Raw genomic sequence first — 72,089 nt, forward strand, 5'->3', positions numbered from 1 at the left:
AAGGAGAGAGGAATGGAGGGGACAGCGGAGAGACACAGCAGAACGGAGGGGACAGCGGTGAGGCACAGGGAAGGAGAGAGGAATGGAGGGGACAGCGGAGAGATACAGGGAAGGAGAGAGGAACGGAGGGGACAGCGGAGAGACACAGCAGAACGGAGGGGACAGCGGAGAGACACAGGGAAGGAGAGAGGAACGGAGTGGACAGCAGAGAGACACAGGGAAGGAGAGAGGAACGGAGGGGACAGCGGAGAGACACAGGAAAGGAGAGAGGAACGGAGGGGACAGCAGAGAGACACAGGGAAGGAGAGAGGAACGGAGGGGACAGCGGAGAGGCACAGGGAAGGAGAGAGGAACGGAGGGGGACAGTGGAGAGGCACAGGGAAGGAGAGAGGAACGGAGGGGACAGCGGAGAGACACAGGGAAGGAGAGGGGAACAGAGGGGACAGCGGAGAGACACAGGGAAGGAGAGAGGAACGGAGGGGGACAGCGGAGAGACACAGCAGAATGGAGGGGACAGCGGTGAGGCACAGGGAAGGAGAGAGGAACGGAGGGGACAGCGGAGAGACACAGGGAAGGAGAGAGGAACGGAGGGGACAGCGGAGAGACACAGGGAAGGAGAGAGGAATGGAGGGGACAGCAGAGAGACACAGGGAAGGAGAGGGGAACGGAGGGGGACAGAGGAGAGACACAGCAGAATGGAGGGGACAGCAGTGAGGCACAGGGAAGGAGAGAGGAACAGAGGGGACAGCGGAGAGACACAGGGAAGGAGAGAGGAACGGAGGGGGACAGAGGAGAGACACAGCAGAATGGAGGGGACAGCAGTGAGGCACAGGGAAGGAGAGAGGAACAGAGGGGACAGCGGAGAGACACAGGGAAGGAGAGAGGAACGGAGGGGACAGCGGAGAGACACAGGGAAGGAGAGAGGAACGGAGGGGGACAGCGGAGAGACACAGCAGAATGGAGGGGACAGCGGTGAGGCACAGGGAAGGAGAGAGGAACGGAGGGGGACAGCGGAGGGGGACAGAGGAACGGAGGGGGCACCGAGGAGTATGCAGTGACAGTCATCGGTGAGCGATCACCGCTGTATGTCACTAAAGCTGCTGAAAGCCGCTGGGGGAGAATCTTGTAACTCCCCCACGCGCCGATCACAGCTGTCCTCTAGGTATCGGGGGAAGCATCGGGAGCATTTGCCCGAGTACAAGTACTTGGGCAAATGCTCGGTATCGGTGCCGATACCGATACTAGTATCGGTATCGGGACAACCCTAATTAGCACCATAATTATTTATCTATTTTATTCACATGTATGCATTTTTTATTCCTGGATTTTAGCTTAGTCGTAGCAGCATATTGTGCACTATTTATTTAAAGCGCATCAATTTTTTACTTAGTACTACACAGAGTCTTGACCTCAACTTGATAGAACACCTTTGGGATGAATTAGAGTGAAGCCAGGCCTTCTCGTCCAACATCAGTGCCTGACCTCACAAATACACTTCTGGAAGAATGGTCAGACATTCCCATAGACACACTCCTAAACCTTGTGGACAGCCTTCCAAGAAGAGTTGAAGCTGTTATAGCTGCAAAGGGTGGGCCAACTCAATATTGAATGCTACGGACTAAGACTGGGATGCCATTAAAGTTCATGTGTGTGTAAAGGCAGGCGTCTCAACACTTTTGACAATATAGTCTATCTATTTATCTCTCTCTCTCTCTCTCTCTCTCTCTCTCATCTATCTATTCCCCTCTCTCGCATCTGTCTGCTTGTCTATCAGTCTGTTCTATCTATCTATCTATCTATCTATCTATCTATCTATCTATCTATCTATCTATCTATCTATCTATCTATCTATCTATCTATCTATCTATCTATCTATCTATCTATCTATCTATCTATCTATCTATCTATCTATCTATCTATCTATCTATCTATCTATCTACAGTATTTCTCAGCAGTCTCACTGTTACATAGATAAACTTGTTTTCCCTTTTGAAAAATATAAGCCCCAGCATTCCCAGCCAGCCAGATTCTGCATGTATACGGGGAAGGGTTCCATCCTCAGCTGGTGACTCTTTGTAATATGATAAGTTCACCATGCTGTGCCTGACAGGATGGGATTTGTAGTTCCCCAACAACAGCCATTCCTAATTCCTGTGTATCTGTTGGCTGTGAAACTACAATCCAATTTGTCATCCCAGTCAAGAGCTTTATATGTAGATGGGGTGACAACCATTCTGATACTAAAGGTTCATTCACACCATAGGCATTGCATTGTGCTGAACAGCCTTATGCCCCGTACACACGGTCGGACTTTGTTCGGACATTCTGACAACAAAATCCTAGGATTTTTTCCGACGGATGTTGGGTCAAACTTGTCAAAGTTGTCGGAAAATCCGACCGTGTGTACGGGGCATTACTCCTTGCAGTCCCAAAGCATAGACAAGGCAAGTTGTTCCACTGATTTCTAGCCTGTGGCTTCAGAGTTACTTCAGGAGAGAAATCCCAAGCATTCGCTCTATGTGTATCACAGCGTGTCATGGCATGCTGGGACTTGTATTTACCACTACATAAGCCTGCCTAAACCCATGGCTCTCAAGCACAATTTCATTGCATATTGAAGAATGCCCTGACAGCCAGGTGCTTTAGGGTGTATATTAAAAAAAATTGTAAATAGCAAATGACCCAGTGATAGTTCATGTAAATTTGTTCTGTGCAAAATGGGCAAAAAAAGAATGTTAATAGGCTATTTCCTGTCATGGATGAATGTTTTTCATTGATTTAAAATAGAAAATACCACATTTGGCCACTAGACGGTGCTAAACATTGCAAGGATTTCTTATGATATCTAGCATCATCTATTGGCCAAATTCAGTTTTTTCCTTTTAAAATTAATGAAAAACATCAGAAAAAGGAAATAGCCTAATAAAAATGTTATTATTCTTTGTCTCATTGCTGAGCATTCTTTTTTAATAAATAGACCTCTTGTGTAGTTATACGAGGGGTATGCTGGGGTAACAATAGCAATGATAGCATAAACTAGCCCTGAGACATCTGAAGACCCCGGACCCAGAAAAAGACTGGGAGAAGATGGCAGACATCTCCGGTGCAAACATCCTGTGTATACATGTACATTATTGGCAGAGCTCTGGGACCCATATTACTATTACTTTTTGTTTCGAATAGGGTGAGGAAGGATTAGAACCTGCCAGGTTCCTACTGACAAAACTCTGATCCGGAGATTGAAGCGCCACACCACAAGATTATAATCCAGAAAAAAGTTTCTTAATTGGGCATACAAATTTAGGTTATACCCTGATTGGCTGTTATAGTAATTAAACGATTGGAACACATTGATTAATTCCAGGTGAGTATAAAACACTGGTTCTGTCAGTGACAATGCAATCTAGCACAAAGGTTCACACTCTACAATGTATCCTTTCCTCAATATAGGTAAATTTGGAAAAAAGCTTTGGGTCTCCACTTAGGCTTCCACAGCCCTGGTCAGTGGATCCTGCTTTGGGTGCAGGCTGGATAGGAGTCCTTTTTACTCCATACATAATGTGAGAGCATTGAAAATATATCGGACCATACACTGTGCAAAGCCATATGTCAAAAGGATGATAGCAGCCTTAGCAGACTCCATCCAAGCCACACCTTCCATTGCATTTTGCCCCACCCCGGGGCTTAATCATGGAGCCTAGGAACATAAATCCACAGATTGTTTCTAAACTTAACATTTGCTGATCTGGATATTGACACACCACACCATTATCATGGATTTGGAATCCGCTTCCATTAGAAGGATAATGGATGACCAGAACTTGGTTGTTGCAGCTGGCAGACAGCAGAAAAAGCCAGAGTAGGCACAGGGAGTATGATGTGTATCCTCATTGAATGATGGTGAGAGCCCTAAAAAGGGACAAGGTTCAGAGTTTAAGGTACCCCCTGGTCATTACAGGAGCTCCTAGAGGTGGAGATGTTGTACTGCAAGAGAGACTTGAAAAAGGGGGACATGCCCCCGAAACACATTGTCATGGCAACCTAGTGACTCAGTGCAGAGAAAAATATTTTTTTCTCCACATTTATCATACAGTGTTTTGTATATCTACAGTGATTGCATACTGCTTTACACTGACCAATTTAGCACTGACGCACACCTTTTTGATTTTTAGTGACACACAGTGTTTCTCTTTGGTGATCAGTGTGCCTCTTCTTTTAGCATGTACAGGTCTTGTCTGATTGCTGTTGTGTTACACATAATGAAATTTTACCTTGGTGTTTATTGTGGCTGCCACTGCTTTAGTTTTAGTTGGAGATGAGACTACATAACAGGCGCAGGAGTGCCGGGTGATGTCACTCATCTACTGTCCGGTCTACTAGCATAGGAAGATCACTTACCAGCCTACAGAGGATCACCTCTCCATGTTGGATTCCAAAACACTGCTGTAGTGACTGCTTTGAGTTGACTTAAGTCAAACCAATGTCTGCATTTCGGCATCAATATTATATTGGCTGTAAGCAGAATTAGCGTAAAATCTTGAAGATTCACGCTAACACAAAATAAATATCTTTATTTCTACAGCGATGATTTTCGAGCAATACTAAATGTTTTGGTTTTTCATTTTGCTATTCACGAAGTTAACCAGAACACAGAAATTTTACCCAATATTACACTGGGATATCATATGACTGATTCATCATTATATACGGGTGTGGCTGTAAGAAATGTTCTACAAATTTTATCTGGACCACAGAAGACAGTCCCTAATTATTTATGCTCTGGAGAAGGCAAACTAGTGGGTTTTATTGGAGACCATTACTCAGTGACAACTATTCCAATGGCACAAATACTGGGGCTCTATGGATATACACAGGTAGGTGTTTTGTACATGAATGTCTATAACATTTTTTACATTATTTTGGGATGCCTCAATAGACAGAAAATATGTTCCTATACAATGAAGAAAAAAGGGTTGTGTGACAGACTCCCCCGGGACAGAGGCTATTGGAGGGGATTGAATGTGAGCCTCTTGCCAACAGATTATGGGCCCTGGATTTTAAGGGAACAATACTCTGCAAGGTGAATTATAAACCCAGTCTGATCTGTACTAATCAGACTCAATCGTGTATATATGTATATATTGTATGTTGTCTCATTCTGTTGTGGACTCTTTGCTGTGGTCATTTGGGATGTGTGTCCCTGTAGAGGGAGGGGGGATTCCTCCAGCATCCCCCCTGCTGATAAGACTGATTCATAATGCTGGGACAAATACTGTTAGGAGATTCTGATGTCAATTCCAGCCACCTGTCTGTCTGTTGCCTGCTAGAATGTGTTTATTGTAAATAAGTCTAGTATGGGATCTAAGAGTCATTAGATCCCCCTTGTTGTTTGTTTTAATTAACTCTGCTATTGTGTGAAGAAGAGTTCTGTGTTGATTTGTGATAATGTTGATTGTGTTTTATGAGCTACAAGACGGCCAGTCTGGCCTAAAGGTCATGACTGAATCATCTAGGCTGTCTAAAGGGATCAGTTAATTAGCCCATGTTAATTAGGTTTCTGGTCACAGGTGTATGTTCAGAGTAATATGAGCAGGAGGTATGCACCTCCTCTTTTACTGTATAAAAGAGCCTGTATTCCTTTCAATAAGAGAGATTCCTGTTTGAAATTACATACAGCCTGCCTGGTGTTTGTTCTGAGCTATCACAACTAGATTCGATTGGCACATAGCTGTAGTTCGAATCCTGGAGCATTGGATGGCCGAACCATCAGATGTTGCGATCTGCAATCTAAATCTATAGCCGCAGAGGAGTGTCAGGAGAGTGGAACCGAGCGAGCAGGGGCTTGTTACAGGTTGTAATGCCACAACACAGATAATAGGACTTAAGGTCTAACTTAAAGTCTAACTTTGGAAAAGTTAAAAATTATTCCTTCTAGTGTGTTCAGTCTAGGGAAAAGGAGAAGCACTTTAAAGTAATTGTAAAGTCTCATTTATGTATTTTTTTTTAATAAAAATAACAAACATGTTATACTTACCTGCTCTGTTGCAGTGGATTTGTACAGAGCAGCCCAGATCCTCCTCTTCTCGGGTTCCTCTTCTGTGATCCTGGCCCCTCCCTCCTGTCGAGTGCCCCCACAGCAAGCAGCTTGCTATTGGAGCACCTGAGCCAAGTCACAGCTCCGTGTATCCATTCAGACACAGAGCTGCAGCCCGGCCCCACCTCCTCTCTCTCCTGATTGGCTGACTGACTTTGAATAATAGCAGCGGGAGCCAATGACACCACTGCTGTGTCTCAACCAATCAGGAGGGAGAGCTTCAGATGGCCGAGACACTCGTGGACATCACTAGACAGAGATGGGGTTCAGGTAAGTATTAGGGGGCTGCTGCACACAGAAGGCTTTTTATCCTAATGCATCAAATGCATTAAGATAAAAACCTTCTGACTTTACAACTTCTTTAACTTGACTGATCCTCCACTCCCTTGGCAGACTGTCCCTTGCCTTCATCATGACCAATGTAGGTCTATGGAACCTACATCAGCCTTGATTACATCAATGGCTGGAGCATGGAGGCAAAGAAGTTGTGGGGACCGGTCCAGTAGTATTGAGGAGAAGGGGATTGGGCAAGTAGGTCTTCCTTTTTCTGTCTCCTAGACTTAGATGAGTATTTATCTCTTGTAGTGCAGATGCAGCCCCACTGTAAGGAATACTTTTTACGTTTGTTTGTTTTAACTCTTTTCCCAGCTAGGCATTTTCAACTCTTAATGGGCCTTAAAGTGGAACTTTAGTCAGAAAATTAAGTCCTGCTATATCACTTCAGGCTGGCCCATTTTGCAGGTTAACCGCTTGCAGACCAGCCGCTGCAGTTTTACTGCGGCAGTATGGCACGGCTGGGCGAAATGACATTTCACCCAGCCTTTTGGCCACTAGGGGCACTGGCGTGCCCATGGCGTGTGCACCTGCGGTGTGTGCCCAGAGCTAATGCGAGTGTCTGGCGGGCGTGATGACTGCCGGGCTCCCGCAATCGCTTGTGACAGAGCGAGAACTAGGATCTGTGTGTGTTCTTTCAGGGGAGAGGAGACAGATCGTGTGTTCATACTAAGTTTGAACACCGATCTCTCTCTCTCTCTCCTCCTAGACAGTCCCATCCCCCCACAGTAAGAAACACACATAGGGAACACAGTTAACCCCTTGATCGCCCCCTAGTGTTAACCCCTTCCCTGCCAGTGACATGTATACAGTAATCAGTGCATTTTATTGCACTGATCGCTGTGTAATTGTCAATGGTTTAAAAAATGTGTCAAAAGTCTCCGATGTGTCTGCCATAATGTCGCAGTCCCAATAAAAATCGCAGATCACCGCCATTACTAGTATAAAAAATAAATAATAATAAAAATGCCATAAATCTATCCCCTATTTTGTAGACGCTTTAACTTTAGCGCAAACCAATCAATATACGCTTATTGCGATTTTTTTTTTTACCAAAAATATGTAAACGAATATAAAATCGGCCTAAACTAAGGAAATCATTCGTGTTTTTGATAAAAAAGGTGGGATATTTATTATAGCAAAAAGTAAAAGATATTGGGGGTTATTTATGAAAGGCAAATCCACTTTGCGCTACAAGTGCAAACTACAAGTGCAAAGTGCATTTGAAATTGCACTGAAAGTGCACTTGGAAGTGCAGTCGCTGTAGATCTGAGGGGGACATGGAAGGAAAATTAAAAAAAAAGCATTTTAGCTTGCACATGATTGGATGATAAAATCAGCAGAGCTTCCCCTCGTTTCAGATCCTCCCCTCAGATTTAAAGCGCCTGCACTTCCAAGTGCACTTTCAGTGCAATTTCAAGTGCACTTTGCACTTGTAGTTTACACTTGTAGTGCAAAGTGGATTTGCCTTTCGTAAATAACCCCCTTTGTGTTTTTTTCAAAATTGTCGCTCTTCTTTTGTTTATAGAACAAAAAAAAATGCAGAGGCGATCAAATACCACCAAAAGAAAGCTCTATTCGTGGGGAAAAAAGGATGTCAATTAAGTTTGGGTACAGCGTCGCACGACCGCTCAATTGTCAGTTAAAGCGACGCAGACTTTGATTATATGTTTCTTTTATTTTATTTTTCAATGTTTGTTTTATCAAGTCACAGATTAATTTAGTGTGATACATTGTATGCACAGTGGAGCGGATTGTATGAGAATAGCGCTGCACCATTTATATATGCAATTTTCTATTTGTTTGATTTAGTGAATCACTGATAGGTGTACAGCAGCTATTTCATATCTTTAGATTTCAGATTTATTATAATTATTAATTATTCATTAATAATATTTAGATTTATGTATGTTTTAGTATACAGATCACTGATTTAGTGTGTTTGTGTTTTAGGGTACCAGGTAGCGCTGATTGTTTCACTTTATTAAAAATAAGTCTCTGTACTTTAACCACTTGACAACTGGACACTTAAACCCCCTTCCTAACCAGACCAATTTTCAGCTTTCGGTGCTCTCACATTTTGAATGACAATTGCTCAGTCATGCAACACAGTACCCATATGAAATTTTTGTCCTTTTTTTCACACAAATAGAGCTTTCCTTTAGTGGTATTTAATCACCGCTGGGTTTTTTATTTTTTGCGCTATAAATCAAAAAAGACTGAAAATTCTGTAAAAAAAAAAAAAATCGTTGTTACTGTTAAAATTTATTGCAGAGTATTGGCGAATATTGGCAGAGTATTGGCGAGTATTGGCAGGGTATTGCAGAGCATTGGCAGAGTATTGGCAGAGTATTGCAGAGTATTGTACATTATTGCAGAGTATTGCACATTATTGCAGAGTATTGGCAGAGTATTGCACATTATTGCAGAGTATTACACATTATTGCAGAGTATTGCATAGTATGGGCACAGAGCAGCACTGTAGGCACTACAGATCCAGTACACAGCACTGCTAAAAATGATCTCTCCCCCTCTCCCCCTCTCCCCTCGCACTGTACAGATCAGTACAGAGAGGGGAGGGAGGAACAGGCGTTATGACATGACTCCGGTTTGTTTACAAGTGATCACTCTGTCATTTGACGGAGCGATCACGTGGTAAACGGCTGCTACAAGCGGCAATTTACTGCGATCCATGATGCGCTGGGTCTTCCGGACCCGGCAGTCACGGATGTCTGCGGGAACATGCCCCAGGGGGCGCACAAGAGCAACATTCTGGGAGGACATCCATGGACGCCCACCCAGAATAAGTCGACCGTAGTGTAGCCGTCTTTCGGCCATATTCTGGGAGGACGTCCATGGACGCCCACCCAGAATAAGCCGACCGTAGTGTAGCCGTCTTGCGGCCATGTAAACCCTCTTTTTTATTTATTTTTAGATTTTTTTTAAACAACAAACATGTCATACTTACCTCCACCGTGCAGTTCGTTTTTGCACAGATCATCATCTTCTAGGGGCCTAGCGGCGCTATCAGCTCCTGCCCTCATTGGTAAACCCTCTAGGAGAAGCGCCCTCCCGTGGCGCGCTCCCGAGTCCTGCTTTTGAGTCCGTAGACACAAGATGCCGGACTCGGCCCCACCCCCCGGTGCCCACGTCATTAGATTTGATTGACATCAGCGGGAGCCAATGGCTGCGCTGCTATCAATCTATCCAATCAAGAGCCGAGACAACGGGCAGAGAGGTAGAGCACATTTTAGCCGTGGGAACAAACGGCTCAGGTCAGTAAAACGGGGGGGGGGGGGGCTGGACAGTGTCAGAAGTTTTTTCACCTTAATGCATCCTAACACGAGGGTTTACAACCCCTTTAAAATCCAGTAATACACTGTTTCACCCTGCTCTGCACATGCTCAGTTGCTCTCCATTTTAGGCATTTTTAGGCACTGCTGAGTTTGCAGAGGCCGATCTGCTGACAGCCTTGAAGTAGAATTAAACCCTCCTATCCTTTACAGCCAGGGGAACCTGCTTCTGTTCAAATTGCAACTGGCATGGTGCTGCAGATGTGATTATTTATGACACCAGCCATTTGATAGTTTGACAGTTTGGTTGAGGACACAAGCAAATGTGACAGTTAGCAATCCCAGCATTCAAGGAATGTAACTGTTTTTTAAAACTGTTAAATCGATGGGTTTAGCTCCGCTTTATGATTTACTGCTGTTTGGGGGCTCGGGGCTTCACCAAAATGGCTGCCTCCAGCAAGAAGCAAGTTATTATGAGTAAAGTTCCCCTTTAAAGTGGTTGTAAAGGCAGAAGGTTTTTTTATCTTAATGCATTCTATACATTAAAATAAAAAAACTTTCTGTGTGCAGCAGCCCCCCCTAATACTTACCTGAGCCCCATCATGATCCAGCGATGCCCACGAGTTCCTCGGCCATCTGGGACTCTCCTCCAGAATGGCAAAGACACAGAAGTGTTAAGTGCTATTGGCTCCCGCTGCTATCAATCAAAATCAGTTAGCCAATCAGGAGAGAGTGGGGATGAGGCCGAACCAGGGCTCTATGTCTCAAAGGACACAGGGAGCTGTGACTTGGCTTGGGTACCCCCATAGCAAGCTGCTTGCTGTGGGGGCACTGGACAGGAGGGAGAGGCCAGGAGAGCTGAAGAGGGACCTGAGAAGAGGAGGATTTGGGCTGCTCTGTGCAAAACCACTACACAGGGCACGTAAGTATACCATGTTTGTTATTTTTAGAGAAAAAAATAGACTTTACAATTCACGGATTCATTATTCACTTTGTATGCAAAGTTCTCCTTAAGTGATGACTACAATATTCGTAAACATCAGGATTGCTGTCCTTTGATGTGTGGAGTTCATGTTTGGCGCGTTCCTTCTTGGTCTCCCCTCTGTTCAGACACCCCAAATGGCCTTGAGGTACATTTTCCCTCGACCCTTTTTTCTTGCCCCCCCTTCCCCCCCCCTTTTTTTTCCCCTTCTTTCATGTATTATGTACAGACCTATGTATGTATGTATGTATACTTTTTTGTTTGTAAATAGATTTTGACTAAAGTATGAAGCAATTCAGCCTTGAAGAAGTGGATGTACCAATATAACTGCGAAACATGACGGCTTTGACTGCTTGTATATAGTGTACTTACTGTATATACGTTACTGTTTTTATAGGGACTACATTTGGTCCCTTGTTTATATATGTGTATGCCTTTGTAAACTTTTTTTTCAATAATAAATTATACCTGTATATTTATGTATTTTTCAATTTTGTGTTATATTATACTTGTCTGGAGATGACCGTTCAACAACCTATATCCATTGCCTACTTTCCTTATAGACTTTACAATCACTTTAAGTAATTAAGTGATTTAATAAAGAAGAAGTTGTGAAAGTATTACAAGGTGTCAGATTCTGATATCATCTTTTTTCATCATACACTTAAAATTATATGCAGTCCTCCCATATTCTCTACCTTGCCTGGAATACATTTAACTGAAAGGGTTTGAAAGTATCTTAATAACAAAGTGAAGAATTTGAAACCATCATGGTGTATACAAGCCTCCCTAATGAGAGCAAAATGTATCACTCCTAAAGTGTGAGTAAAGATAACATTTTTTATTTAGTTTTGGATAGAGTAGGGAAAGGTAGAAGCCCTGTCAAGTTTGTACTGATGAGATGAGACTAAAAGTGTGGGGCACTGGACCTCGTATTACAGTATTTCCAATCGGGTGTCAATCAGTGTAGTGGGAATGATTACTCTTAAGCCTCGTACACACGGTGCGATTGTTGGCCTACTGAGCGTCTGATTTTTGTCAAAAGATAACACAAATTGTGTTGTCTAACGGTACATAAATTGTCATGCCACAAACACAAACGTAGTAAAGTACTACGAGGAATTTCGGCTCTTGAGCGCCACCCTTTGGGCACCTTCTGCTAATTTCGTGTTTGGTGAACATTGATTCCGAGCATGCGTGTTTGTACTTTTGACTTTTGTGTGATGGATTTGTGTACAGACCATATGAAAATCACACCGTCGTCCGCCGAAAATTTACTAGCCTGTCATCCAACATTTGTTGGCGGAAAATTGGACAACAATTGTCAAATTGTAATGGTAAGATTTTAGGACAACAGTCTGTCAACAGACAATCCCCTGCCAACAATCGTACCGTGTGTACGAGGCTTTAGTCAGCCGTGTCTGAGGTGATGGCCGGCGGATGGCTCTTAAAGCAGTGTAAGACAAAAACAGAACATTCCATAGCTGAACTCACCAACCAGTCTGCCAAATGACCGAATTAATATAATAACGGGACTCAGGTGTGCTACTAGTGTCTATCCCACCCAAATATGAAAATGAACTGGTGGCCAAAAAGTGAATACATGTGTAAAAACAATTAAACACAAATGAGTGATTAACGTGACAAAGTCCCCTTGAGGAACGGGTGGTGAAAAAACAATTCAAACAGTCCTATAATTTCAAATAGGTGCTTTTCATAGGAAAACTTTCTTTTAGAATGATCCTAGGATGAAATAAAAAGGGCGGTCGCTTACCAGATGCGTGGGACCCCTATTACGGGGGTCTAACAGGCTCAGATAGGGTAAATCTTGCAGGCGGGGACGGCTGAAGGGATTCCCACAAACTCAGATATCCATCTGCCTCTGAACTTCCACTGGCATAGGCGATATCCCGCTGACTGAAAACAGCTGATCTGTGCTGAAACAGCCGATCGGAGGAGCAGCTGATCTGTGTGTTCAAACCACAATCTTTCTCCTGCACTGTGGAGGCCGGCTTGGTTCCGCATGTATAAGAGGGGATTAGAAGAAAAAAGCCTTCATGGTGCAGTAAATTAAAACTTCTTTTATTTAAAAACCATGGTCGGCATCAACTTTTTTTGACAGAAAATCAAAATCGAACGAATGCTGGAGCAGTGTTTTCTATTGAGGCTAGACTGCTACTGTGTGGTGACATCAGGCTTCATAGCTTTAGCATAGCATAGCCTAGCAGTTTGAATTTACTGCACCATGGAGGCTTTTTTCTTCTAATCCCCTCTTATACATGCGGAACCAAGCCGGCCGGCTACTCTATCTCCACAGTGCAGGAGAAAGATTGCGGTTTGAACAAACAGATCAGCTGCTCCTCCGATCAGCTGTTTCAGCACAGATCAGCTGTTTTCAGTCAGCCACAGTAATAGTCACAGTAATAGTAATTTATAGAAATTAATAGAAATTTTGTTTGGGTACATGACCTTGCAATTGCCAGTTAAAGTGGTCTCAGGTAAGTATTGAAGGGGGTTGGGGGGAGCTGCACACAGAAGGATTTTTATCTTGTTTCATAGAATGCATGAACGTAAAGCGCCTTCAGCCTTTAGAAACACTTTAATCTAATGCTTATTATTTAATTGATGAATTAATGCCTAAAAGACATAAGATAATGATTCTCTTTCACAGATCAGTTACGGAGCTACAGACCCTTCTCTTACTGACAGACGTCTTTATCCTCATGTTTTCCGAACAGTTCAGAATGATCATGTCCACTATTTGGCTGTAATTGAGCTGTTGAAACACTTTGGCTGGACTTGGGTTGGAATATTCACAACAGATGATGATGCTGGAGATAAGGAAAGAGAAATTTTAACAAAGTACATGATCAGTCATGGGATTTGTGTTGAGTTTACATATAAACTTGGAATAGAAACATTAACTGATGATATGTCATTCAAAGCTCTTGAAGCCACTGCCACTATTTTGAAAAACTCCACTTCTAAGGTCATCGTAGTATGTGGATCTTATGTCTACATCAATGCAGTTTTCTCTATCTATAACAGTTTTGTCTTTGATAAAACATTTATTTTTCCCCCTATTTGGGTTTCCAGATCTTCAGTACATCTAATACCAATACCTGCAATTAATGGGAGTTTAGCGGTGGAACTCTACCCCTTATCCCTTCCAGATAAAGAACATTTCTTTGATGGCATTGACAAGATGAATAGTACAAACAATTCACCAGGTTCCCAATATTTTTTAACTATAGCAAAGTGCTTGTCTGCAAACAGAGGAAAGAGCAAAATAGTATGTGAAACAGCCACCAACCAAGCAGAAAAATATCCAAACATGGACGGTTTTGTGAATCAAGGTGTCACGCCACGAATATATTACGCAGTAGAAAACTTGGCTAAAGCTCTTCATAATATGCAACTACTCTGTAAAGGAAAATCTGATGATAAGCGACATCATTATTATAAGCATCAGGTAAAAGTTACATCATATCTTTAATTTAAAGAAATATTTTACATAACAGTAATGTACGGAATATTCACTTAGACAGCACTTTTAATAAATACACAGTATTTCCAGTTCAAAATTAAAAGTTCTTATTAAGGTGCCAGCCATCAATTTTATTTAACCACTTCAATACCGGGCACTTTCACCCCCTTCCTGCCCAGGCTAATTTTCAGCTTTCAGCGCTGTTGCACTTTAGTTGACAATTGCAGGGTCATGCACGCTGTACCCATACTAATTTTTTATCATTTTTTGACAGATAGAGCTTTCTTTTGGTGGTATTTAATCCCCCACTGTTTTTTTTTTTTTTACTTTTTGCTAAACAAACAAAAATAGACCGAAAATTATGAAAAAAAGTATTTCTAGTTTGTGTATAACATTTCGCAAATATATAATATCAATATAAAACAGTTTTCCATTGGTGCCAAACCACAGAAACCCTAAGCAAAACCTACTCAACAACCATGGATACATGCATTGCAAGAATGACTTCAGCCTCCTGCAACATATGGTACTGGCCACTAATTCAGCCATGTTGGGAAAACAATTGGGAATTACATATGAAGACCAGGATCAGATTCTCCCAGCCCATCTCCACAATGCTCTAGAAAACTACAACAGGCTCTTGGAACCATACCAGACCACATGCCCTTAACATGGTGGGTGCCCCCCACCCAAAAGCACCTTGTCCCATGTTGATGGAGACAAGGGCCTCTTCCCCAAAACCTTTGGCGGTGGTTGTGGTTGTCTATGGGTGGGGGGCTTATCAGAATCTGGAAACCACCTTTAACAAGGGGGCCCCCAGATTCTGACCCCCACCCTACGTGAATGAGTATGGGGTACCCTACCCAATCATCAAAAAAGTGTTAAAAGGGATTAAAGACACTACACAAGTTTTTGACAATTCCTTTTTTAAAAAATAAAAAATAAAAAACAATGTCCCTCGGTGTAGATCCTTTGTCAATCATGCCGAACGTTGCAACGCCAAACCCAAAAAAAGAAAAAACCTCTGGCGTCGAAGGCTCCCTGCCAACTGCCTGCTCCTCAATCTGACATTTCTTCAATAGCTAAGGGGAGGAGTCACCCAATGACATCAGTGGGTGATCCCACCCCCTTTTTAAAGTCATCGACCCAGCATGCCCTGGTCAGTGAGGGGTGGGGTCTCCCGCTGACATGAAATTCTATTTGCATTTACTAACTTGTACCCTATGTCCCCTAATGGCAGAAAGCAGAAAAGGAATAAAAAATGATCCAATATCTCATATCTATGCACAAGTCTTCTAGTTGCTTAGCATGAAACATATATTAAAAGTTAAAAAGAAAAAGAATTGCGCTAGGTGCATAAAAACTGTGAATGAATGTGACTGAAAGAAAGTCCTGCTGCTGTGCACTATAACCCCGATATGAGGGCACAAAAAACAAAATACAATATAAAAAGTGCAGCGCTGGACATGTGAAGTAAATCGTGAAATTCATGAACCAATTATTTAAAATGGTGAGAAGGCTCTCAGAGTCAATACATCAAAAATAGTGACAAAATCACAATCATACATGATAATTATATAAAGTGCTTCATAATACATGAACACATAAACTATAAATGAGTGAAAAAAATTGAAAACTTATAAAAAAAACATAAAAGTCCATAACAGTGTATTTGATGCAAAATATTCTATGCAGATTTCAGGGATAAATATTCACTGTTCAGTGTTAGCCCACCACCGAATAAATAGATTGAAGGCTTACCGGAAAGCCTGTGACCGCCCTTATTCAGGGGGGTCAAAACAAGCTTAGCAGATGTGGGTGAACCACCACAGGGATACTCCAAGGGACACCGATGGACCGATGCGTCAGGACTCCTTGCGGGCAGCCAACCAACCGACAGCGGCTATGGATGTTCTCCAAAATCCTATCCTCTCATGGGGCAAACTTAATAGCTTCCACGGATCCAGTGCAAAAAAATATGGTTGTAGTGCCAAAAAAAGAAACAGAGGAAGATGCTCCGCTGGTGCAGATAACTTTTGGCTTGTTTATTTAGCAAAATACGGTGTATAACATTAATAAAAACAAAGGGAATAAAAAAACGACACTACCGTCATTTAATTTAAAATTGCGCATGCGCGGTGCGTTCAATGTTGTGACCCTACAGCCATTTCGTCACAACTGACGTCACTTTTTTTTTGCACTGGATCCGTGGAAGCTATTAAGTTTGCCCCATGAGAGGATAGGATTTTGGAGAACATCCATAGCCACTGTCGGTTGGTTGGCTGCCCGGCAAGGAGTCCTGACGCATCGGTCCATGGGTGTCCCTTGGAGTATCCCTGTGGTGGTTCACCCACATCTGCTAAGCTTGTTTTGACCCCTGTGAATAAGGGCGGTCACAGGCTTTCCGGTAAGCCTTCAATCTATTTATTCGGTGGTGGGCTAACACTGAACAGTGAAGATTTATCCCTGAAATCTGCATAGAATATTTTGCATCAAATACACTGTTATGGACTTTTATGTTTTTTTTATAAGTTTTCAATTTTTTTCACTCATTTATAGTTTATGTGTTCATGTATTATGAAGCACTTTATATAATTATCACGTATGATTGTGATTGTGTCACTATTTTTGATATATTGACTCTGAGAGCCTTCTCACCATTTTAAATAATTGGTTCATTAATTTCACGATTTACTTCACATGTCCAGCGCTGCACTTGTTATATTGTATGAAACATATATTATAAATAAAAAAAGCAAAAAAAATTTTTTTTTTTAAAGTGAAAGGTGAATCCTCTGATTTACAAGTGTATAGCTTTTGTGTTCTAATTTTATTTTCTGCATGTTTCTTATCCACTTCGGCTCTTACATCTGTTCACCCCTTATGGACCCGACCATTTTTCACATTTCTGCTAGGAGCCTGTTTATTTAGCAATGATTTTGTCATTACATAGCAATGTAATACATATATTATTTTTTTTAACCACTTGCCGACCCGCTCACGCCGATATACATTGGCAAAGTGGCATGGGTACGCAAAATCCCGTATGGTTACGTTGACCCTTTAAAAGCCGCCAAAGGGGTACTGATGCGCGTGGCTGGCGGGCATGATCACCGCCAGCCACGTGCTATTGCGTGCATGAGCACCAGCACGGGGATTTGTGTGTGTAAACACACAAATCCCTGTGCTGTCAGGGGAGAGGAGACATGTCGTTTGTACCTAGTAAATAGGAACAACAATATGTCTCCTCTCTTACTCAGTCTAATGCCCATACAGTTAGAACACACTGGGGAAACATACATTTAACCCCTTGATCGCCCCTTAGTGTTAACCCCTCCCCTACCAGTGACAATTACAGAGTAATCAATGCATTTTTATAGCACTGACCACTGTATAAATGTCAATGGTCCCAAAAATGTGTCAAAAGTGTCAGATCTGTCTGCTGCATTGTTGCAATCAGGATAAAGATCGCAGATCGCCGCCATTACTAGTAAAAAAATAAATAAATGCCATAAAAATACCATAAATCTTTCCCATAGTTTGCAGATGCTATAACTTTTGTGCAAACCAATCAATATATATAGAAGAATATATATTGGCCTAAACTGATGAAGAATTAAAAAAAAAAAAACATTTTTGGGGATATTTATGAGGATATTTATTGTAGCAAAAAGTAAAAAATATTGTTTTTTTTTTTTTTCAAAATTGTCGCTGTTTTTTGTTTATAGCACAAAAAATAAAAACCGCAGAGGTGATCAAATACCACCAAAAGAAAGCTCTATTTGTGGGAAAAAAAGGATGCAAATTTAGTTTGGGTACAACATCGCATGACCGCACAATTACCAGTTATAGCAACGCGGTGCCAAATTGTAAAAAAGTGCTATGGTCAAGGAAGGGGGTAAAATCTTCCGGGGCTGAAGTGGTTAAAACAACACTAAAATTATGATTGTAAGGCATTGCAAAGTTATTTACAAGTTATTTACAAATGTGGGTTTTTTCAGTTTTGCACTTTTTTTGTGATACGCATAAATATATTTAAAAGGTGTAAAAATAATAATAAACAAAGCAAACAAAAAACTGAAAAAAAGTTTAAATATTAGTTGATATAAAAAAAGATCAGCAGGAAAATTATAATTGAATGGAGGAGGAGAATAAGGAGTTAATTAGGGCAGATTAGAGTAAACGAAGGAGGAGTTCAAAAGAGGAGCATTTAATAAAAAAGAGAAAACAAAACTTTTTATTACTTGTCATGTTTCTTTAACTGACTTCATCTGCAGATTGAAGTACATTCCTTTGATTTGTAGATGAATAAACAGAAAGATACAAACTTGAACATCACTGTAGCTTCCTGTATTTGTGGCTGAACAATGTTGTTGATAAACATTCCCTCTCTGTATACTTGCAACGCAGCTGTGATTAATCAGAGTTGAATTGCCGTGTACTGGGACAGGGGGGATCCCTGCAGCCGGGCAGAAGGACTGGAGGTACTAGGGATGCCCTGTGTACAATGATGACTTTTTTTGAGCCTGTCTAGTACACCCAGAGTCCGCAACTGGTTATGAGTCGGGTGACTTGCAGTAAAACAGAAGGATGTATTTGACATAGCTTATTTCCTGTGAGCGGAGTCAAAAAATGTCTGGATCCTCTGAAAATGATTTGTTCCTTCTCACAGATTCTATTATACCAGCAAGCATTTTTTACCTTTCTATATTTATTTTCAAGCTGTATTGCCTCCTAAAAGAAATGAAATATTCCTTTGATTCAGCTGAGCCAGTGCCATTCTTTAATGAATATGGAGAATTTGTTTATCACTACAGAATAACTAACTGGATACTGGGAAAAGATGGTACTGCAGCCTATAAGGAGGTGGGAAACTTTACACCCTGGGCTCCAGAAGGTCAGAAGCTTCATGTCAACCATAAAGCCATAACATGGAAATTAACCAATAAGGTGGGACTGTGTTATAAATTTGAGTATTAATAAAGATAAAGTCAATGCAAATTGAAAGAATGCAAAACAAGGCAAAGCTTACCAGAGTATCCTTACTTTCTTAAGACTTTTCAGAGTTTATAACGGACATTAAAATCTTATTGTCAACAGTCTGTAAACCGCAAAGTTTAAAGTGGTTGTAAAGGCAGAAGGTTTTTTTAATGCATTCTATTCATTAGGATAAAAAGCCTTCTGTGTGCAGCAGCCCCCCTCAACACCCCTCAGCCTCCCCACCCCCCAATATTTTCCTGAGCCCCATCTCAATCCAGCAATGTTGCACAAGAGACTACGCTGTCTGGGACTCTCCCTCCTCATTGGCTGAGACAGCAGTGAAGCGCCATTAGCTCCCACTGCTGTCATTGAACAAAGTCAAAGTCATTGAACCAATGAGGAGAGCAAGGAGGCGGGACCGGGATGCAGCTCCATGTCTGAATGGACACAGGGAGCTTTGACTCTGCTTGGGTGCTCCCATAGAAAGCTGCTTGCTATGGGGGCACTCAACAGGAGGGAGGGGCCAGGAGCACTGTCGAAGGACTGTCGAAGGACCTGATAAGTAGGAGGATCTGTGCTGCTCTATGCTAAACCAATGCACAGAGCATGTAAGTATAACATGTTTATGTTTATAACACCTCACATCTCACCCACTTGAGCCTAAAATATAACTTTTCTTATAAGATTAATTTAAAATGTTTTTGTTTTAAATCTTCCAAAACTTAATTAGAGAAGTGTCTCAATATCAACAGGGAGAGCTCACTTAGTTCACACAGATGCAGTCTCTGATTGAAGTATTTAATCCTACACTGAGCTCACTCTTACTTTCATAGGTTGTACCCCAATAAATATAATGCTCCAACCAAAGAATGACAACATAGAAGTGTTCAAAAAATTCCTCAACCCAAAAATCCACCATGTTTTACCTCAAAAACCGAGGCTTCATCAGGGCTGACATGTGAAACAAAATTACATAACATGTCATTTGTGAAAAATGCCACATGGCAAATAGCCACCATTTTCTCATATCTGTCTTTCTCAGCTCAGTCACTGTGCTGTGAGTGTGCAGTGAGTGCGCTCTCTGCATGGAAGCCTTTATTGCCCATGGACATGGATATGTGTGGTGTATGGGCATTAAAAATAAAATATAAGCATTACTTTGCAACAGGTTAATCTAATGTTGGTTTTATAAAGTTTTCTTGGCATCATCCATTTACACCAACATAATTCACATGGGTTTATCCACTTCAGCTCCAGAAGTTTCATGACTAGGCCATTTTTTGCGATAAGGCACTGCGTTAATTTGACAATTGCATGCTCGTGCAACGATGTACCCAAATAAAATGTATGTCCTTTTTTCCCATAAATAGAGCTTTCTTTTGGTGGTATTTGATCACTTCTGTGTTTTTTTATTTAGTTATAAACAAAAAAAGACAGACAGTTTTGGAAAAAAAAAATATTTTTTACTTTCTGCTATAAAACATACCCAATAAAAAAATGTAAAAAATCTAATTTCTTCATTAATTTAGGTTAATTTGGGCTACATATTTTTTGGAAAAAAAATCCCAGTAAACATGTATTGATTGGTTTGCACAAAATTTATAGTGTCTACAAACTATGTGATGTATTTTTGGAATTTTTATTTATTTTTTAATGGCAGCGATCAGCGACTAATAGCAGGACTGCGATATTGCGGCGGACAAATCGGACACCTAACAAAAACTTTTGACACTTTTTGGGGACCAGTGACTTTATTATGCCCTGTACACACGATCGGATCTTGAACAGACTTTCCGATAACAAAATCCATCAGATTTTTTTTGACGGATGTTGGCTCAAATTTGTCTTGCATACACACGGACGCACAAAGTTGTCAGAAAATCCGATCGTTCTGAACGCGGTGACGTAAAACACGTACATCGGGACTATAAATGGGGCAATAGCCAATAGCTTTTGTCTCTTAATTTATTCTGAGCATGCGTGGCACTTTGTGCATCGGATTTGTCTACACACGATCGGAATTTAAAGGATCGGATGTTGTTGTTGGAAAATTTTATATCCTGCTCTCAAACTTTGTGTGTCGGAAATTCCGACGGAAGAAGTCCGATGGAGCCCACACACGATCAGAATTTCCGACAACACAATCCGATCGCACTTTCTTCGTCGGAAAATCCGACCGTGTTTACAGGGCATTACAGTGATCAGTGCTAAAAAAAATTGTGCTTTCACTATACTAATGACACTGGCAGGCAAGGGGTTAACATCAGGGTTGATCAAAGCATTAAATGTGTTCTTAGGGAGTGCTTACTAACTTTGTGGGGGATGGTTGTACTGTGGGAAGGCAGAGATCCATGTTTCTGCTTAGCAGAAACACAAAACAACTGCCACTCCTTGTCACAGAACAGTGATCTGCCTTGTTTACATAGACAGATCGCCATTCTGCCAGTGCCTTGAACAATCAGTGGTCCCGGTGGACATTCAGATCCAGAAGTTCAGAATCATGTGATTTTGCACAGAGTGGCCGTCCTGTCACAGTAAATGTGCATGGGGCAGTCTGCATCTGGTTAAAATGTAACCAGGAATTGCCCACATTTGCCCCCAAACCTCCCTCATATCTTTTAGATTTTGTACCATCAATATGTTCTTTTTTCTTATTGTAGGAAGAACCTGGTTTTATTAGTCCATGTGATATTATCACACAGCTTATTTTAGGTGTCCTGCAGGGGCAGCTACTGGGAGGTCAGTTCATAGTGACATAGACACACCTCCAGAACTAAATCTCCCAAGAGCCCTTTCCCTATTAGGTATGGGCCGAACACCCCCCCGGTTCGGTTCGCCCCAGAACATGCGAATAGGCAAAAAAAAAGCAGACTAAGTACATGGATTACTGGAACCATGTCCTGTGGTCTGATGAGATCAAGCTAAACTTATTTGGTTCAGATGGTGTCAAGCGTGTGTGGTGGCAACCAGGTGAGGAGTACAAAGACAAGTGTGGCTTTCCTACAGTCAAGCATGGTGGTCATTTAGACAGCCGCCTTCTCCACCGCTCCTCTCCTGACCAACAGAAGCCTTAAGACTACATTTTCCATGACACTGTAACCTACCAGAGTCAGGAAAAGTGTTAGATAAACACCTCTTTAACCACTTGCCGACCAGCCGCTGCAGTTTTATTGCAGCAGAATTACACAGCTGGGCGAAAGGACGTTATTTTATGTCACTTCGGTCTGTGGCCACTAGGGGCGTGCGCACCCTCTGATCACCCCCGAAGCTGATGAAAATGCCCCCCAGTCGCTCGTGACACACCAAGAACCGGGATCTGTGTGTGTAAACACACAGATTCCAGTTCTCTGAGGGGAGAAAAGACTGATCATGTTTCATACAAAGTATGAAGAGAGATCTGTCATCTCCCCTAGACAGTCCCATCCCCCCTTCAGTTAGAACACAGAGAGGGAACACAGTTAACCCCTTGATCGCCCCCTAGTGTTAACCCCTTCCCTGCTAGTGACATTTTTACAGTAATCAGTGCATTTTTATAGCTAGGATTGCTGTATAAATGCCAATGGTCCCAAAAATGTGTAAAAAGTGTCTGAAGTGTCCGCAGCGATGATCAAATACCACCAAAAGAAAGCTATATTTGTGGGGAAAAAAGGACATCAATTTTGTTTGGGTGCATGCCACACAACTATGCACTTGTCAGTTAAAGCGATGCAGTGCCAAATCGAAGAAAATGGCCTGGTCATTCAGCAACTAAATCTTCTGGGGCTGAAGCGGTTAAGGTGTCCTCAAGAGATCTCATCTTCTGCACCCCCTGTGGGGATGGGATGAGTTCTGAGACTTTCCCCTTGTAACGGTGGTCAAGGAGGGTTGCCAACAATCCTTCTCCTTTATGCCACGTATTCTTGGGTCCTATTGCAGGCTTTTAAGCATGAGGGAGCCTATGCACCGCAAGTTTGTGGAGGCATGAGAAGCAGACTCCTTGGGGTCACTAAGGATTACAGTATCTGGAACTGCCTCCTCCCAGCCATGTACTACTCCCAAGGGTTCTGAGGATGGAAAACCATCTCTTAATATTTGACATAAGATTTCCTCTGCTTCAATGCCTCCAAAACTGCCGAAATCCTATTAATCCTCCCTCTACTTGTGCGTTCTATGGTGTAGGAAGAATGGTGTCACTGTCTACATAAAGTGAGCCTTAAGAGGAAAGGAAGTCCTCCTCTTCCTCCCACTGCTCTGCCTCGAGTGCCCTGTCCATAATGCCACGCAGAGTCTACTCCAGCAGGAACACAACAGGGATTGTGTCACTGATGCATGCATTGTCACGGCTCATCATCCTTGTGGTCTCCTCAAATGGTGACAGTACAGTGCATGCATCCTTTATGAGCAGCCATTGGCATGGGGAAAAAAAGCTGAGCCCACCAGAGCCTGCCGTTGTGCCATACTCACACAGATACTCGTTGACGACTAGGGATGAGCCGAATACCCCCAGGTTCGGTTCGCACCAGAACATGCGAACAGGCAAAAAATTAGTTCGAACACGTGAACACCGTTAAAGTCTATGGGACACGAACATGAATAGTCAAAAGTGCTAATTTTAAAGGCTTATATGCAAGTTATTGTCATAAAAAGTGTTTGGGGACCTGGGTCCTGCCCCAGGGGACATGGATCAATGCAAAAAAAAGTTTTAAAAACGGCCGTTTTTTTTGGGAGCAGTGATTTTAATAATGCTTAAAGTGAAACAATAAAAGTGCAATATGCCTTTAAATTTCGTACCTGGGTGGTGTCTATAGTATGCCTGTAAAGGGGCGCATGTTTCCCGTGTTTAGAACAGTCTGACAGCAAAATGACATTTCAAAGGAAAAAAGTCATTTAAAACTACTCGCGGCTTTTAATGCATTGCCGGTCCAACAATACACATAGAAGTTCATTGATAAAAATGGCATGGGAATTCCCCACAGAGGAACCCTGAAACAAAATTTTAAAAAAATGACGTGGGGGGGTCCCCCTAAATTCCATACCAGGCCCTTCAAGTCTGGTATGGATATTAAGGGGAACCCCGGCCAAAATAAAAAAAAAATGACGTGGGGTCCCCCTAACTTCCATACCAGGCCCTTCAGGTCTGGTATGGATATTAAGGGGAACCCCGGTCAAAATTAAAAAAAAAAAAATGGCGTGGGGTCCCCCTCAAAATCTATACCAGACCCTTCAGGTCTGGTATGGATTTTAAGGGGAACCCTGTGCCAAAATTTAAAAAAAAACGGCATGGGGTCCCCCCAAAAATCCATACCAGACCCTTATCCAAGCACGCAACCTGGCAGGCAGCAGGAAAAGAGGGGGGACGAGAGAGCGCCCCCCCTCCTGAACTGTACCAGGCCACATGCCCTCAACATTGGGAGGGTGCTTTGGGGTAGCCCCCCAAAACACCTTGTCCCCATGTTGATGAGGACAAGGGCCTCATCCCCACAACCCTGGCCGGTGGTTGTGGGGCTCTGCGGGTGGGGGAAGAAAGAAGAAAGAAGAAAGAAGAAGCATTTAAATAAAACTGTCTCTTGTCATTTCGAACATTTTTGACAGTTTTTTTGTGAAATGGTAGGGGTACTTTTGTACCCCCTTACCATTTCACACAGGGGGGGAGGGCCGGTATCTGGGGGTCCCCTTGTTAAAGGGGGCTTCCAGATTCCAATAAGCCCCCCACCCGCAGACCCCCACAACCACCGGCCAGGGTTGTGGGGATGAGGCCCTTGTCCTCATCAACATGGGGACAAGGTGTTTTGGGGGACTACCCCAAAGCACCCTCCCAATGTTGAGGGCATGTGGCCTGGTACGGTTCAGGAGGGGGGGCGCTCTCTCATCCCCCTCTTTTCCTGCGGCCTGCCAGGTTGCGTGTTCGAATAAGGGTCTGGTATGGATTTTTGGGGGGACCCCACGCCGTTTTTTTTATTTTGGCGTCTGGTTCCCCTTAAAATCCATACCAGACCTGAAGGGTCTAGTATAGATTTTGAGGGGGACCCCACGCCATTTTTTAAAAAATTTTTTGGCCGGGGTTCCCCTTAATATCCATTCCAAACCTGAAGGGCCTGGTATGGAATTTAGGGGGACCCCCACGTCATTTTTTTTTAAATTTTGGTTCTGGGTTCCCCTGTGGGGAATTCCCATGCAGTTTTTTATCAATGAACTTCTATGTGTATTGTCGGACCGGCAATGCATTAATAGCCGGGAGTAGTTTTAAATGACTTTTTTCCTTTGAAATGTCATTTTTCTGTCAGACTGTTCTAAACACGGGAAACATGCGCCCCTTTACAGGCATACTATAGACACCCCCCAGGTACGAAATTTAAAGGAATATTACACTTTTATTGTTTCACTTTAAGCATTATTAAAATCACTGCTCCCGAAAAAACGGCCATTTTTAAAACTTTTTTTTGCATTGATCCTTGTCCCTGGGGCAGGACCCAGGTCCCCAAACACTTCTTTTTTCAAAAGATTTTATTGAAATTTTACAGAATATCAAGTAGAATTTGACATACAGCTCAGTGAAGTAAATCGCAAGTGTTCAATAGGCATCGATAGATAAATACAGGAAATACAAGAACAGTTGATAGAAAGCGAGTACGGGCATAACCCAAACACTTTTTATGACAATACCATGAATATAAGCCTTTAAAATGAGCACTTTTGATTTCTCCCATAGACTTTTAAAGGGTGTTCCGTGGCATTCGAATTTGCCGTGAACACCCCAAATTGTTCGCTGTTCGGCGAACTTGCAAACAGCCGATGTTCGAGTCGAACATAAGTTTGAATAGAACTCGAAGCTCATCTCTATTGACGACCCTCTGCTACATGTGCAGCTGCTGCAGCATTGCCAAAGTCGAGTGCAACCTGGTGGGCATGTCACAAATCAGGCAGTTTACAAGCAGGTGAAATGTCCACTGAATTTCAGCCAACTGAGCACTGGCTGTGTATGACTACAGACTCTTCTGGCCTGCTTTAGCAGATATTCCAACCCTGGATACCTATTTAAGAAACACTGCACCACCAAATTGAGGACATGTGCCAGGCATGGCACATGTGTCAAATTTCCCTGTCTAAGGGCAGAGAGGAGGTTTGTGCCCTTATCGTGCCCCGCCATTCCTGGCTCCAGCTGGTGTGGTGTGAACCACCTCTGGGCCTGCCCCTGGAGAGCTGCAAGAATCTTTGTTCCATTGTGGTTCCTGTCTCCTAGACAGACCAGCTGCAGCACTACATGTCACCTTGTAGCCTGACTCATTGAATAGCCCCTTGAACACGTAGGGGGTAATTGTGGTTCTTCGGACAATTCAGCAGAGGAGGGCCTGGAAGAGGAGGAGGACGGCGTAGAGCTGACAAATCTTGCATCATAACCACTAGCTGTATGGAGATGTGGCAGCACAAGCTGCAGCACTGAGCCCTGTCCTGCATCCTTCTGAATTGCAAGCAGAGTTACCCAGTGTGCTGTGAACAAAATATATCATCCCTGTCCATGCTGGCTGGACCACGTGTCAGCAGTAATGTGGACTTTGCAGCTGACAACCTTGCCCAACGATGCCACAACATTGCCTTCCACGTGATGGTATAGAGCTTGAATGGCCTTACGTGAAAAGAAACAGTGACTGGAAACCTGCCATTGTGGTATAGCACATTCTGCAAATTCAGGGAAGGGGGCAGAATCTACCAGATGGAAAGGCAGAAGTTGTAGAGCCAGCAGCTTTGACAAGCTTTCATTTAGATGCTGGGCGTGTGGGTGGCAGTGACTGTATTTTTCATTGCAGATGGGGCAGATAAATTTGCTGGCTATAGCCTACAGCTGGTGGTGTGCTACTGGCAGATGTGCTGCAAGGACCTGGGACACCCTCCACTATACCTTTCAGTGGAGGCTGCTGAGAGGTCATGAGGTATAGCAGGGACAGACTGAGGTGAGTAAGGAGGAGGAACAGAATTGCATCCCCTTTGTTTGGCTTTCAGTTGCATTTACCAGTGGGCTGTGTGGTGGGAGGTTAAATGCCTTGTCAAGCATGTGGTACCCAAATGGCTGGTGTTTTTGCCATGCTTGATGTGCTTGAGACAAAGTTTGCAAATTGCAACAGTCCGATCGGCTGCACATGTGCTGAAAAAGGTCGGGAGATAACAGCTCCATAAAGTGAATAGGGTGGCTGCTCTCTACTATTCCATGATGGCTGTCTCTTTGAGGTTGTGCCTCACCCTAACTTTCTTATTGTGCTCTATCCAGCACCCAAGTCACGTCAGTGACCTCATCATCATCATCATTTCCTCCATCCTCATTACCACTGGAGACAACTTGGCAATATGCTGTGGCTGGGGGAACATGACTGCTAATTTGTGTACCAGTGTTCTCCCCTCTCTCTAGGCTCATGTTCCTACATTCCTCAACCTCAGAACCAACATCTGAATCAAATAATGGCTGTGCATCTTCAAGAAACAAGTGGCTGACGCTGTGTTCAAATAACTCAGCTGACTCCTCCATACCTGATGCTGGTGCTATGGCAGAAATAGCTATGAACAAGGAGGCAGATTTAGTCACTCTGCAGCTGCAGTGGACTGCACACTAGTCTCTGCTTGGGTGGCGGAGGATGAGGAGGTTGAGGATGGTTTAGTAAGACAGTCCACCACCTCTTCTGCATGCTGTGGCTGGATAGCATGGGCAACATCAATAAAAAGAGAAAATTATGCCCTGCCTGAGGACTGACCATGTCCACCTTTGACTGTAAGCACATATGCTGCTCACAGTGCTATGGGAACGTTTGCCTCTCCTTGTTGTCCTCCCAGACATGATGGGGGGGTGTTTATTAATAAAATCTAACAAAAGATGTGGAAATGTGTACGTGAATGCACTTGTTTGGTGTTTGGTGGACTTTAATCTGAGTACTCACTACATAGACACACTCCACTGATAAACTACAATATACTGCGGTAAAACTGCACTGACACACTGATATATACTGCATTAAACCTGCACTAATGCACAGAAATGTGCTGCGTTAAACGTGCACTAATGCACAGAAATATACTGCATTAAACGGCACGTACCGCACTGAAATATACTGTGGTAAACTTGCAGTAACACACAGAAATATACTGCATTAAACGTGCAATAATGCACTGAAATGTATTGCGTTAAACAGCACGTAATGCACAGAAATATACTACATTAAACGTGCACTAACGTACTGAAATATACTGCATTAAACGTGCAATAATGCACTGAAATGTATTGCGTTAAACAGCACGTAATGCACAGAAATATACTACATTAAACGTGCACTAACGTACTGAAATATACTACGTTAATTGTGCACTAACACACTGAACTATATTGCAGTAAACCCGCCTGACAAAATAAACTGACACTAATGTAAAAATGAATGGTCACTACACTCACACTGACTGAACTATCACTAGATTCACACTAAACTGATATTCTACACTGACAATAGAATCAGAATAGCACACTGTAGCACACTAACTGCCTAGTAGCACTGAACAGAGCCATGTTCTATCTTTTTCCATGCCAATATCACACAACAAATGGCCACTATTAAAAGAATACTTTTATAGTGTGGGGTGGGACTAAGAGCAATGAACCATGATTGAATAATGTCATCATTACTTTCTCCAATCTAGGCTCTGACATGATTGGGCAAAGCTTTAATTGCTTCATTCAATCAGGGCTTCCAATGCACTGTGCGGCGGCGCAGTGCATTGCCATCATATAGCGGGCTGAACATATGGTCGAACGCCCAGATAATTTGGGTGTTCGTTGAATGGGCAAACAGCCAATGTTGGGCCCAAACTCGTGCTCGGGCCGAACCATTCGCCCATCCCTAATATTTAAGGTAAATAAACTTGGATGTCTCATTCAATCAAAGAAAAAAGCAGTACAGCACATAAATTAAACTAAATATATAAACTAAAAGTCCAGTATAAACAAAATGCAGGCAAAATCCAGTGATTCTTCCAGTGATACTAGTGACATGAGGTAAATGTTGCAGGGTGACTGTGGTGACAAACGTGGACCTCCACCTTCAGTGATACTAGCCGCTCACCTCAATAGATGGACCCCTGAGTAAATCAGTCAGGTCAAACACAGCAGTTCCCTCACCAGGGAATTAATCAGGAGGAGATGAGTACACCGTAAAGCCTCAGCAGCAGCAGCTTTCAGTAACCAACAGGCAGGCAGTAATCACATGTAAAAGATAAGGAAGGAATCTAGTGCTCTCTGAATGATATTCAAATCAATTTAATAAAAAAGCAAAAGAACTCACAATAAAATGCACTGTACCCCAGTGCGGAGGATAAAAGCCTCAGTCGCCGCTGAGGAAGTCCCGCCCACTTTGAGGGACGTAACGCGTACGGCAAGGAGAACGTGCCCTGATCGTGACGTCACCCGCGCTCCGCTCGTCCATCCTCTATGGGACATCCATTCCTTTCATGCTTTTATCCTCCGCACTGGGGTACAGTGCATTTTATTGTGAGTTCTTTCGCTTTTTTATTAAATTGATTTGAATATCATTCAGAGAGCACTAGATTCCTTCCTTATCTTTTACATGTGATTACTGCCTGCCTGTTGGTTACTGAAAGCTGCTGCTGCTGCTGAGGCTTTACGGTGTACTCATCTCCTCCTGATTAATTCCCTGGTGAGGGAACTGCTGTGTTTGACCTGACTGATTTACTCAGGGGTCCATCTATTGAGGTGAGCGGCTAGTATCACTGAAGGTGGAGGTCCACGTTTGTCACCACAGTCACCCTGCAACATTTACCTCATGTCACTAGTATCACTGGAAGAATCACTGGATTTTGCCTGCATTTTGTTTATACTGGACTTTTAGTTTATATATTTAGTTTAATTTATGCGCTGTACTGCTTTTTTCTTTGATACACATTTTGGGATTTGATAAATTTTACCCTCAGTATTACAGCTGCTGCTTGATTAGGGATTTTGGTTTGCGCTGGTTGATCTTGTTTTCATATGTCTCATTCAATGCCCACAATCTCATAGTTTAACTACTTTAATACAGGGCACTTACACCCCCTTCCTGCCCAGGCCAATTTTCAGCTTTTCAGCACTGTCGTTGTTTAAATGACAATTGCGCGGTCATGCTACACTGTACCCAAACAGAATTTTTATCATTTTTTACCCACAAATAGAGCTTTCTTTTGGTGGTATTTGATCACCTCTGCATTTTTTATTTTTTGCTAAACAATTAAAAAAAGACCTAAAATTTTGAAAAAAAATGGTGGGCACTGATGGGCACTGATAGGTGACACTGATGGGCGCTGAAGGGCTGCACTGATGGGTACTTATGGGTGGCATTGATAGGCGGCACTGCTGGGCACTGATAGGCAGCACTGCTGGGCACTGATACGTGGCACTGATGGGCACTGATATGCGGCACTGATAGATGGCATTGATAGGCATCACTGATAGCGCTGCCACTGGCAGGCATTGGGGGTGGGTACTGATTGGCAGCTGCCTGGGCACTGATTGGCATTTCCCTGGTGGTCTAGGGTGGCACAGCTGGTGGTCCAGTGTGGTGGCATCCATGGTGGTCCTGGGTGGGCATCCGAGGGGGAGCTGCGCTGATAAACAATCAGCAGAGACCCCCCCTGTCAGGAGAGCAGCCGATTAGCTACTCTGTCTGTCAGACATGAGTGAGGAAAAGCCAATCAATGGCTTTTCTTGTTTACATCATGATCAGCCGTGATTGGACACGGCTGATCACGTGGTAAAGAGCCTTCGTGGGAGGCTCTTTACCGAGATTGGTGTAGCGATGTGTCGGACTGACACACCGCACCACCGATCGCCGCAATGCGCGCCCCCACAGGCACGCAAGAGCGGCCATTCTGAGAGGCCGTCATATGACGTCCACCCAGAGTGAGAGCCGTGCTGCCCAACCGTCATTTGACGCTCAGCCGGCAGGAAGCGGGTAAAGACTAAGTAAAAGAAAGGGACATGACTTGCCATTAATCTGATGTGCTCCTTGTACTGCTGACTCCTGCATTCCGTGATATCTTCATCCACCGATGCTGCCCTAACTCCATTGCCACAATCTTCTCATCAAGAGTGTCTGACTATGCCTGCCCTTTCCGCCCTCTTTCTTCACTCATAGAAGGTGTACTACAGCTTATGTGAATGAAACGTGATCATGATGGATGTAGGGGGTAGACCTTTCAATCATCCACCTGTCCTCCATTCATAGATCTCAGTTATAGATATGTAGTGCTAGCCTGCAGGGGCTGCTGATTTTAACAGTTTTTTTCCCCCCAAAACCATATAGAGACCACCATCTCCCCAAGCAACCGTCCATTCATTCTGGCTCCAATAAACAGTCCAGGGGTTGTCTTTTTTGTGATGTATTGTTTGTAAAACTTGTGCAGTAACAGGAGAGGAGGATCAGGACATGGGATATTCCAAAATGGTTAGCAATTAGCTGTGAAAGGAAAATGTTGGACAGTCTAAGGCAGGGTTAGGGAACCTTGGCTCTCCAGCTGTTTTGAAACTACAAATCCCATGAGACATTGCAAGAACCTGACAATCACAGGCATGACTCCTAGATGCAGAGGCATGATGGGATTCGTAGTTTCACCACAGCTGGAGAGCCAAGGTTCCCTACCCCTGGTCTAAGGCCTCACAGCTGTAGACCATGAGGTATGTTTCTTTGGCATCTGGTTACCCTACAACACTGCACAGCTATACGTAACCAGTGCAATCTCCAGAACACAGTAACAGGGGAACATTCTGCTCTAGGTTCACAGTCTAGAATCCTGCTGAGGACAGGAGAATGCCCTTTACTCTGAGATGCTATGAGGACTGCCTCAGTCCAAGCTACCTCTGGCACTTATATCCCAAAAGTGCACAGTCACCAGGAATCAATTCAGGGTCATTATTTATAAGTCCCCAGGACAGCTGCCACTTTCCAGCTTCCTCCAGACGCAACCCAGTGAGTGAGACGGTGCTTCTCTCAACCAGATCCCTTTGGTGACATCCTGCAGTCAGTTACACAACACTTCCAGGCCCCAGGTCTGCCACAACTAAAACCTCACAGAACAGCAACATAGTCCATAGGCTGCCTTAGGGGCAATAGCCCCCCGAGGCTTGGAACTCTCCTTGCTCAGGAAAGAACCTCACTTTACAGCTTCAGACTATTTATCAGCTTCCCAGCCAACATCTGGACACACCTCCCCATGGATTGGCTAGGCCCTGATCAGTATTCAGCCTGGGTATTTGAATTCTCCCTCCCTAAGCTTGAGAAACTTCTTCTAAAGGCAGGGGAAAGCAATCAAACTCCCAGTCTGAACAACTCTGAACAGACCGGACCAAACAATCACTGCTCCCTTGATTACAAAATGAGCCAAAAACTAAATTTACCTAGCATCCTGCATTAGAAGGGTCATACACAAAGAAGCTGTAGTTATAGTTTCTATGAATGGAGATGATGGGCAGAAAGGGAAGGCATAGTTGGGCACTCTTGACAAGAGTCTGTGACAACCCCCCAGTTCTATTAACCTCCCACCGCTGTAATCTTCCAGTAGGAGGTGTCAGAGGATGAAGATTTCAAGGAATCCAGGAGCCAGAAGTACAAAGGACACATCAGATTATTGGTAAGTCATGTCCCCTACTTTTTTTTATTGACTAAGCCTACTTTATTATATTGTAAAGGACATCCATTGCAAATGAATAAACTACAGATACTATACATTCAGAAAGAAGATATAGAATTTTAGGGATAGTTTAGTTGAAGTGTTGTTTTAGACTCATTTTTCCTGATTTCCATGTGTTCCTTTTAAGCATCCAATCAGATTTGTCTTAAAGAAACACTATCACTTTGACCCTTCAGGACAGAGTAATAGTGTCTCTGGAAAGTGCCCCCAACCCCACATATTCATATTACTATTGATCATTTGCTGCTTTTTCCTCCATTTCAGTTGACAAGCCAGCTGGCAGCCAATCAGATTTCCATTTCTTCTAGGTTCCGGTATCTCGATGCTCAGGACCCTGTTTGCCTGGTAACAGAAAAAAGTTTGGAACTTCAGTTCATAAATGTTGCTATGAGTGCATCCCATGTCCAGAAGGGGAGATCTCCAACATTTCTGGTAGAGTGTACATTTGTCATAGACTTGTGCTGTAGTTCAGAAAGAGAATTTGACAGGGATGACAAAACTGCACAGGATTTTGGTGCTTCAGAGGTCCACTGTACCACTGCACCAATACACTCCTCCATTGACTGCATTAATACCACATACTTCTTTACTGACTGCCTTTGTATTGGTGGACATGGAAAACTTCAACACTTCCATGCTGCTCCTCTTATACATACCATTACTGCACCCAAAAACTGCTCCACTGAACCCTTGACCGCTTTTGCAATTGTTGCTGCACACATAGCAACACACTATGGGTCTGTGTAGAAAAAAATTGTTGTGGGATGACTTAAACATTTGCACATGCACCTCGAATGATTGCTGTATTGTTTGTAATATGAGTATCTTCTATGGTTGTCAGCTCCATCTAGTGATCATAATGCAATATTTTCCTAAATTTGCCTTAACCACTTCCCGCCCGCCCTATAGCGGATTGACGTCCGGGAAGTGGTTCTGTTATCCTGACTGGACGTCATATGACGTCCAGCAGGATAACATGCCGCAGCGCGCCCCCGGGGGCGTGCATCGCGGCGATCGGTGGAGCGGTGTGTCAGTCTGACACACCGCTACACTGATCTTGGTAAAAAGCCTCCGGCGGAGGCTCTTTACCACGTGATCAGCCGTGTCCAATCACGGCTGATCACGCTGTCAATAGGAAGAGCCGTTGATCGGCTCTTCCTCACTCGCGTCTGACAGACGCGATTAGAGGAGAGCCGATCGGCGGCTCTCCTGGCAGGGGGGGTCTGCGCTGATTGTTTATCAGTGTAGCCCCCCCGCAGATCACCACACTGGACCACCAGGGATCGCCACTAGGACCACCAGGGAAGGGGCAACATGTGGATGGCCAGGTATGTACCCCATGGCCATCCACATGTGCCCAGTGTGCCAAATCTGTGCCAATCAGTGCCCACAAATGGGCACTGATTGGCACCATTATGTTGCAGTGATGCCCAGCAATGCCACCCTTAGGGGCATCACTGCAAACAAGCAGTGCCATCAGTGCCACCCATCAGTGTCCATTCATGCCACCTGTCAGTGCCCATCCATGCCCATCAGTGCCCATCTATCAGTGCCCATCCATGCCCATCTGTGCCAACTATCAGTGCCACCTATGAGTGCCCATCAATGCCACCTATGAGTGCCCATCAATGCCACCTATGAGTGCCCATCAGTGCCACCTATAAGTGCCCATCTGTGCCACCTATGATTGCCCATCAGTGCTGCATACCAGTGCCACCTATCAGTGCCCATCAGTGCCACCTATCAGTGCCCATCAGTGCCGCCTATCAGTGCCCATCATCAGTGCCCGTCAGTGCCACCTCATCAGTGCCACCTCATTGGTGCCACCTCATCGGTGCCCATCAGTGCCGCCGTATCAGTGCCGTCAGTGCCGGTCAGTGCAGCCATATCAGTGCCCATCATTGAAGAAGAAAACGTACTTATTTACAAAAAAGTTTTAACAGAAACAAAGAAAAACTTGTTTTTTTTCAAAATTTTCGGTCTTTTTTTATTTGTTGCGCAAAAAATTAAAACCGCAGAGGTGATCAAATACCACCAAAAGAAAGCTCTATTTGTGGGAACAAAATGATAAAAAATTTGTTTGGGTACAGTGTAGCATGACCGCGCAATTGTCATTCAAATTGCGACAGCGCTGAAAGCTGAAAATTGGTCTGGGCGGGAAGGTGTCTAAGTGCCTGGTATTGAAGTGGTTAATCAAGGAAGAAAAACATTATAGGCACTAGATGGAGCTGAAAATCATAGGAAATAATCATATTACAAACAATACAGCAATCAAAGACCATTTTTACCACAAACTGCTGCATAGTGTATATTCAAACCACTATGAATTTTCTTACAAATTTGGTATTTCTCCCCATTTAATAAACAGGTCCAATTTTGCTGATATATTTTCAAAAAGTTGTTTTTATGGAAATCACTCAGGTTTTTACTTTAAAGACAAACATCATTTGAATGTAAGACAACAGTGTGAACTTGTAAATTCTGTATATACTGTACATGCATTTCAATTTGTATGCTTTATCTACTGCAGCAAATATCCTTGATATCATACCAAACCTTCTGCCATGTTTTCACATTCCTAATAGAGATGGGCCGAAAATCCCCTAGTTTGGTTCGCACCAGAACTCCCGAACAGGGAAAAAGTTTGGCCCCAAACTGCAAACTCCATGGAAGTCTATGGGACCCAAACATGAAAAATCAAAAGACCCCATTTTGAAGGCCTATATGCAAGTTATTGGCCATAAAAAGAGTATGGGGGCTTGAGAACTGCCCTAGGGCACATGTATCAATGCAAATAAAAAAAAAACAATCATTTTTAACCTCTTGCTGACCAGCCGCCGTCATAATGATGCGGCAGGTCGGCTCTCCTACGCAAACCGCCATAGGTGTACGTCGGTCTGTGCAAGGAGGCAAGTCGGCGACTAGGGGTACATATCTTCACTGGTCTCATGATTCGATTTGATTATGATTATCCTGTCCACGATTCGATTCGATTCCACGATGCATCACGATGCATCATGATTACAGTGTATGGTTAAAAACTTTTTATCCGAATATTCAAGCAGTCAGAAAAACTACATTTTTCTCCAATGGCAGAGGAATGTTGGGATCAGAGGCAGAGGGATGTTGGGATCAGAGGCAGAGGGATGGTGGGAGCAATGGCAGAGGGATGGTGGGATCAGAGGCAGACAGATGGTGGGATCAAAGGAAGACAGATGGTAGGATCAGAGGCAGATGGTGAGATCAGAGGCAGAGGGATGGTGGGATCAGAGGCAGAGGGATAGATGAGATCAGAGGCAGAGGGATAGATGGGGTCAGGCAGATGGATGTGGCATCAGAGGCAGAGGGATAGAGGGGATCAGGCAGATGGATGTGGCATCAGAGGCAGAGGGATAGAGGGGATCAGGCAGAGGGGTAGTGGGATCAGAGGCAGACGGATGATGGGATCAGGCGGATGGATGGTGGGATTGGAGGCAGATGGATGGTGGGATCGGAGAAAGAGGGATGGTGGGATTGGAGGCAGATGGATGGATGGGATCAGAGGCAGAGAGATGGTGGGATCGGAGGCAGAGGGATGGATGGGATCGGACGCAGAGGGATGGATGGATGGGATCAGAGGCAGAGGGATGGATGGATGGGAGCAGAGGTAGAGGGATGGATGGGATCATAGACAGAGGGATGGTGGGATCAGGCAGAAGGATAGTGGGATCAGGCAGAAGGATAGTGGGATCAGTGATACTGGCACTCAGGGTACAGGTATTCACCCTGTAGAAAAACACACTGCTGCCAGGAAGACAGAAGTGATGGAATCTGCTGCTGACAAACAGAATACAGTGAACGTCTCAGATCTCTCAGTGCTGAGATTTCAGCTCTTCCCTGCTGCACATTCCAGCACACTAGGAGTTAACATAGTGGAATGTGTGAACGGGGAAGACAGAGCTGAACTCTCCCACCGGGTCAGTACAAGTTGTAAGCAGAGAACATGTCTAGCCCAAACCATTTGCCCAAAACAAATTCCTAAGACCTTGATAAGAAAAAAACATACCTACTTACGGTTTATAATTGTAATAATAATGTGATACCTACATAAGCATGGTTATAAAAAAAAACTCAAAGTGCTGAATATACAGAACAGTTATTTGGAAAGGTGCTGGGTGTATTTTTTTTGTCTTTTCCCTACTGCATTAGTTATTATTAATGTAAAGCCACAGATCAATGTTAATATATGAGTTGCCTAGTTATAAAATAGACTGTTTATTCCTGAGATACTTTAATACATATGTCCATCACATGTGTTTTTTTCAATACCTGCAGACAGTGAAAACTGCATGAAATGTCCTGATGATGAATGGCCAAATGAGAAGAAGGATCGGTGTCTTCCAAAACTGGTGGAATTTCTCTCCTACACTGATGATACTATTTCTGCAGTATTTTCATCTGTTTCCTTACTTTTTTGTCTTCTGGCTTGTTTAATATTGGGGATATTTGTTCATTACCAGGACTCCCCCATTGTTAAAGCAAATAACCTGAACCTGAGCTATCTTCTCCTGGTCTCCATCATGCTGAGCTTCCTCTGTGTCTTCTTGTTCCTCGGCCGTCCAGTAGATGTAACCTGCATGCTGCGTGTAATGTCTTTTGGTGTCATCTTCTCAGTTGCTGTCTCCTCCCTACTTGCCAAAAGTATCATGGTGTGTATTGCTTTTAAAGCCACCAAACCAGGGAGTCCCTGGAAGAAATGGATGGGAGTCAGATTGCCCAACTCTATAATGTCTGTGTGTCCCCTGGTTCAAGTAATAATATGTGTGATTTGGTTATCTATTTCTCCCCCCTTCCAGGACCAAGACTTTTACTCTTATCTAGGAAAGATCATCATTCAGTGTAATGAGGGTTCAGTTATCGGCTTCTACTCTGTCCTGGGATATATGGGACTTCTGGCAGCTGTGAGCTTCATTATAGCATTTTTAGCCAGGACATTACCGGACAGTTTTAATGAGGCCAAGTACATCACCTTCAGCATGCTGGTGTTCTGCAGTGTCTGGATTGCCATGATCCCGGCCTATCTGAGCACTAAAGGGAAATATATGGTGGCTGTTGAGATTTTTGCTATAATGGCATCAAGTGCTGGACTTCTTGTCTGTATATTTTTGCCAAAATGTTACATTATTCTATTTAGACCTGACCTGAACACAAAAACGGGTTTGCTTGGAAATAGAACCAAATGAATTTATTACTTACTGAAAATAAAATTAAACAAACTCAATTTGTCGATAAATATGTATAAGAATATTATTAACATTTTAGAAAATATAGTCTCATATACTGTATTATGCAGCAAAATTTTCATGTATTTACTCTGTGGAGCACCACTCCAATCTCCTCTGTTTTCTTCTATTAGATTTTCTGCAGATTTTTGTCTTCAGATTTACCAAAACCATGTAGTGCAAGAGTCTGCCTGATTGCATACAAATTTAAACTTTTAAGGTTTGACGTCATATTATATGGTTTTGGTAAATCTAAAGACAAAAATCTGCAGAAAATCTAATAGTGTGTATGGGGTCTAAGGTCTACACTTGGCAATTTAGTTTGAATATGTAGCACTATACAAGTTATTCATTCATTCATTCATACGAAAATCAGAAGGGAAAAGTCTGAAGACGTACTGCCTGCGGATTTTCAGATCGTTAATACGGTGCATTCGATAGACGATTTGACTTTTACATCAGACAAAAGCTGGATGTGCAGGCTATAAAATTTTTGTTGGATGTGAAGTCAACATCTGATTTTCAGATGGTCAGTACAGAAATCGTCAAACGAAAGTCGAAAGTACAAACACACATGCTCGGAACGAGTCGGAAACGGTCGGTCTTGTAAACTACCGTTCGTAATCTAAAATTATTATTACTGACGCGACAATTGATGAAATGTGTAAATGCAGCGCACATTCACATCTTCTTTAATAGGATAATAATGAAGCTGCTTTGCTGGTGATACTGATGTAGTTATGCCAAACATATTTTAAAAGGTATTTGTTTTGTACGATCTGAAAATCGCAAATCAACATTCACCAAAATTCTACTAACTTCTACTAACACTAAATTAGCAGAAGGGGCCTAAAAGATGGCTCTTGAGAAATAAACTTCCTCTGTATACTCTCATAGTGCTTCACTACGTTTGTGTTTGTCAAACGACAATTTGCGGATAGTTAGTATACTAGACAAAATCCTGCACACACGCTTTTGACAAAAATCAGATGCTCGGTCGTCCGACAATCAAACCATGTGTACGAGGCCTATGTCTGGGTTGGTAGCCTGTCTTCACTCCATAGCCCAGCAATCAATGTAACAGATGGCTGCACACTGATGACATCACTTTGAGAAAATACTTTTATTCTAGGTCTGTAGGCTCAAGCCTTATACACACAGTTTAATTGTTGGACGACCGAGCGTCTGATTTTTGTGAAAGTGTGCTGGATTTTGTCTAGCATACTAACTATCCGCAAATTGTCGTTTGACAAACACGAACATAGTGACGTACTATGAGAGTATAAAGAAGAAGTTATTTTCTCAAGCTCCACCCTTTGGGCCCCTTCTGCTAATTTCATGTTATTAGAAGTTTGGTGAGCGTTGATTCGTGATTTTTAGATCCTACAAAACAAATACATTTTAAAATATGTTTGGCAAAACTACACGCAAAGCAGCTTCATTATTATCCCCTTAAAGAAGATGAGAATTTTGACATTTCATCAATTGCTGCATCACAAATGTTAATTCTAGATTACGAACAGTAGTTTACAAGACCAAACTCTTCCGGCTCGTTCCTTAAATTTCCGAGCATGCGTGTTTGTACTTTCAACTTTTGTGTGATGATTTCTGTACTGCCCATCCGAAAATCAGATGCTGAGTTCATATTCGACAAAAAATTTATAGCCTGCACATCCAGCTTTTGTCTGATGAAAAAGTCAAATCGGTTGTCGAAAGCACCGTACTAACGATCCGAAAATTCGCAGACAGCTCGTCTTCAGACTTTTCCCTTTTCCCTGATTTTCGTACCGTGTGTACAAGTCCTTACAGTCCCAATAGCAATATTACTCAGGCTCATTTTACCCTGATTGCACTTAACCAAAGTGATAGGGCTGGTTAGGGAAGGGGATATTTATACCATAAGGCACAATGTAATACAATCAAAAGCAGTGACTGCGAGTGATTGACAATGGAAAAGGACATAACCTGTGTATCAAAGCATGGTAAAATAATAGCACATAGAGAAAGGGAAAACAAGTAATAACTAAACCAGTCAGACTGGTACAAGAAATATATATATAGATCTATAGATATATATCTATAGATATATATCCATAGATCTATATATATATCTATAGCTATATATAGATATATCTATATATAGCTATAGATATATATAGATAGATATATCTATATATATCTATAGATATATATAAATATATACAGTCAGGTCCATAAATATTGGAACATCGACACAATTCTAATCTTTTTGGCTCTATACACCACCACAATGGATTTGAAATGAAAAGAAAAAGATGTGCTTTAACTGCAGACTTTCAGCTTTAATTTGAGGGTATTTACATCCAAATCAGGTGAACGGTGTAGAAATAACAACAGTTTGTATATGTGCCTTCCACTTTTTAAGGGACCAAAAGTAATGGGACAGATTAACAATCATCCATCAATTGCAGTCAATTACAGCCTGAAGTCTGGAATGGATAGACATCACCAGACATTGGGTTTGCATAACATTCCACTTCTTTCCCTTAAAAAAACGCTTTGGTTGCTTTTGCAGTATGCTTCGGGTCATTGTCCATCTGCACTGTGAAGCGCCATCCAATGAATTCTGAAGCATTTTGCTGAATATGAGCAGATAATATTGCCCGAAACACTTCAGAATTCATCCTGCTGCTCTTGTCAGCAGTCACATCATCAATAAATACAAGAGAACCAGTTCCATTGGCAGCCATACATGCCCACGCCATGACACTACCACCACCATGCTTCACTGATGAGGTGGTATGCTTTGGATCATGAGCAATTCCTTTCCTTCTCCATACTCTTCTCTTCCCATCACTCTGGTACAAGTTGATCTTGGTCTCATCTGTCCATAGGATGTTGTTCCACAACTGTGAAGGCTTTTTTAGATGTTGTTTGGCAAACTCTAATCTGGCCTTCCTGTTTTTGAGGCTCACCAATGGTTTACATTTTGTGGTGAACCCTCTGTATTCACTCTGGTGAAGTCTTCTCTTGATTGTTGACTTTGACACACATACACCTACCTCTTGGAGAGTGTTCTTGATCTGACCAAATGTTGTGAAGGGGATTTTCTTCACTAGGGAAAGAATTCTTCGGTCATCCACCACAGTTGCTTTCCGTAGTCTTCCGGGTCTTTTGGTGTTGCTGAGCTCACTGGTGCATTCTCTGATGGGTTTGTTTTGTTTTTGCAGCCTAATGATGTCTTGCTTCACTGATAGTGAGAGCTCTTTGGATCTCATTTCGAGAGTTGACAGCAACAGATTCCAAATGCAAATAGCACACTTGAAATGAACTCTAGACCTTTTATCTGCTCCTTGTAAATGGGATAATGAGGGAATAACACACACCTGGCCATGGAACAGCTGAGCAGCCAATTGTCCCATTACTTTTGGTCCCTTAAAAAGTGGGAGGAACATATATAAACTGTTGTAATTCCTATACCATTCACCTGATTTGGATGTAAATGCCCTCAAATTAAAGATGAAAGTCTGCAGTTAAAGCACATCTTGTTCCTTCCATTTCAAATCCATTGTGGTGGTGTATAGAGCCAAAAAAGATTAGAACTGTGTCGATGTCCCAATATTTATGGACCTGACTGTATATGTATATATATATATGTTTGTGTTCTGACAACCTGGAATTAACATGGATTGCTTGAGGATTTGCATCATTTAATTTACAGAACATTGCCACAACTTTGAAGATGTTTTTTTTTTTATTGTGAAGCAAACAACAAATAGGACAAAATAACAGAAAAATTCAATGTGCATAACTATTCACCCCCCTAAAGTCAATACTTTGTAGAGCCACCTTTTGCAGCTATCACAGCTCCAAGTCACTTTGGATAAGTCTCTATGAGCTTCCCACATCTTACCACTGAGATTTTTGTACATTCCTCCTTGCAAAACTGCTCAAGCTCCTTCAAGTTGGATGGTTTGCGCTAGTGAACAGCAATCTTTAAGTTTGACCACAGATTTTTTTATTGAATTGAGGTCTGGGCTTTGACTAGGCCATTCCAGCACATTTACATGTTTCCCCTTAAACCACTCAAGTGTTACTTTAGCAGTGTGTTTGGGGTCATTGTCCTGCTGGAAGGCGAACCTCCGTCCTAGCCTCAAATCACACACAGAGTGGTACAGGTTTTGCTCAAGAATATCCCTGTATTTAGCACCATCCATTTTTCCCTCAACAACATTTTTCCCAGTCCCGATTGCTGAAAAACATCCCCACAACATGATGCTGCCACCACCATGTTTCCCTGTGGGGATGGTGTTCTTTGGGTGATGTGATGTGTTTGGTTTGCACCAGACATAGCGTTTTCTTTGATGGCCAAAAAGTCCATTTTAGTCTTATCAGACCAGTGCACCTTCCTCCATACATTTTGGGAGTCTCCCACATGCCCTTTCACAAACTCAAAACATGCCATTTTGTTTTTTGCTGAAAGTAATGGCTTTCTTCTTGCCACTCTGCCATAAAGCCCAACTCTATGGAGCGTAATACGGCTTATTGTCGTCCTATGTACAGATACTCCAGTCTCTGCTGTAGAACTCTGTAGCTCCTCCAGGGTTACCTTAGGTCTCTGTGCTGCCTCTCTGATTAATGCCCTCCTTGCCCGGTCCATGAGTTTTGGTGTGTGGCAGTCTCTTGGCAGGTTTTCTGTTGTGCCATGCTCTTTCCATTTGGTTATGATAGATTTGATGGTGCTCCTAGGGATCATCAAAGATTTGGATATTTTTTTATAACCTAACCCTGACTTGTACTTCTCAACAACATTGTCCCTTACTTGTTTGGCAAGTTCCTTGATCTTCATGGCAGTGTTTGGTTAGTGGTGCCTCTTGCTTAGGTGTTGCAGCCTCTGGGGCCTTTCAAAAAGGTGTGTATATGTAATAATGACAGATCATGATTGCACACAGGTGGACATCATTTCACTTATTATGTGACTTCTGAAGGTAATTGATTGCACCAGAGCTTTTTATGGGCTTCATAACAAAGGGGGTGAATACATACGCACATGCCAATTATCAGTTTTTTATTTCTGAAAAATAGTTTTATGTATATATTTTTCTAATTTTACTTCACCAACTTAGACTATTGTGTTCTGATCCATCACATATAATTCAGATAAAAAAAAAACATTGAACTAAAGGCTGTAATGTAACAAAATAGGTAAAAAGCCAAGGGCGGTGAATACTTTTGCAAGGCACTATATATCTCTATCTATCTATCTATCTATCTATCTATCTATCTATCTATCTATCTATCTATCTATCTATCTATCTATCTATCTATCTATCTATCTATCTATCTATCTATCTATCTATCTATCTATCTATCTATCTATCTATCTATCGTCAGGGGTTAGCTCAAGAGGGATCACCTTCCCTGGGAAAAATTGTAGTCCAAATGGCAGGTTTCTTAAAATCTGACTTGTAGCCAGTTTTATTTAAAAGTTTGCATGAAAATAACACAAACAAGAACAGAAAATAAATCCTTGCCATCAGGGCTGGATTAAGAACATCATGGGCCTGGTGCTGAGGATTTTGGTGGACCTTTTTATAAAAAATAAATAAATAAAAATGCAAACAATTTTTTGTTATAACAGATGGAATTAAATAGAGAGAGGGAGGATGAGAGAGAGAGAAAGGGGATGAAAGAGGGGTAAGAGAGGGAGGAAGAGAGAGAGAGGATGCACACTAGCATGGGAGTGACATCAATGCACATCAATGCAGCCTGGCCAAGGCAAGTGACCGAAGGCACAGAACCCAAAAGGAAGACCTGGTGAAGATGGAAGTGCCTGGGACATGCCGAATTGATCACAGCGCAGCGCTGGAGGGCTCAGTCTGACAGGAAAATGTACCCTAATGTGGTAATATGCTGTGCATGCTTGTACATTATGGCATAACCTACCTCAGGGCCTCTAAAAAGTAGTAATATTAACGAAGCCCAAGTGTATAGTTGCCAACATTTCAAAAATATATTCAGGGACACTTTTTTTTTTTTACCAGTGGTATATTTAGAGTAGCTGACACCCCCTATGCTCACAATAGTAATCACAAAATTAAATGAGTACTAATAATGGGCAGAACAAATATGAGGATTGAGAAGATTTCCTTTAGTTAAACTAATAAAAGTGTGCCCATTCTAGAGCTGGTAACATTGAGGATATTCAAAATAATTTTAAAAACTGTTTTTGTGGGTAAGAGGCATAGGGGAGGAATATGGGTGGTATAAAAGTGGGAAGTATGTGCAGGTGAAGGAGAGGAATGTGAAGGGTATGACAGTGAGCAGTATGTACAGGAGAGGAGTGTGGAGGGTATAGCAGTGGGCACTATGTACAGGAGATGAGTGTGCAGGGTAAGACAGTAGGCAGTATGCACAGTAGAGTAGTGTGGAGGGTATGATGGGGGCAGTATGTACAGAAGAGGAGTGTGGAAGGTATTATGGGGCAGTATGTACAGGAGAGGAGTGTGGAGGGTATGACAGTGGATGGCATGTACAGGAAAGAAGTGTGGAGAGAAAGACAGTTGGCAGTGTGTACAGAAGAGCAGTGTGGAGGGTATGACAGTGGGCGGTATGGAAAGGAGATGAGTGTGGATGGTATGATACTGAGCAGTATGTACAGGAGAAGAGGGTGGAAGGTATGACAGTGGGCAGTATGTAGAGGAGAGGATTGTGGCGGGGTATGACGTGCTACTGCCGCTTCCTTGTTTACATTGCTGAATGTTAGTTTTACATTGTTGGACTTTGCTGCTACTGTGAGCGAGTTAGGCTTGCAGTTGCAGAGTGGCCCCATTGAAATCAATAGATGAGTTTGACAGACGGTGCTGCTTGTCAAGCTCTGCAGGCTGAGTTAAAGGTGCTGAAGCTAAAGAAATTGCAAAAAAAAAGTTGCAGCTGTGAAGTAAAGCATCACAGCTATGGCATTCGTAGAGACCTATCCAAATGTATTTTTAAGATTTGGGTCAGGGACGTGCAGTGAGGTCAGTGGCTGGTGAGGCACTGGCTAGTATCAGAGCCAGATACACACAGGTTACATACGCCACGATTGTTAGAGCGAGAACAATAATTCTAGTACTAGACCTCCTCTGTAACTCTAAACATGTAACATGTAAAAAAAATGAAAGCGTCGCCTATGGAGATTTTTAAGTACTAAAGTTTGGCACCATTCCACAAGTGTGCAATTTTAAAGCGTGGCATGTTAGGTATCTATTTACCCGGCGTACATCATCATACAAAAAAATCAGGCTAACTTTATTGTTTTTTTTTTTTTTTATTATTCATTAAACAGTTTCTTTCCCAAAAAAAAAAAAAAAAAACTGTTTGAAAAATTGCTGCACAAATACCGTGTGACATAAAAAGTTGCAATGACCACCATTTTTTTTCCTAGGATGTCTGCTAAAACAATTTATATAATGTTTGAGGATCTGAGTAATTTTCAAGCAAAAAAATTATGATTTTTACATGTAAGAGAGAAGTGTCAGAATTGGCCTGTGTGGCAAGGGGTTAATTACCATAAGTAAGTAGTATACAATAAATTATTATATTTTGTTTTTAAGGTAATTTACTATATTTTCAAAAACTGTACTCAAGCAGGTGGCTTAATGGACAAATTACTGAAGTTTGAAGTTATTACTTCAAACCAGTAGTTTCACAGTAAATAGATAAATAATACATTATCTTATAACATATAGCATAATAATATATGATTTAGCTTTTACCTTTTCAGCAGCAGAAGATTTTCTGTTTCAATATGTTTATTGATTTCCATCAACAAAAAACACAGTAACATTAGAACTTAGAATCATGGTCTGCAAGGCCTAGCATAGAACAATGAAAGTACATATCGGGAAAATTTGAATGCAATATGGTAGATATATTAACAGTAATGATCAGAAATATATGTAAGAGGAGTAAAGAAAGGTAAATACATAGATTCTCCTTGTGGATTATATACTGATCCATGTTACCTACAAAGAGTATTTCAGCATGCTGGAGGTCAGTGCCCACCCCGCTCCAACCGAGCCCCACTGGGTTCACGCTGTGGACTGGGGGATCCAGGCCATGCCAGCCAGACACCAACCTCGCTATCCAACATCTGGACCTTGTTCAGACTAGATCGTAGGAGGATCGGGAAAGTCGCTACTCCGCAACCCGGCCAAATCAAATTCAAAGAACATAAAACCGGGACTTAATTGTTACCCGTTAGTCATCTTGCCAGGAAATAATTACCCAATGTAAGACTTTGAAGTTTGACTCTTTTCATTTGTTTTATTAGCGATTAGAAAAGAAAGGGGAGAGAAAGGGTTAGAGTCAAGGACAGTCAGGATGGATTCCCAGAGAAGAGGGAGTTGAAAGAAGAAGGAGTAATAGGGGGTTCCCTTTAGAGGGGATTGTGTCCAGGATAAAGCGTGACTTTGATGTATCCTGCCCAGGGTTGATTCAAAGAGTTGAACTTTATCTTGAAATTTGCCCACTATTTGTTCCTGGGAAATGATCCAGGAAATTGTATTTTTTGCTGCCAGAAGTGAAACTGATGATTTCTTCCAAGCACCTGAAAAGGTAATTTTAGCACCCAAGAGCATGAGCATGGAAAACTTCTACTCTGTGGTTCAGAAGCGCAATTGCAGGGTCCTGAGGGACCTCTAACCCCGTAACTTTGCGTATTAAGTGGAGCACCCTGTTCCAGTAGGACCTGATACGTGGACATGTCCACCAGGTATGGTACATGGAGCCAATAAGGTTGCACCCTCTGAAGCACAGGGGAGAAGTGTTAGAAAGTTTATTTAATCTAATATCTAATATACATCAATTAACAAATATTACCGAATGAATGGATTAGATCTTTACAGAATAATTGAGTTGTGTGTATATATATATATATATATATATATATATATATATATCTTTTAGTATGGATAAAGTGAAATTATATATACTCTTGATAGATTGATAGATACTTGTAAAGGTATACATATTGTTATCAGCTTCATAAACATTCCTATGGAGAACCAAACATGTGTTAGTAATTAGGAATCTTGAGCTGGGTTCTTACCTTCCCCCATCACATATACATGAGTATTGAAGTTCTTTATACTACAATATTTCTTGCTTAGGTTATTAATATATATATATATATATATATATATATATATATATATATATATATATATATATATATATATAGTATTTGATCTTATGTTAAAGGAAACTTATATTGTATACGTTAAATGGTTTCACATATTGTTCTTGCCCACTCGTTAGGAATGTTAAAGGATCACTAAAGATATTTTTTTTTTAAATAACAAACATGTTATACATACCACCACTGTGCAGCTCGTTTTGCACAGAGTGACCCCGGACCTGGTCTTCTGGAGTCCCTCGGTGGCTGTCTCGGCTCCCCCCCACAAGGACTTAACACCTTCATGCGAGATCCCTCGCATTGTGTTGAGTGCTTGCGGGTGCGCTCCCGTGATACAGCCGGCGGCCATAGCCGCTCACTGTATTACTCGGCCCTGCCACTCAGCACGCTGCGTCATTGGATGTAATTGACAGCAGCCAATGACTGCGCTGCTTTCAATCCATCCACTGTAACCACTCAACGGCCAGGCTAAACGGCAAAGAGGATGTCGGGGACGAGCGCGGGTCTTTCGAGAGGTCAGGTAAGTAAAACGGGGGGCTGGGGGGTGGTGGTATTGTCGGATTTTTTCACCTTAATGACAAAATGCACTAAGGTGAAAAAACTTTTACCTTTACAACCCCTTTAATGCATAGAGACTGAGCAACTCCCACCATTACGTGAGGTGCTTAAAGCCCACAGTTTTCTTTAGAACTACAAGACAATTGAGAACCTTAAACCAGCCTTTTTAGGAAGGAGGGTTTTTAGGAGATTTTAGGAGTAAAAGCTAATAACAGAAGAACAGTTGAACAGATTTTCTTCAGACATACCACAAGGAAACTTTACACACACACACAAAGAGACACATCTGATTCAATCTTCATTTTAAGAATATAATTACAATATTGATGTTATTTTTTCATTTTGATATTGAATTTTATTTTGTAATTTTTTTTATTAAACCACTTGACAACTGGGCACTTAAACCCCCTTCCTAACCAGACCAATTTTCAGCTTTTGGTGCTCTCACATTTTGAATGACAATTACTCAGTCATGCAACACTGTATCTATATGAAATTTTTGTCCTTTTTTTCACACAAATAGAGCTTTCTTTTGGTGGTATTTAATCACCACTGGGTTCTTTATTTTTTTGCGCCGTAAAAGAAAAAAGACCGAAAAATCTGTAAAAAAATACATTTTTCTTCATTTCTGTTATAATATTTTGCAAATTATTAATTTTTCTTCATATATTTTGGCCAAAATTTATACCGCTACATATCTTTGGTAAAAATAACCCAAATCGGTGGATATTATTTGGTCTTTTTGAAAGTTATAGAGTCCAAAAGCTATGGTACGAATATCTGAAAATTGATCACACCTGAAGTACTGACGGCCTATCTCATTTCTTGAGACCCTAACATGCCAGAAAAGTACAAATACCCCCCAAATGACCCCTTTTTGGAAAGAATACATTCCAAGGTATTTAGAAAGATGCATGGTGAGTTTTTTGAAGTTGTCATTTTTTCCCACAATTCTTTGCAAAATCAAGGTTTTTTTTTTACTTTTTTTTTTTTTCCACAAAATTGTCATATTAGCAGGGTATTTCTCACAGACCGCATATGCATACCACAAATTACACCCCAAAACACATTCTGCTATTACTCCCGAGTACGGCGATACCACATGTGTGAGACTTTTACACAGCGTGGCCACATACAGAGGCCCAACATGCAGGGGAGCACCTTCAGGCGTTCTGGAGCACCCAGGCCAATTCTGACATTTCTCTCCTACATGTAAAAATCATCATTTATTAGCTAGAAAATTACATAGAACCCCAAAACATTATATATGTTTTTTTAGCAAAGACCCTAGAGAATACAATGGCGGTCGTTGCAACTTTTTATCTCGCATGGTATTTGCGCAGCAATTTTTTTAACGCATTTTTTTGGAAAAAAAACAGTTTTGTGCTTTACAAAAACCAAAACAGTAAAGTTAGCCCAATGTTTTTGCATAATGTGAAAGATAAAGTTACACCGAGTAAATAGATACCCAACATGTCACCCTTCAAAATTGCATGCGCTTGTGGAATGGCACCAAACTTTACTACTCAAAAATCCCCATAGGCGACACTTTAAAATTTTTTACTGGTTACATGTTTTGAGTTACAGAGGAGGTCTAGGGCCACAATTATTGCTCTCGCTCTACCGATCTCAGCGATACCTCACATGTGTGGTTTGAACACCGTTTTCATATGTGGGCGGGACTTACGTATGCGTTCGCTTCTGCATGCGAGTACACAGGGACAGGGGCGCTTTAAAATTTTTATTTTTTTTTTATTGTTCATTTTACTTTATTTATTTTAGTTTGATGCTTTTTTCCAAAAAAAAAAAATTTTGACCACTTTTATTCCTATTACAAGAAATGTAAACATCCTTGTAATAGGAATATGGCATGACAGGTCCTCTTTACAGTGAGATATGGGGTCAATAAGACCCCACAACTCACCTCTAGGCTGGGAAGCCTGAAATTAAAAAAAAAAAAAAACGATCCTGGCTTTGATCGTAGCTGTGAGTCGGTAGAAGCGCGGGAGGAGGGGACATCCCCTCTCGCCTCCCGTAAGAATGATCAAGCAGTGGAACAGCCGCTATGATTGTTCTTATGGTGTAGGGAATCGCCGGCTGAAAAAGCTGATATCTGAATCATGCCTGTAGCTGCAGGCATCATTCAGATATCCCCGCACAAAGTCAAGGACATTGTATGACGGCCGGCGGGCGGGAAGTGGTTAAAACGCATTTTTTTTTTTTTAATACAAAGTTGTCCATTTATACAATATTTCTAACACATAACATGTACATAGCAAAAATGACACCCCAAAATAGATTCTCCTACTCCTCCTGAGTACGGCGATACCACATGTGTGAGACTTCCACAGCCTGGCCACATACAGAGGCTGAGTACAGCCGAGCATGGCTCAGCATGGCAGGGTATTGCTGGGTATGGTGGGGTATTGCGGAGTATGGCGGGGTATTGCGGAGTATGGCGGGGTATTGCGGAGTATTGCGGGGTATTGCGGAGTATGGCCGAGTATTGCGGAGTATTGCGGGGTATTGCGGAGTATGGCGGGGTATTGCGGGGTATTGCGGGGTATGGCGGAGTATGGCGGGGTATGGCGGGGTATGGCGGAGTATGGCGGGGTATGGCGGAGTATGGCGGGGTATGGCGGGGTATGGCGGGGTATGGCGGAGTATGGAGGGGTATGGCGGAGTATGGCCGGGTATGGCAGGGCTTTGCAGAGTATTGTGGGGGTATTGCAGAGTATTGTAGGGGTATTGCAGAGTAATGTGGGGTATTGCAGAGTATTGTGGGGGTATTGCAGAGTAATGTGGGCTTTGCAGAGTATTATGAGGGTATTGCAGAGTATTATGGGGGTATTGCAGAGTAATGTGGGCTTTGCAGAGTATTATGGGGGTATTGCAGAGTAATGTGGGCTTTGCAGAGTAGGGATGGCTGAGCATGGATGGATGGATGGCTGGATGTCTCTGTGCAGCGCTGTGGGCACTACACATCCAGCCCACAGTGCTGCAGCCATCCATCCATCTCCCTCTCCTCCACAGTGTACTGATCGGTACACAGGAGGGGAGGAGAGGAACCGGCATCATCAGATGACGCCGGTCTGTTTACATGTGATCGCGCCGTCATTTGACGGCACGATCACATAGTAAACGGCCGCGATCAGCGGCCATTTACCGGGATCCGTGATGCGCCGGGTCCTGTGGACCCGGCGGTCATGGATGTGCTCGGGTGAGCGCCCCAGGGGGCGCGCGAGAGGGGAATTCCGGGAGGACGTCATAGTACGTCCTCCCAGAGTTAAGCAACCGCCCTGCAGCCGTCATTCGGCTATGGGCCGGTTGTTAAGTGGTTAAATACATTTTTGAGTTTTTACATGAGAACTGAACAGATTATCTTGGAAATTATACGATAATTTGTAGTTAGTAGGTTTGGGGAGGTCAGGCTTGTTTAACCAGATAGAATGCAAAAAATGAGTGATCTGGGAGAGTCTGAACCTCTCCAAATTCAGCATTTCGAGTTTACTAGTACAATACCCTAATGTTAAAGGGCCCAGTGAGGTGAGGAAATGACCAATTCTAAATAGTCCTTTATTTATCCACCATTGGAAGGTTAAGATGTTCATGCCTGGAGAAAATGCCGGACTATGGAATAGATGTGCAAGAGGTTTCATGTCAGATATTGGAATATTCTGTTTATGGAGTGAATCACAAAGGGCTAGGGAATGAGATAGTGTGGGGACCAAAACTGTGGGTCTTAGTTTGGGAGGACACCAGAGGAGATAGTGTGGGAGGAGGGTAGCACCTGTTGTTCCATAGTGACCCAATCCGGCTTAGGGCTTTTAGAGTATGCTAGGGAGATTTGGGTCAATTGTGCGGCCTTGTAGTACCACCATATGTTGGGTAGTCCCAGGCCACCCGTTTTTTTAAGGCGAAAAAGAGTTTCTTTGTTACATAGTTGACCCTTTTTTCCCCAGACAAATTTAATTATTTTGGATTGAACTTTCAGGAGTGACTTTTTCTCCAGGAGTATGGGGAGGGTGCAAAACAGGTATAACAAGCGTGGTAGTAACGTCATCTTGACCGCATTAATCCTGCCTAACCAGAACAGACCACACTTCAACCATGCTTTTAATTCCTCTTCTACTTTTCTGAACATGGGGGGGGGGGGGGGGGTAGTTAGCTGAGAATACGTTTTCCATTTTAGCAGGCAGTTTGATTCCCAGATATGGGACGGTGATGCCCAGCTAAACGGAAAGTGACCCTTAAGCTGTTCTACTAATGCAGTAGGGACTGAGATATTTAATGCAGCTGATTTAGCTACATTTAATTCAAGGCCTGATATCTTGCCAAAGTCTTTTAGCAGTTGCAGCAGATTGGGAGTGGAGATCAGTGGGGAGGTGAGTAAATCATCTGTGAACAGCGCACATTTGTGCTCCAGCGTACCACAGAAAACCCCTTTAAATCAGGATTGGACATGATAGCCAATGCTAATGTCTCGATCGCTATCGCAAATATTATCGGGGAAAGAGGGCATCCCTGTCTGGTTCCTTTTTATATATTGACTGTATCCGAATAGTGACCCATCAGGTGGATTTGCACGGTAGGGTTGGAATAAAGGGAATGAACTGTTCCCAGGAATTTAGGGCCAAAGCCCCACCTCTCTAATATTTCAAAAAGAAAAGGCCATGAGATGGAGTCGAAGGCCTTCTGGAGGTCAAAGGATAACAGAAAACCTTCTTGCTGTGTTCCCCATCCCACCTGGAGTTGAGGATGGAGATTATGTCTATACCTGTCCTAATTTGGTCCGGCCCCTGTCTCCCCGGGATGAAGCCCACCAGGTCCTTATGAATATACTTTGCAATAAAGCTCGAAAGTCTAATTGCTAGGATTGTGGTCATTATTTTTAGGTCATTTTTAATGAGTGAAATTTGTCGATCGCTGTTAACGTCACTAATTTCTTTCCCTGGTTTGGGGATGACAGAGATAAATGCAGAATGTACATCTTTATTTATGGGGGCTTCATCCTGGAGAGAATTAAAGTACTGAGTCATAAAGGGGGCAAGGGAATGTCCATATTTCTTAGAATAGCATTCCATCTGGGCCTGTAGATGTCCCATTTTTGAGTGATTTTATGACCTCTAGGACTTCCTTCGAGGAGAAAGGTTGTTCAAGGAGTTCCATGTGGTTACGGGATATTTTAGGAAGGGGTTCGTTTTTAAGAAAGTCCTCTAATTTAGCGGAAGAGGGGTGGGATTGTTCCCTATAGAGCTTATCGTAGAACTTTTGGAATATTTCCATGATCCAGATGCGATTTTGGGTTAGGTCTCCTGAATCTGAGCGTATCTTGGGGAATGCTAGGGTACGTGGCTTTGGGCTAAGTTTTGCCGCTAGTTTGGAATCAATTTTGTCCTTTTGTGAAGAGAATTTCACTCCGGACCATCAAAGGTGGTCTTCCGCTGCTGTGGTCAAGGCTAAGTTAAGGTGCATTCGGGCCTTTTCCAACTGTGCTAAGTTTCTAGCGGTGGGGCTTTGTTTGTGTTGTTTGCTTATGGTAAGAAACTCCCCTGTCAGTTTCCGAATTTCACCTTCGCATTCGTGTTTTAATTAAGAAGACAACTATTAGTTTGCCTCTGATTACTGTTTTGTGAGCTACCTATAGTATGACTGGTGAAACTGTATTGTTATCATTATCTGTGAAATACTCTTTCAGGGCTTTTTCTAATAATGTGCAGTGTATCGGGTTGTTGAGAATTGTCTAGTTTTGGGGCCATTTGGACATTCCCTTGACCCCTAGTGGGCGCTGTATTAGTAGGGATACCATGGAGTGGTCAGACAGGGTCGTGTCACGGATTTTGGAAGAGATCGCTAGAGGAGTTATAGCGAATTGTAGGAAGATCTGGTCTATTCTGGAGTATGTATGGTGTGGGGCTGAATAGTGTGTGTAATCCCTGACATGCGGGTTTAGTTCCCTCCAGATATCTATTAAGCCATATGAGTTAAGGAGCTGTGCTATTTTTAAGCTCTGTTTGGGAGGTTGCTTAGTTTTCGGGATTCCTCAAGGCAATTTGTCCAGAGAGTCTCTCCCCATAACCACCGTACCCTTATGCCCTGTATAAGCGTGCTCAGTCTGAGGCTGTGGAACTTTGTGCAAGTGGAACTGGTCTAAGTGGTGAGTTAAAACCAGAGGGAGAGTGAACAAGTCTTGCTTGTTGTTTGCTGGATTGCATTTTTGGGGCTTTTCCTTTTAGTTTTTCAATCACCCTTTCTGTCACTTTTTAAATAGCTTTTTTTTTTCCTCTGGTTCCTTCAGTCTATCAATTAAGGGGGGTGGTTAATTGCTCACAGGTGCCTATTTAACTAGGTGTAGGACTCAGTCTGAGCGTGCTCAGTCTGAGGCTGTGGAACTTTGTGCAAGTGGAACTGGTCTAAGTGGTGAATTAAAACCAGAGGGAGAGTGAACAAGTCTTGCTTGTTGTTTGCTGGATTGCATTTTTGGGGCTTTTCCTTTTAGTTTTTCAATCACCTTTTCTGTCACTTTTTAAATAGCTTTTTTTTATTTTCCTCTGGTTCCTTCAGTCTATCAATTAAGGGGGGTGGTTAATTGCTCACAGGTGCCTATTTAACTAGGTGTAGGACTCAGTCTGAGCGTGCTCAGTCTGAAGCTGTGGAACTTTGTGCAAGTGGAACTGGTCTAAGTGGTGAGTTAAAACCAGAGGGAGAGTGAACAAATCTTGCTTGTTGTTTGCTGGATTGCATTTTTGGGGCTTTTCCTTTTAGTTTTTCAATCACCTTTTCTGTCACTTTTTAAATAGCTTTTTTTTTTTCCTCTGGTTCCTTCAGTCTATCAATTAAGGGGGGTGGTTAATTGCTCACAGGTGCCTATTTAACTAGGTGTAGGACTCAGTCTGAGCGTGCTCAGTCTGAGGCTGTGGAACTTTGTGCAAGTGGAACTGGTCTAAGTGGTGAGTTAAAACCAGAGGGAGAGTGAATAAGTCTTGCTTGTTGTTTGCTGGATTGCATTTTTGGGGCTTTTCCTTTTAGTTTTTCAATCACCCTTTCTGTCACTTTTTAAATAGCTTTTTTTTTTTCCTCTGGTTCCTTCAGTCTATCAATTAAGGGGAGTGGTTAATTGCTCACAGGTGCCTATTTAACTAGGTGTAGGACTCAGTCTGAGCGTGCTCAGTCTGAGTCTGTGGAACTTTGTGCAAGTGGAACTGGTCTAAGTGGTGAGTTAAAACCAGAGGGAGAGTGAACAAATCTTGCTTGTTGTTTGCTGGATTGCATTTTTGGGGCTTTTCCTTTTAGTTTTTCAATCACCTTTTCTGTCACTTTTTAAATAGCTTTTTTTTTTCCTCTGGTTCCTTCAGTCTATCAATTAAGGGGGGTGGTTAATTGCTCACAGGTGCCTATTTAACTAGGTGTAGGACTCAGTCTGAGCGTGCTCAGTCTGAGGCTGTGGAACTTTGTGCAAGTGGAACTGGTCTAAGTGGTGAGTTAAAACCAGAGGGAGAGTGAACAAGTCTTGCTTGTTGTTTGCTGGATTGCATTTTTGGGGCTTTTCCTTTTAGTTTTTCAATCACCTTTTCTGTCACTTTTTAAATAGCTTTTTTTTTTCCTCTGGTTCCTTCAGTCTATCAATTAAGGGGGGTGGTTAATTGCTCACAGGTGCCTATTTAACTAGGTGTAGGACTCAGTCTGAGTGTGCTCAGTCTGAGGCTGTGGAACTTTGTGTAAGTGGAACTGGTCTAAGTGGTGAGCTAAAACCAGAGTTTAAAACAGGAGGTTATAACAGGGGTCATAGTACCTGTGTAGTGTGAGTATCTGAGTGTTGTCTGAGTAGTGTGTGTGGATCGTTAGTACTTGTGTATTGTGTACTGTATACTTGAGTATTGCGAGTGCACGTAGGTCTGCGACTGTTCTGCGATTGCACGTAGGTCTGTGAGTACCTGCGTATTGTCTTGTTGTGTACCTGTGTATTGTCTTGAGTATTAGTGCCAGGAAGCTAGCTGTTAGGTAATTTGGACAGGGTAAAATCCCCAATCCTCACTAAATTTAATAGGTACGATGCCCGGTGGGTGTGGAGAGGCAACTCTTTGTACATCTTGCCGCATGTATGCGTTCCTTAATCATCCGATCGAGGGCGAATACTGCTGTGCAAAATGTAAGCACACTGTTTCCCTGGAAGCCCAGGTTCTGAATCTGGGGAAGCAACTGTCAGCACTGAGAAGTCCCTCCATACTAAAGGAGAGCCAGGAACGTACACGGCAGGTGCCGGCAGGGGCCAGCACAGAGGCGGGTGGAGATAAAGAGGTGCTGGCACTAGCAAAGAGTAGATGGGTGACAGTCAGGAGGGGTAGAGGGGGAAGTGCCAGGGAGGCTGATCCAGGACTGGAGCATCCCAATAAGTACGCTACTTTGAGTGACATTGGTGAAACCAGTCAGGGACCAGCACTGCTGGAGCTGAGGGACTCTCCTAGCTGCCGGGGGAAGAACTCCTCCAGTGAGAGTGGGGGGGCAGCAAAGGGAAAGGAAAGACAGATTCTGGTGGTAGGGGACTCAATTCTTAGAAGGACAGAGAGGGCAATCTGTAACCAAGACCTGAAGCGCCGAACAGTATGTTGTCTACCGGGCGCTCGGGTTTGGCACATCACGGATCTTGTGGACAGATTACTGGGAAGGGCTGGGGAAGACCCAGCTGTCATGGTGCACGTTGGCACCGATGACAAAGTCAGAGGCAGATGGAGTGTCCTAAAGAACGATTTTAGGGACTTAGGAGCTAAATTGAGGAAAAGGACCTCCAAGGTAGTATTTTCAGGAATACTACCGGTACATCGAGCCACACCAGAAAGGAAGAGGGAGATTAGGGAAGTAAACAAGTGGCTGAAGAGCTGGTGTAGTAAGGAGGGGTTTGGGTTCCTGGAGGACTGGGCCGACTTCTCAGTCGGTAACCGGTACTATAGAAGGGACGGACTGCACCTAAATGAGGAGGGTGCAGATCTGCTGGGAAGGAAGATGAACAAAAAGTTAGAGGGGTTTTTAAACTAGGCGATGGGGGGGAGGGTCCAGAGGCAGAGATAGCCAGCGTGAAGATATTCCAGAGGGTAGTATTGGGAGCATTAGTGGTAAGTTAACCAAAGCACAAAAATGCAAGGTGAGTATATTTATTTATTTATTTTCAGGTACTTTTATAGCGCCGTCAATTTATGCAGCGCTTTACATATACATTGTACATTCACATAAGTCCCTACCCTCAAGGAGCTTACAATCTAAGGTCCCTAACTCACATTCATACACATACTAGGGACAATTTAGACAGGATCCAATTAACCTACCAGCATGTCTTTGGAGTGTGGGAGGAAACCGGAGTACCCGGAGGAAACCCACGCAGGCACAGGGAGAACATGCAAACTCCAGGCAGGTAGTGTCATGGTTGGGATTCGAACCAGCGACCCTTCTTACTGCTAGGCGAGCGTGCTACCCACTACACCACTGTGCCGCCCTGAGTATAGTAGCAAATCCTAGTTGCAATCTTGAAACACCCAATACGAAGACAATATGCGACCGGTCTAAGCTATGTGGCATGTTCACCAATGCCAGGAGCATGGCGGACAAGATGGGTGAACTAGAGATACTGTTGTACGAGGAGGATTTGGATTTTGTGGGAATTTCAGAGACCTGGTTCAACAGCTCTCATGATTGGCTGGCAAACATTCAAGGGTATACCCTATACCGCAAGGATAGAGAGGGTAAAAAAAGGGGGAGGGGTATGCCTATATATCAAGAATAATGTACAAGTGAATGTGAGAGATGACATCACTGAGGGAGCTAGAGAGGAGGTGGAATCCTTATGGGTAAAGCTCTAAAGGGATGAAGCTAAGGGGAAAATAATACTGGAAGTATGCTATAGGCCCCCTAACCTGAGGGAGGAAGTGGAGACGGATCTCCTATCATAAATTGGAGTAGCAGCAAGGATGGGAAGTGTTATCATAATGGGGGATTTTAATTATCCAGACATAGACTGGGCGGAGGGAACCGCGCATTCATTTAAGGCTCGCCAGTTCCTTAATGTCTTGCAGGACAATTTTATGGGTCAGATGGTAGATGCACCAACTAGAAATAAAACATTACTGGATCTACTGATTACCAACAATACAGACCTGATCGCGGATGTGGAAATGCGGGGCAATTTAGGTAACAGCGATCACAGGTCAATTAGTTTCAGTATAAATCACACAAATAGGAAACATAAAGGGAATACAAAGACACTGAATTTCAAAAGAGCCAACTTCCCTAAACTATGAACCTTGCTAAAAGGCATAAACTGGGATAAAATATTAGGAACAAAGAATACGGAGGAGAGATGGGTTTGCTTTAAGAGCATATTAAATAAGGGCATTAGCCAATGTATCCCATTGGGTAATAAATTTAAAAGAGCGAACAAAAGTCCTGGATGGCTTAACTCCAATGTAAAAATGCATATAAAAGGAAAAGGCCTTGAAAAAATACAAGGTTGAGGGATCATCCTCAGCATTCAGACTTTATAAAGAATGCAACAGGAAATGTAAGGGTGCAATTAGGACAGCTAAGATAGAACATGAAAGACACATAGCGGAGGAGAGCAAAAAAAATCCCAAGAAATTCTTTAAGTATGTAAACAGTAAAAAAGGGAGGACAGACCATATTGGCTCCATAAAGAATGAGGAAGGACATCTGGTTACAAAGGATGGGGAGATGGCGAAGGTATTGAATTTATTCTTCTCCTCAGTCTTCACGTGTGAATCGGGGGGCTTCAGTAACCAAAACTGCAGTGTTTATCCTCATGACACAACACGGGAAGCACCTCCATGGTTAACAGAGGACGGAATTAAAATTAGACTTGAGAAACTTAACATTAATAAATCACCGGGACCAGATGGCTTGCATCCGAGGGTACTTAGGGAACTCAGTCAAGTGATTGCCAGACCGTTGTTCCTAATTTTTACAGATAGTCTACTGACTGGAATGGTACCAGCTGATTGGAGAAAAGCCAATGTAGCACCTTTAAAAAGGGCCCAAAAAACATCCCTGGGAATTACAGACCAGTTAGCCTAACATCAATAGTATGTAAACTCTTGGAGGGGATGATAAGGGACTATATACAGGATTTTAGTAATACAAACAGTATCATTAGCAGTAATCAGCATGGATTCATGAAGAATCATTCTTGCCAAACCAATCTATTAACCTTCTATGAGGAGGTGAGTTGCCATCTAGATAAAGGAAGGCCCGTAGACGTGGTGTATCTGGATTTTGCAAAAGCATTTGACACAGTTCCCCATAAACGTTTACTGTACAAAATAAGGTCCATTGGCATTGACCATAGGGTGAGTACATGGATTGAAAACTGGCTACAAGGGCGAGTTCAGAGGGTGGTGATAAATGGGGAGTACTCGGAATGGTCAGGGGTGGGTAGTGGGGTTCCCCAGGGTTCTGTGCTGGGACCAACCCTATTTAATTTGTTCATAAACGACCTGGAGGATGGGATAAACAGTTCAATCTCTGGATTTGCAGACGATACTAAGCTAAGCAGGGCAATAACTTCTCCGCAGGACGTGGAAACCTTGCAAAAAGATCTGAACAAATTAATGGGGTGGGCGACTACATGGCAAATGAGGTTCAATGTAGAAAAATGTAAAATAATGCATTTGGGTGGCAAAAATATGAATGCAATCTATACACTGGGGGGAGAACCTCTGGGGGAATCTAGGATGGAAAACAACCTGGGGGTCCTAGTAGATGATAGGCTCAGCAGTGGCAGGCAATGCCAAGCTGCTGCTAACAAAGCAAACAGAATATTGGCATGCATTAAAAGGGGGATCAACTCCAGAGATAAAACGATAATTCTCCTGCTCTACAAGACTCTGGTCCGGCCGCACCTAGAGTATGCGGTACAGTTCTGGGCACCAGTCCTCAGGTAGGATGTACTGGAAATGTAGCGAGTACAAAGAAGGGCAACAAAGCTAATAAAGGGTCTGGAGGATCTTAGTTATGAGGAAAGGTTGCGAGCACTGAACTTATTCTCTCTGGAGAAGAGACGCTTGAGAAGGGATATGATTTCAATTTACAAATACCGGACTGGTGACCCCGCAATAGGGATAAAACTTTTTCGCAGAAGAGAGTTTAACAAGACTTGTGGCCACTCATTAAAATTAGAAGAAAACAGGTTTAACCTTAAACTATGTAGAGGGTTCTTTACTGTAAGAGCGGCAAGGATGTGGAATTCCCTTCCACAGGCAGTGGTCTCAGTGGGGAGCATTGATAGCTTCAATAAACTATTAGATAAGCACCTGAATGACCACAACATACAGGGATATACAATGCAATAATGACACATAATCACACACATAGGTTGGACTTGATGGACTTGTGTCTTTTTTCAACCTCACCTACTATGTAACTATGTAACTGTACACACAGTCGGACATTGATCAGACATTCCGACAACAAAATCCATGGATTTTTTCCGACGCATGTTGGCGCAAACTTGTCTTGCATACACATGGTCACACAAAGTTGTCCGAAAATCCGATCGTTCTGAAAGCGGTGACGTAAAACACGTACGTCGGGGCTATAAACGGGGCAGTAGCCAATAGCTTTCGTTTCTTAATTTATTCTTAATTTATATCAAAACTGGGAAGCGGGCACATCAAACTGGGAAGCGGGCACATCAAACTGGGAAGCGGGCACATCAGACTGGGAAGCTGGCACATCAGACTGGGAAGCTGGCACACCAGGCTGGGAAGCTGGCACATCAGGCTGGAAGGCAGGCATAGAGACATCAGGTGGAAATGCAGACACAGGGACATCAGGCTGAAAGGCAAGCTTTGAAACATCAGGCTGGAAGGTAAGCATGAAAACATCAGACTGGGAAGCGAGCACATCAGACTGAAAAGCGGGCACCGAGACTTCAGGCTGGAAGGCAGGGTTTAAGGCATCAAACTGGAGAGCGGGTACATCAGACTTTAAGGCTGAGACATCCGGCTGGAAGGCAGGCGTTGAGATATCTGGCTGGAAGGCAGGCATTGAGACATCCGGCTGGAAGGCAGGCATCGAGACATCCGGCTGGAAGGCAGGCATCGAGACATCCGGCTGGAAGGCAGGTATTGAGACATCCGGCTGGAAGGCAGGCATCGAGACATCCGGCTGAAGGGCAGGCATCGAGACATCCGGCTGAAGGGCAGGCATCGAGACATCCGGCTGAAGGGCAGGCATCGAGACATCCGGCTGAAGGGCAGGCATCAAGGCATCCGGCTGGAAGGCAGGCATCGAGACATCCGGCTGGAAGGCAGGCATTGAGACATCAGACTGGAAGGCAGGCATCGAGACATCAGACTGGATAGCAGGCGCATCAGACTGGAAAGCGGGCACCGAGACTTTGGGCTGGAAGGCAGGCATCAGGACAGACTGGACAGCGGGCACATCAGACTGTGAGGCAAAGGCATCAAACTAGGAGGCAGGCGTCGAGACATCAGGCTGGAAGGCAGGCATCAGGACATGAGACTGGAAAGCAGGCGCATTAGACTGGAGAGCCAGTACATCAGACTGGAAGGTGGGCACATCAGACTGGAAGGCAGAGACATCAAGCTAGAAGGCAGGCATCGTGACATCCGGCTGGAAGGCGGTCACCGAGACATCAGGCTGGAAGGTAGGCATCAGGACATCAGACTGGGAGGCAGGCACCGAGACATCCGGCTGGAAGGCAGGCACCGAGACATCCGGCTGGAAGGCAGGCACCGAGACATCAAGCTGGAAAGCAGGAGCAGGTTGGGTTACTGGCAAGATGGTGTGGGTCGGGAAGAATTTTTGTTTCTTTTTTGGTTTACCCCGTGCAGTTTTGTATGTAGGTGCAGGGCTGTAAGAAAAGAAAGTAGCTGGATCGAAGGAAGACCAAGGAACTGTAGCTAGAGAAGGGTTTTGTGGGACTGTTACAGGTGGAGGAGAAGAGACAGGTGGATTAATGGCAGGATAGGTGCGACACTTGGAGACTGGGTGGTAGTATTTGGTAGGGGGCTGATTAAACTGGGCTGTAGCTGAGGTTGCCATAGGCGACGGGGAGATAGATTTTTGGGAAGGCAGATGATTAATGGCAGGGTTGGAATATTGTGGATTAGCTAAAGACAGGAGATCTGACCATGCCTGCAGCACAGGTTGAACAAACGCTGATTCACACACAGCCTGACTAATCAAGGATTGCACCGACTGGATGCAATTAGACAACACTTGCTGTGAACAGGAGGAATAATGTTCCATAAAATAGGCTGGATCATCCTCTAACAACCAAACCAGGGATTCAACTTGGCCATAATTGAAGGGGGGTGAAAAATCATCACTTCCCTTGGGAATACATGACAGGGCTGGTTTTGCACATAACTGGATCAGGGGCTGAACATCTTCAAAAGACATATACCCCTGATCCACTAGGGAATGAGCTGATTGGATAGTTTCCATCAGCTGGTCACTAGTCCACCCTTTTAAAATCTGGCGACAATATTCACCATCCTCTTCTGCTAGCAGAGAATAATACATGATTTCATTGAATCCATATTAGCAGACCCAACAAACCAGGATGGTTTCCTCAATGCAGCCACATCTGGTCTGGGATGGCCTTGGTATACTGTCAGGGGATCTAATTGACCAGACCGTGTGGACTGCACAGAGGAGACCAGAAACACATGTAAGTGAAAAAAATAATGGTGTTTATTAAACAAGTGACAAGTAAAAGGAATATAAACAGTGCAAAACCAACACAACAAACCCACTACAAATAACAATATACATAAGTAAATGGAGATACCGGAATCGTAAACAAAGCCAGGCCAAGGTCATACACAGGGAGGTCAGCATATGAGCAAGGACGGGAAACCAGCAGGACAGGGAGAGGATGGATGGTTAGGCTGCAGGGAAGGGATCCAAGGGAATCAGGAGGGACAAGAACAGGATGGGCTTGGGATAGGGATCGGATCGGATCAGAGCAGAGCAGGAAAGGACAGGACAGAAACAGGTTCACAATCAGGATACAGGCAGCAAGGTCAGGGCGCAGGGAGAAAGATACCAAGGCAAACCTATGAGGGCTTGCCGGGTATTTATAAGGTTGTAGTAATTGACCCTATGTTACAGCTGAGCACAGAGGGTGCTGTTTGCTCCACACTGCTGGAGTGCACCGTGACGTTGGTGGCAATCACCAACGCAGACGGGATGCTTATTAGGCGTCGCCTTGAGTGCGGCTCTCTCCCTCCCACACAAGTGCAGACGCCATAGCGTTGCTGAGCTCTTGTTCCAAGCATTTCCAGGTAATACTCCATGACTTCATCACATTTATTTACTCCTTCCTACTCCTTAGTCACAGTATCCCTGACTATCCCCATGGATTTATTCATTCATTTTAGATATCTGGTCATCTCCCTTATCCATCATTGGCTATGGTGTGGAGGAGATGCCTGCGCTTTGGGGACGATGCCGGTGGGCGCCTGTTGTGCGTTGTGTTGCTTGCCACCTCAGCTCCGGGGAAGGGCATGTTTCCGTGCCCAGTCCCTACCGTGCTCCATAGTTTGGTCATATTGTGAGTACCCAGAGAGTGACATTTTGTCTTTTCTGTTTTTTTTATTTTTATTTTTTTATGGTTTTACACCTTGTTATTTCAGAAATCCTGTAGCATCCGCCCCTGAAGAAGTGTATTCACAGAAACGCGTCGGTCACCATGGATGCAGCCACTGAGCTTTAATATAGGACTTTACCCTGATCTACCTTTTGATGCATCTCATATTATATACCTGATACTCATTTTTTTATGTCATGTGTTTTGTGCTTCCCAGTATACATTTAACCCTTGTACATTACTATTGTAACAGCTATTTATTGGTAGACATTATAATGACTGTTTGTATACGCATGTAACTATGTAGGCCATGTTTTGTGCGAATGCACACGTAACCCTTCACATGTGATATATACCAGGATGTTTTTACATAATAAATTTGAACATTTTTTCTTCACCCCAATCTGTCTACTGCCTCATTTAAAGTCCCACTCGGCCCCCTCTCTTTTTTTCTTGTATTTGGGATGGAGGCACAGTCCCATGCCTCACTCAAAGTCCCACCCCTTTCCAGTGTTACTGCAGGTCCTAGGTGTTGGAAGACACCCGCTGGTGGACACTGGTACTGCGATCCAAGAGACCGATAGCGCCACCAACGGGTAAACCCTCTCATGACACATATAGTTTTGTGTGCATTACTGCCAGTTTAACGCCATAAAATTCTGTGAGCGTTACTGTCAGTTTAACTCCATATAGTTCTGTGTGCATTACTGCCAGTTTAATGCAATATAGTTTTATGTGTTACTGTAAGTTTAATGCCATATAGTTTTGTGTGCTTTACTGCCAGTTTAATGCCATATGATTCTGTGTGTGTTACTGCCAGTTTAACGCCATGTAGTTCTATGTGCATTACTGCCAGCTTAACGCCATATAGTTTTGTGCATTACTGCAAGTTTAACGCCATTTGCTTCTGTGTGTATTACTGCCAGTTTAACGCCATATAGTTTTGTGTGCGATATTGCCAGTTTAACGCCATATAGTTCTGTGTGCGTTACTGCCAGTTTAATGCCATACAGTTTTGTGTGTTACTGTAAGTTTAATGCCATATAGTTTTGTGTGCTTTACTGCCAGTTTAATGCCATATGATTCTGTGTGTGTTACTGCCAGTTTAACGCCATATAGTTCTATGTGCGTTACTGTCAGTTTAACTCCATATAGTTTTGTGTGCGTTACTGCAAGTTTACCGCCATTTACTTCTGTGTGCGTTACTGCCAGTTTAACACCATATAGTTTTGTGTGCGATACTGCAGTTTAATGCCATTTAATTCTGTGTGCGTTACTGCAAGTTTAACGCCATGTAGTTTTCTGCGTTACTGCCAGTTTAACACCATATAGTTCTGTGTGCATTACTGCCAGTTTAATGCCATATAGTTCTGTGTGCGTTACTTCCAGTTTAACACCATATAATTATGTGTGCGTTACTGCCAGTTTTTTCTTTCTTTTTTTTAATTGTCTTATAAACTTCTATTCTTCCCTCCCTTACTTAAACCCCCCAACCCATCCCGGTTTGTTTTATTCTCGGCCCTCTTTCTGTCGGTAACTACTCAGGCCCTTTCGCCCACCATCATCTTTTCCAGATATTTCTCCGAGATTTTAAAATCCATACCAGACCCTTCTTCTTCCCCATATTCTGTTATATTTTCCTGAGTATCCTTTATCTCTACAACATAGGTATTATATTTTGCTATAGTGTTCTATAGGCTCAAACCACTCTCTTATGTCCGGTTTATCTATGCTTAACCATTTTTTTGGGATTAGACCCTTTGCAGCATTAAAAAGTATTGGAGTTAATGTTTTCCTATATTGCTTCTTTGGAAGTTTGTAATCATGAAATAGGCATGTCTGCAGACTATTAACTATCTTTTCTCCAGTTATCTCTTCTATATAGTCCAGGATTTCCTGTCAATAATCCTTAATTTTTGGGCACTCCCACCAGATGTGTATCATCGTAGCCCGCTGTTTGCATTCCCTCCAGCACTGTGGGATTTATCTGGTTGGTATTTATGGATTCTTTCTGGAGTCAGATACCATCTTGTCATTTCAATCGTATTCATATCCCCTGCGTAATTATATACTGCTCCTATCATCCTCTCGACTTGTTGGTCTTCTAATTTTATACCCATTTCTTTTTCCCATTTTCCTATGTAAGAGGTCTTTCCTTGTTCTTCTAGATCTGTCAGTATTCTGCATATTTTAGATATTCCATTTTCAGTGCCGTTTGCACCCCACAGAGTTTTTCCAAAGGATTTAATTTCTTTCCGCCTCTAATTGGTTGAGGTAGTGTGTTTACCAAATGTTTTAGTTGAAAAAAAAGTCCTACTCGCTAATCATCCACCCACTTATTTCCTCTAATTCCCGTAGTAATTTCATCTTCCCAGTTATAGCGGGCAGCGCAGTGGTGTAGTGGTTAGCACTCTCACCTTGCAGTAATAGGGTCGCTGGCTCAAATCCTGACCACGACACTACCTGCCCAGAGTTTGCAGTTCTCCCTGTGCCTGCATGGGTTTCCTCCAGGTACTCCGGTTTCCTCCCAGACTCCAAAGACATGCTGGTAGGTTTATTGGCTTCTGTCAAAAAAAAAAAAATTGGCCCTGGTGTATGGGTGTGAGTTGGGGGCCTTGGATTGCAGACCCTTTGGGGTGGGGACTGGTGTGGGTGTGTGTGGAGCGCTGCATAGATTGATGGCACTACATGGGTACCTTAAATATAAAAAAAAATAATATAGTGGATGGGGACAATTGTGGGTGCTCACTCAGGTTGAACTGGATGGAGTGGTGTCTTTATTCAACCTTACTAACTATGTACTATGTTTTACTTGTGCATTCCCCATTCTAAAACCAAAAAGTGTTGCTTTCCCTGGGAAAAAAAAATGTGCAATTAATGGTGAGTTATATACCCAATTTTTTTTGTCAGTGTACTACATCCTAAGTTTTAAATACATTTATAGTTAATTCATGTGAATCCAAATCTAATGTTCTAAACTTTCGTGGTATCCATATATTCTTGTGCAATGTTCTTCTACTCATCGTGTTTTCCATCCTCATCCACTTTTTTCACTATTTTCATTCACTCATTAGACCATTTGTGAGATAATTACTGACTTATAGAGGGTCATTTATTATAGCGCCAAAAAAATTCTCCTGCAGTACCAAAAAATAGCTCTCAAAAAAGGCCAGAAAGACTTCAACTCTCAGAAACTCAGCACTAATGCAAATGGAAAGCAGCGCTATTGCCAGCAATAATGCCTGTCAGATCACATATGATGGAGTAGTGGAAGTCAATGGGGCTCAAACCTGCAAAATCCAAAGTTCTCACCGAAGGCTTATATGCAAGTTCTTTGCCATAAAAAGTGTTTGGAGACCCGGGTACTGCCCCCAGGGGACATGTATCAATGCAAAAAAAGTTTTTAAAAAAGCCGTTTTTTTGGGAGCAGTGATTTTAATAATGCTTAGAGTGAAACAATAAAAATTTAATATTCCTTTAAATTTCGTACCTGGGGGGTGTCTATAGTATGCCTGTAAAGTGGTGCATGTTTCCCGTGTTTAGAACAGTCTGACAGCAAAATGACATTTCAAAGGAAAAAAAGTCATTTAAAAGTACTAGTGCCGGCTATTAATGAATTGTCGGTCCAGACAATACACATAAAAGTTCATTGATAAAAATGGCCTGGGATCCCCCACAGTACATTACCAGGCCCTTTGGGTCTGGTATGAATATTAAGGGGAACCCCGAACCAAAATTAAAAAAAAATGCCGTGGGCGAACCCCGAACCAAAATAAAAAAAAATGCCGTGGGGGTCCCCCCAAATTCCATACCAGGCCCTTTAGGTCTGGTATGGATATTAAGGGGAACCCCATGCCAAAATAAAAAAAAAATGGCTTGGGGGTCCCCCTCAAAATCCATACCAGACCCTTATCCGAGCACACAAGCTGGCAGGCGTCAGAGGGGGGTAGGGTCACCTGTACATGTCACTGGGTAACCCTGCTGCGTTTCCCTGTTGCATCAGAGGGGGCATGGCCACCCACGCACGTCACGAGTGACCCCGCCCTCAACTTTTTAAGAACTGTCATGGCAGTTCTAGCGTCATTCAGCGGGCTCCTCCCATGGAAGCGGCTCGTGTTGTGGCGACATCTTTCTCCGTATCCTGGGACGAGGAAGGATTACATCGCTGGAATTTTTTTTCTTTTTTAATAAAGGACTTGTTCAATGCTATGTCTGTGTGTTTTTTACAATTTTTTATGCTTTTTTTGTGAAATGGTAGGAGTACAATGTACCCGTTACCATTTCACACAGGGGGGGCGGGATATGGGGGTCCCCTTGTTAAAGGGGGCTTCCAGATTCCAATAGGCCCCCCACCCACAGACCCCCACAACCACCGGGCAAGGGTTGTGGTCCTTGTCCCCATCAACATGGGGACATCCTCCTCATGTTGAGGGCATGTGGCCTGGTATGGTTCAGGAGGGGGGACGCTCTCTCGTGCCCCTCTCTTTTCCTGTGGCCTGCCAGGTTGCATGCTCGGATAAGGGTCTGGTATGGATTTTTATGGGGACCCCCACACAATTTTTTTTTTATTTTGGCGCGGGGTTACCCTTAAAATCCATACCAGACCTGAAGGGTCAAGTGAAGTAGCGCGATTTCAAAGTAGCATCAATGTTAACCAGGGTGAAGAGATTAGTTTTTTGGTGCACAAATACATATTGATATAAGAGATATTGCACTTTCCCAAAACCACCATCCACAAAAACTAAAAAGAAAAGTAGAAGAAAAAAAACACCACAACAAAGCTCAATTTTACCAGCAGAAAAAAAATGTACATTCATTTACTAGCTTAAAAAAATGTGGACAGGTTCGAGCCCCATTGACTTTAAAATTAGCACTTCTGATTATTCATGTTCGTGTCTTCGTAGCTTCAAAACATATGGACAGGATATATGGTGCTACATTTAGCAATGGGATTTTAAGGGCCCTGCTCATAGGAGCTTACAATCTAAAATTTGACAAAACCTTAGAGTGGACATAGCTTTAATTTCAGTGTATAACGGGCAACACATCACATTTTTATCTGAAAGATTATAGAAACATACTTAACAGTCATTCTTACAAAGCATTCCAACATAATATTAAAAAAGACTTATTCAAAACACCCACCACCAGCCCACAATCTACACATACATACATTGGTGTCCATGTTCTGCTAGAAGCTGCATTTCAGTGTACACGATTAAACAACGAGATCAAAAAGGGTAGAAGGTCAGCAGATGCTTCCAAATGATGTTTACATGATTAGACAGGAACAATACACACACAACATTGACAGCATGGCCACATAAACCCACTTTTGTATGAAAGAAATGCACAAGAATTTCAGCAAATATCCCATTGGGGCATTTGTCAATATGCACAATATCATTCCTTCTCCCCCACAAATCACAGCAAAAAACCTGACCTTCTCAGGCAAAACAAACCCCCCTACTGCAGGCCTTTATATAAGAGAGGTTGTATTGTTAGCACACTGACACACCCAATAGAAGTACACGCCCACCAGTATCTTTCAATCTGTCTCTTCATGTATGTCTAAAGTGATTGCACCTGATGAGCAGGAACATATAATACTATTCACAACTGTGTTAGCCCTTGGCTATGTGCATCAAATATCCAACTACAGGCCAAAGATCGAAATCCATTTGCACTTCCACATAAACAAACCAACAGCTTTCTAAGCATATGTACCTGTGCAGTGTAAACCCTAAAATTTTAAATGTCCAAGTCCCTGGGCATGATTAGTGCTAATAAACATTATCATCAGTCCCTGGCTGCAATGGGCTTCCAATATAAAGTCCAAAATTAATTTTCTTACATTAAAACCTATTTTGACAGGAGACAAATAAAATGCCAGCATGTCTTTGGATTGTAGTGAGAAACCCACACAGGGAGAACCTATAAACTTCAACAAAAGCATTAGCATGTTGGGGAGTTGAACCAACATCCCAGGTGTTGCTAGACAGAACTGCTACCCATTTAGCCACCAGGCAGCCTCACACATGTTCTCTGCATCTCTGTGGTGTGAACCAGCCCTAAGTCCATAGCCATGCTCAGTGTCACAAGCAATATACAATATATTGGCCTAAGTATTGGGATGCCTGCCTTTAAAGCGGAGCGGCACCGAAAAATTTTTTTTTTAAAAGTCAGCAGCTACAAATACTGCAGCTGCTGACTTTTAAAACATGGACACTTACCTGTCCAGGGCGCCCACGTGCGGCTTCACTTCCCGGTTCCCTACTGCGCATGCGCGAGTCGCGCAGCGCAATACGGATGGTCCCTGCTGCCTCTGGGACCCGTGTGTTTCCCAGTAGGCAGCGGGGGGGGAACAGGATGTGGCGTAAATACCCGCAGATTCTGCGGCTATCTACGCCGGAAGTGGGTACAGATACCTGTAATATACAGGTATCTGTACCCCCCTCCCCCCTGAAAGGTGCCAACTGTGTCACCGGAGGGGGGGAGGAATCTAATGAGTGGAAGTTCCACTTTTAGGTGGAACTCCACTTTAAACGCACATGAACTGTAATGGCATCCCAGAATTAGTATTGGGTTCAAAACTCATTTGGCCCACCCTTTGCAGCTATAACAGCTTCAACTCTTCTGGGAAGGCTGTCCAAAAGGTTTAGGAGTGTGTATATGGGAATGTTTGACCATTCTTCCAAGTGCATTTGTGAGATCAGGCACTGATGTTGGATGAGAAGGCCTGACCTAGAGTCTCCTCTCTAATTCATCCCCAAGGTGTTCTGTTGTGTTGAGGTCAGGACTCTGTCCAGGCCAGTCAAGTTCCTCCACCCCAAAATCACTCATCCATATCTTTATGGACCTTGCTTTGTGCACTAGTCCAAATGAATTGGTGGAGGGGGGATTATGATGTAGGGTTGTTTTTCAGGGGTTGGGCTTGGCCTCTTAGTTTCAGTTAAGGGAACTCTTAAGGCGTCAGCATACCAAGACATTTTGGACAATTTCATGCTCCCAACTTTGTGGGAACAGTTTGGGGAAAGCCCCTTCCTGTTCCAACATGGCCTGCACAGAGTCCTGGCCTCAACCCGATAGAACACCCTTTGGCTTAATTAGAGCAGAGACTGCGAGCCAGGCCTTCTCATCCAACATCAGTGCATGGCCTCACAAATGCATTTCTGGAAGAATGATCAAACATTCCCATAGACACACTAAACCTTGTGGACAGCCTTCCCAAAAGCTGTTCTAGCTGCAAAGGGTGGGTCAAATCAAATTTTAACCCTACGGACTAAGACTGGGCTGCCATTAAAGTTCATGTGTGTGTAAAGGCAGGTGTCCCAATACTTTTGGCTAAATAATGTATCTGGAAAAGATTTACAATAGTGGTGGAACCCTCCTACACATAAATACTACATTCAGACATAGTTATAGGACCTGGGAGATAAGACAACTTTTTTACATGAAGCAGCATGTTCATGTGAAAGTTACAATTGTTGCATTAGAATCAATGGCTGAAACTTGCATTGGACTAGAATAGAGCAGATTTTCACTTCCAAAAAATGCTCTCTAATTAGCTCTCATTTTGGTATTTACTATTGCGCCGGGTAAAAAAGACACTCGAGTTAAAATGAGAGCTATTTTAAGGTCTGAGCATGCTCAGTTGTGTTGGCATCTAGTTTTTCAAAATGGGATTTTTTTCACTTCTCAGACTTTTAAAGATATTTCAGTGTAGACATCACTTTTTCACACAGTTTAAAAGCAGATTATCTTTAAATAATATACCGCATTTTTCAGTACCATTTAGGCAATTATTATTATTATTATTATTATACAGGATTTATATAGCGCCGACAGTTTACGCAGCGCTTTACAACATTAGGGCAGAGAGTACAAGTACGATAAAATTCAATACAGGAGGAATCAGAGGGCCCTGCTCGTTAGAGCTTACAATCTAGGAGGGAGGGTCAGGTTATACAAAGGGTAATAGCTGTGGGGGATGAGCTAATGGAGAAAATAGTGCAGTTGTTAGATGGAGGCAGGATAGGCTTCTCTGAAGAGGAAAGTTTTCAGGGATCGCCTAAAAGTGGATAAATTTGGAGACAGTCTGACAGATTGGGGTAGGGAATTCCAGAGGATGGGCGAGGCTCAGGAGAAGTCCTGGAGGCGGATATGGGAGGAGGTGATGAGGGAGCTAGAGAGCAGGAGGTCTTGGGAGGAACGGAGATGGCGATTAGGTTGGTATTTTGAGACTAGGTTAGTGATATAGCTCAGGGCAGAGTTGTGGATGGCTTTGTAACTTATTGTTGGCATTTTGAATTTAATTCGTTGGGCAAGTGGTAGCCAATGGAGGGATTGGCAGAGAGGGGTAGCAGACACTGAGTGGTTTGTAAGGTGGATGAGTCTGGCAGCAGCATTCATGATGGACTGAAGGGGGGGATAGTCTATTTAAAGGTAAGCCAATGAGGAGTGAGTTGCAGTAGTCAAGGCGAGAGATAACCAGGGAGTGAATCAGGAGCTTTGTGGTTTCATTGATTAGAAAGGGACGTAGTTTAGAGATGTTGCGGAGGTTGAGGCAGCAAGCTTTGGAAAGTGATTGGATGTGGGGCTGAAAGGAGAGTTCAGAGTCCAGGATAACA

At 43.0% G+C, this 72,089-nt stretch overlaps 1 protein-coding gene across 1 annotated transcript; it reads left to right on the plus strand.

The window, feature by feature from the left end:
* The first annotated feature begins 3,773 nt into the window (after positions 1-3,773).
* LOC141128210 (vomeronasal type-2 receptor 26-like) lies at positions 3,774-38,083 on the plus strand. The gene is made up of 7 exons (XM_073615367.1): positions 3,774-3,859; positions 4,583-4,874; positions 13,374-14,174; positions 18,912-19,139; positions 21,830-21,908; positions 33,192-33,293; positions 37,176-38,083. Exons 1-7 carry the CDS (start codon positions 3,774-3,776, stop codon positions 38,081-38,083), a joined length of 2,496 nt encoding a protein of 831 aa, XP_073471468.1.
* The last annotated feature ends 34,006 nt before the right edge of the window (positions 38,084-72,089 follow it).

This window comes from Aquarana catesbeiana, linkage group LG01 (genome assembly GCF_042186555.1).
Source record: "Aquarana catesbeiana isolate 2022-GZ linkage group LG01, ASM4218655v1, whole genome shotgun sequence".
NCBI classification, from domain to species: Eukaryota; Metazoa; Chordata; class Amphibia; order Anura; family Ranidae; genus Aquarana; species Aquarana catesbeiana.

What these genes read in the sequence shown, in the direction of transcription:
- LOC141128210 (XM_073615367.1), top strand. Translation starts at nt 3,774, where the DNA reads ATGGATTTGGAATCCGCTTCCATTAGAAGGATAATGGATGACCAGAAC. An exon ending in AGACAGCAGAAAAAGCCAGA is followed by an intron (nt 3,860 to 4,582) that starts GTAGGCACAGGG and finishes TTATTTCTACAG; the next exon opens with CGATGATTTTCGAGCAATAC. An exon ending in GCAGGGGCAGCTACTGGGAG is followed by an intron (nt 21,909 to 33,191) that starts GTCAGTTCATAG and finishes CTCGATGCTCAG; the next exon opens with GACCCTGTTTGCCTGGTAAC.